General features: G+C 37.7%; 3 protein-coding genes across 4 annotated transcripts; all 3 read left to right on the top strand.

The window, feature by feature from the left end:
• Nucleotides 1–38,441: 38,441 nt before the first annotated feature.
• Nucleotides 38,442–39,957, top strand: foxq1a (forkhead box Q1a). The gene has a single exon (XM_058799568.1). It carries the CDS (start codon nt 38,660–38,662, stop codon nt 39,509–39,511), a length of 852 nt encoding a protein of 283 aa, XP_058655551.1. The 5' UTR covers nt 38,442–38,659; the 3' UTR covers nt 39,512–39,957.
• A 3,318-nt stretch (nt 39,958–43,275) lies between these two features.
• Nucleotides 43,276–47,009, top strand: foxf2a (forkhead box F2a). Of its 2 annotated transcripts, none has more exons than XM_058799543.1 (2): nt 43,276–44,660; nt 46,101–47,009. In XM_058799543.1, the coding sequence occupies exons 1-2, from the start codon at nt 43,679–43,681 to the stop codon at nt 46,265–46,267; spliced, it is 1,149 nt and encodes a 382-aa protein (XP_058655526.1). In that variant the 5' UTR covers nt 43,276–43,678; the 3' UTR covers nt 46,268–47,009. The 2 variants fall into 2 exon arrangements, with proteins under 2 accessions (XP_058655526.1, XP_058655516.1); XM_058799533.1 differs by having other exon boundaries at nt 46,098–47,009.
• Nucleotides 47,010–54,344: 7,335 nt separating this feature from the next.
• Nucleotides 54,345–68,182, top strand: LOC131554255 (tripartite motif-containing protein 16-like). The gene is made up of 6 exons (XM_058799463.1): nt 54,345–54,959; nt 58,319–58,414; nt 58,495–58,728; nt 58,995–59,154; nt 59,295–59,342; nt 66,036–68,182. The coding sequence occupies exons 1-6, from the start codon at nt 54,399–54,401 to the stop codon at nt 66,575–66,577; spliced, it is 1,641 nt and encodes a 546-aa protein (XP_058655446.1). The 5' UTR covers nt 54,345–54,398; the 3' UTR covers nt 66,578–68,182.
• Nucleotides 68,183–72,089: the final 3,907 nt, after the last annotated feature.

Genomic DNA, 72,089 nt, shown 5'->3' with positions numbered 1-72,089 from the left:
ATCATCTGCGTTCAGATGCATCATCATATTTGAGTTCAGCTACAGAGGAGATGAAGATTATCAATGACAAGATAATCAATAACGCCCATGTTGTGTTTGAGTCATTTTGACCGGGAGAGGATTTATTTATTTATTTTATTTTTTGCATTGAATTAAAGAAATTCCCCCCATTTGTTTTTATTTTTTATTTGTTTATTTGTTTGTAATTTGTGGAGGTTGTTTTTGGTACACTTGTGGTGTTCCTGGTCAAAAATGACCAGCCTACAAAAAAATTGCTCATAAATTTCTCGTTATGATATATTACTACTCAATATTAGGTTCAATCTTTCCATCAACTTGTTTTCTTTCAGTTAGCACAGGTCTTGTGTTTCTTTTTTAAACTGCTTGATCGCAGGCCTCGTTGATCTGACCTTTTGCAGTTTTTGAGTGAACATTGCCAATTCAAATTATCCACAAATAATGCTTTTTCACTCAAAAACTGTGCATAAGCTCAGGTTAATGAGGCCTATGATCAGTCCGTTTCTAAAAGAAATACAAAACCTGTGCTAATTGAAAGACAACAAGAGAGATTTACAAGCAGTTTTTGAAAGGCTGGTCATTTTTGGCTGGAAACATGGATTTGTATTAATATTTTGGTCTATTCATCACACAAATCTAGTGTCTTGATTTTTTTTGATACTTGATTTTCTCTTTATCAGTGTTGGGGAAAGTTTCTTTTAAAGTAATGCATTACAATATTGTGTTACTCCCCAAAAAAGTAACTAATTACATTACTAAGTTACTTTTTACAGAAACGTTTTCTCATCTGGGCTAGTCTTGCTTGTTTTTGGCAAATGTTAAAGCACTTTCACACCAAAAGTGAAATGAATAAGCCTCAGGCTGACAGAAATGTAAATTCAAAAAGCTCAAACAAACCTTTAAACTGTGCTGCCGTTCTGGATTAGATGAAGTAAAAGATGCAGGAGAAGAAAGTTCAACACTCTTCAGCAAGAAAAAATGAAAACAAAAATGTTATGTTTATCTAAAGTCATTTTTGCTTATCCGTATGGTTGAATTGAGTCATCGAAGGTCAGCAGCAAAGACATTGGCTATTAAATTGGGATTAAATACATAAAGGATAATTTTGCTATTTAATGTATTTAATTATTGCAATTTTGTGTCATATTCTGAGTTTAAATTTCACTGTTTTTCTTCATTTTGAGGAATAGCCAGTAACTGGCATTACTCATTTGAAAAAGTGACTCAGATATTTTCTTGTAAATTTAAAAGAAATGCATTACTTTATTTGAAAAAAGTAATCTGATTGCGTAACTCCCATTACTTGTCATGCGTTTCCCCGACACTGCTCTTCATACGGAAGAGAGTCGAGTAAATAAATCCTCTGTTGTGTTCCTGAGGATATTGTTGTGGTTTGAGAACGATGAGTGTGAGCAAATGATGACACGACAGAATTTGAATGTCATTTTTAATTACTGATTAGTAGACTTATGAACTCTCTGAGATCATTATATGATAAATCAGTGCAGCAGGTTTGTCCAAAACAATATTCTGTGCTACGAGAGAATTGCAAACTCAAAAAAACAATTAAAAAAGACAGATTCAAGTGAAGAAGAAGAGTTCTGAGAGGTGGCACACATGTTTTCTTGCTGCAGCGGCAGTAAACAGACGAGAGTGTCTGAGCATGTATAGCGTGCCGTGGCCGTCACGCCCTCCTGGCAGCTTCCACAAACCACAATGAGTCGCATCCTCCACGACCTTATGACCCCTCGCCTCTGCCAGCGTCGCTACGCAGACGCACCTGATGCCTAGCAACAAAAGTTACAATAACAACCCGCATGTCAAAACAGCCTCGGCCAGAGCAGGAACAGGCTGTGATTTCAGTGAACTCCTCAGGTGAGCGAGAGACGAGCAAACACGCTTCAAAATCATTGAGATGTTAGGACTGTTCCAGCTGTGAGGTCTGCAGTGACAGTGTTTAACAACTCTAAAACTAAAAACATAAGAAACATTTACTGAAAATTCAATAAAAATTCAATTGATATAAAAAATTTGTTTTCTGGCAATATTTCTAATTTTCATTTAGTTTAAGGGTAACACTTTAGAATAGGGAACACATATTCGCAATTAAGTAAGAGTTTCCCCTCAATAAACTCAAGTTTTCTAAGTGAATGAACTTCTGATTAATTTATATAGCGCTTTATACAATACAGATTGTGTGAAAGCAGCTTCATAACAAACAATTAAATAACAGTGTTAACTGCTATAAATTTATCAGTTGTGAAATAAATTCCGTTTTAGCTGTAAAGCAGCTCTACAGAATACAATAATGTCATAATTCAGCTCAATAACAATGTTAATGTTGCAATCTTAAACTAAGCAGGATAGACTGCATACTGTCGCAGCATTTGTTGCTGTTTGCTGTACTGCACAAATACTGAGCCAACATGGGACAAAAAAAATGTCAAAAACCCACATATGCCTTTATCATTTTTCCACAGTTAATAGTTTAAGGCAAGAAGGCCATTTGAACAGTAACTGTTTCTCATGAGGACATCAGATCATTTCAACATTTGCAGTCTATCTACAGTTATGGTTTATCAATTACTGTTAGTGACAACTTGGCAGTAGAACACCATCTCTGTCCTGACAGGCGTGCGAGAGAATAACTTTCCCACTATCAGCAATTTGTCATAAAAAAGCTGCCAGCCATCTGCCTACAACTGAGATCCAAGTTTTCTGCCAAGTAGTGTGGAGTGATTGCACACCTGATGCACTCACAAACCACAAATAACCTGCTGAGGTCAAAGAATTCATTCAAATTGTACAATTTAGTCAAAAATCATATTGTATTATTTTGTTATTTTAGTGCATGTGTTTGAAATTTGTCAGTCTGGAATACATTGTGGTTGCATCATGAAGAGTTATTTCTACATGATTTGTTTGACCCTAAAACATGTTGCTGGTATGCCTTAATGAAGTTATTTCAATCATAATAAATATAGAAATATCAAATTTTAATTGTAAAATCTATCATTGAATTAAACTGATATGATTTGCTCAGAAATGATACTACATGAAGAAATGCCAATCATGGTAAATAATTAAATATATATATATAAAACATTTTTTAAATGGCTTTAGAAGTCAATATAACATTTACATAGGCTTGAAAACAAACATATCATTTGTTTGTTCGTGTAAACACTCGGTTTACGGCGTCTCGCTGTTTTTCAGCATCTCACGCAATGAGCGCCGTTTTTAAGCTAAAAAAAGAGCTGCACTAATTGTTTGAATTTCTGTCATGGGCACGAATGATTGCGTAAAATGTGTTAACAATAAAAACATACATTTTTTAACCACACTAAATGAACATAAATCGACAGATTTAATTAAACAATATTTTAGAAAATGAATGTAGATGTCACCACATCAGGTTACCTGTTATTTTAGGGGTTAGGAGTTGAATAGGGCTGTACGATTTGGTGAAAAATTGTATTGCAATTACTTTGACAAATCTGGTAAGGTTTAAAAACATAAAAACATAAAAATGACACTGAAACAGCAACTCTCATGTTCCACAGCCTGTGCTCACCAAAATATTATACTCATAATTAGACACTGCTGGTAAATAAAACATTTTTCCATTGAAAGCTTTCACAAAAACGCCCATGAGCAAAGATGTCAGTATGCAGGTCACTTCCCAGTAACTCTTCACTGGTGATTATGAGATCCAGTGTTTAACCATACGAAAAGTATTTTATAGCTAAAAATGGGTGGAAGCCTTTCTTACATGATATATCCAGTAAATTGTAATAAAGTGATGAACATGATAAATCATGACAGGGCAGGTCAGTTTATTTCCACGCACACGAATCTGACAAAGATCAAAGGAGATAACAGCCTCATTTTTAAGAGCAGCCTTTGAAGTAATTATAATAATAATAACAATAATAGCGCAGCCATGAATATGAGCTGGAATGATCTCTTACTGTTACAGCACACTCCACCCTAAAATCCACCCGCAGCGACACCGTCTCACATGTCTTTGGCCTGGATTCAGCACGGCTGTATCTATAGGTGCGCAGTTGAAATTTCAGCTGCAAATATCTGTACAGGAGTCTCTGGAGGTGCAGACGATGTCTCCCGTTGCTCCAAACACAATTCAGTCATGGGCCATTATGCAAGGCCAACAGATCTGATGTTACAAATTTCTGCCATTGGGTGGCTATTCACAAAAGATAAACTGACGTCTGTCCATACCTGATCTCAACATATCTATTTTTGTCCTTGTTTTAGCACGCTGTATTTGATTCACGCAGTATGATGTCAGGCATGTTTCTCCTCATTGTCCTGTCCCAATTGTGTGTGCATATGTGTGTTTTCTTCATAAGCACAAAATAATTAAAAATCCTGTGTGGTATTGATATATTTTTCATTATTGTCCTCACGAGCCTCTGAACATAACAAACTGGATGTCCCTAAATCTGTCTAATTTTAGCCAACTAACCAACAACCCTGATACACAGCTCACTATTGTATTTGTGTTTTTAATGTATTTTATATGATAAATCAGTGCAGCAGGTTTGTCCACAAACAATATTCTGTGCTACGCGTGTGCCATTTTAATGTATTTGTGCATGATGTTGTGATTGGCAGTGATGGGTATGGATTACGTCATCAGATATCCAAAGTAAGACCACATAAATAGAACACATTAAAATGCACAAATTCACATTGTTTCTAATTTGCATGTAGTGCAGGGTTTCCAAAACATTTTTGTCAGGTGAACCTCTTTCACCAAATATATTTACTTTATATTGACTTTAAGAAAATATATTAATAATAAAGTAACACATTCACATGACATGCAGGCAAACAAATTAAATATTTAATCTTTTTTAGTAAGTGTTTTGTTATAATTGTTGTTATTTTAAAATTATTAATCTGAAAGTAGTCCGATTATATTACCTGAAATGTGTAATGTAATGGATTTTGTCACTAACTACAATTTTTGTCATATAATTTGGAATCAGTAATAGATTATAATATGTAAGTAATCTACCCAGCACTGGTTGTTGGACTGTAAAAACTATAATGAAAGTTTATTTCTATCTGACCCTTAAAAATTGTTGGCATACTTTAATGTAGTGAAGTTAATTATATCATATTAAATATAGGACTGTCAATCATTGAATAAAATTATATATATATATATATATATATATATATATATATATGTATATATATATATATATATATATACTGTATATATATATATATATCTATATATATCTATATATATAAATGTAGTTTAATTGTACTTAAAATTATAGTTCACCCAAAAGAAAAAAAAAAGACATTATCATTTACTCAAACCTGAATGACTTACTTTCTTTTGTGGAACATAAAATAAGTTATTTTGAAGACTCTTGGCAACAAAGCTGTTTTGGTTACCAATGACTTCCATCGCATGAAGGAGGAAAAACATTATGTTAGGCCATTGTAGCCTAAACGTTTATGTGTAATAAATTTTGTTGAATCAAATAAAATATTTCTTTCTAAAGCTACCATTTGTAATGTCTACTAAATACTTTCTTATTTAACACAAAAATAGCTTTAAATAATATTTTGGGGGTATTTTCACAGCGCATTTTTAGAAGTAAATATAGTGTTTGTTTTATTTCTGTATACTTGAACACAAACATATCACTCATTTTTCCATGTAAACACAGATAAACATCTTTGGCCGCTGCATCTCACTGTTTTCAAGCATCTCATGCCATGAGCGCCGTGTTTTTTAAGTTAAATTAAGGGCTGCTCTGATTGTTTGAATTCCTGTCACAGGGCACGATTAATTGCATAAAAGGTTAACAATAAAAATAAAAAATAAAAATGTATTCATTAACCACACTAAATGAACAAATTGAGAATGCTACTTAATATTTCTACAAATAATTTAGCCGTCACCACTTTAAGTTACCTGACAAAACATTTCTGCAGTGTGATTTCAGGGGTTAATGGTGCAATAATAATACATCATATAATGATGCTGAAATAGTTTTAAATGTTTACACATCTCACAATACAACCTAACACTGTCGTATCGATCCTTTCAATTTCTTCTGCTCTATGAAGTAAGAACAGGGTGCGAATAAAGTTTGAAGTAACCTTTCAGAAGTGAGCTCAAGGCTGGAAGGGAAATCCATCCTACTTTGGTTTATTATTAGTGAGGTGGATCATGAAATTTGAACAGTAATCACATTTGCTATGCTGCTTTGTACAGACACAGGTAGCGTTTGAAAAGAAAGTCAGAGCAGGTTACGCCCTGTTGCACTGACTTGTGTACAGCAGGTTGTTGTGTGCTGGCAATTACACAATGACTGCAAAGATTTCTATCTGGTTTGCGACTGAAATTTAAATACTTGTACAATATGGGCAGATCTTGCTATCTGATTATCTTGAGTTGAGATAGCAGTTAATACACTCACACGCAAGCGGCCTACACATATGAAATATGTAGACAGATCACTGTCTCGGTATGTACTAAAACGCTGACAGCTCTTCAGAGACGTAAGCTTTAGTCACCAGCGTTCCAGTGTGGACATACCTGCTGTTTGTTTAGTTAGTACAGCTTCAGAGTGATGATCACTGCTGTCTGCTTATATCTCTTATAAGAGAGATGGAGGAAGCTACAGTTTACATTACTGCTTACTCCAGTGTAATACAACACAGGGTTATTATCATTAACTAAACCAAAATCCTAAAATAAACATTTGCATCACTTGAAATAAAATAAATGTTAATTGATGTTAAAATAAATGTTAACCCGAAAAAAAGAAAAGAAAATTATATATATATATATATATATATATATATATGCTTAAATGTATTTTATTTCAAGTAATTTCCAAGGCAACATTTAGTTTATCGTGATTTACTAAAAACTAAATTTGAATAAAAATTAATAAAAGCTATACGGATTTGGATTTCATGGATTTAAAAACAACACAAAAAATGACTAAACCTTAACTAAATTTAGCATGAAGAAGAAGAAGAAGAAGAAAAAATATGTATATTTAAAAAAAAATATTAAAAATGTATAAAAATAAAATCTAATTCAAAGTGTTAATAAAAACTCTATTAGTACAACCCGAATTCCAGAAAAATTGGGACGTGTTTAAAATTTGAATAAAATGAAAACTAAAAGACTTTCAAATCACATGAGCCAATATTTTATTCACAATAGAACATAGATAACATAACAAATGTTTAAATGGAGAAATTTTACACTTTTATCCACTAAATGAGTTAATTTCAAATTTGATGCCTGCTACGGGTCTCAAAAAAGTTGACACGGGGGCAACAAAGGGCTGAAAAAGCAAGACATTTTGAAAAGATTCAGCTGGGAGAACATCTAGCAACTAATTAAGCTAATTGACATCAGGTCTGTAACATGATTAGCTATAAAAGGGATGTCTTAGAGAGGCAGAGTCTCTCAGAAGTAAAGATGGGCAGAGGCTCTCCAATCTTTGAAAGAGTGCATAAAAAGATTGTGGAATACTTTAAAAACAACGTTCCTCAATGTCAAATTGCAAAGGCTTTGCAAATCTCATCATCTACAGTGCATAACATCATCAAAAGATTAAGAGAAACTGGAGAAATCTCTGTGCGTAAGGGACAAGGCCGAAGACCTTTGTTGGATGCCCGTGGTCTTCGGGCCCTCAGACGACACTGCATCACTCATCGGCATTATTCTGTCATTGACATTACTAAATGGGCCCAGGAATACTTCCAGAAACCACTGTTGGTAAACACAATCCGCCGTGCCATCTGCAGATGCCAACTAAAGCTCTATCATGCAAAAAGGAAGCCATATGTGAACATGGTCCAGAAGCGCCGTCATGCTCAGTTTCAAAGTGGAAAAGTGTTCTATGGTCAGACGAGTCCAAATTTGACATTCTTGTTGGAAATCACGGACGCCGTGTTCTCAGCGTTCAGTTCAAAATCCAGCATCTCTGATGGTATGGGGGTGCATAAGTGCATACGGTATGGGCAGCTTGCATGTTTTGGAAGGTACTATGAATGCTGAAAGGTATATAAAGGTTTTAGAGCAACATATGCTCCCCTCCAGAAGATGTGTATTTCAGCAGGACAATGCAAAACCATATACTGCAGCTATTACAACAGCATGGCTTCGTAGCAGAAGAGTCCGGGTGCTGAATTGGCCTGCCTGCAGTCCAGATCTTTCACCTATAGACAACATTTGGTGCATCAGGCATCAAATTTGAAATGAGCTCATTTTGTGCATAAAATTGTACAATTTCTCAGTTTAAACATTTGTTATGATATCTATGTTCTATTGTGAATAAAATATTGGCTCATGTGATTTGAAAGTCTTTTAGTTTTCATTTTATTCAAATTTAAAAAACGTTCCAACATTTCCAGAATTTGGGTTGTATCTCAATGGTACTAAAATAACACTGACACAACAGACAATATTCAAACCCAATTTATACTTTATTAGCAACTCCTTCAAAGGCTTTTAAGCTACATCCATCTATTCATCAATCACTTACTGTAGCTATTCATATAGAAACTGCCAATGAAAAGATAGTGCCCTAGTGACATTCAATCTGATTCACATTATTTCCAAAACTGAGAATAATTTGCAGTTTTGAGCAGTGCATTTGATGTTCAGGACATATGTTGTAACTAAATTGTAATAAATCAGAGTGCGTCTAATCACAACCTGTCTTCTTGAAAAACGACTATGTACGTTTGCTAAAACAATGGCAAACCATAAAGACAGTTTGCTAGAAAACAGGTCGCTAACAAAGAAGAGATGAACCGACCAGACAGGTTTCAGCATCAGACGGGATTCCCCAACATGGGTTTGGTTCTGAGGTCAAAAGGCCATGTTTGTCACGAGAGCAGCTTTCAGAGCCACACAGTATATGTGCAGTATACACACACACACAGCAGGTGCTGATACAGGCTTAATTAAAGATTCAAGGCAATGAAAATAAAATATGGAAAGATAGATTACAGTACTCTATCTGCGCTCTCTAAACTCTTCAGCCCTGTCTGAAACTTCCCCGCTATTACTCAGTCCTATGTTTTTTGTGACATGTGTTATGGAAACACAACAGTACCAATCAAAGCAATGCTCAGATGTTTACAAGATCGTCTACAGAATTCCCCTCGGTGGAACAGAGAAGAAATGCACTGAAGCATCTGTTATGTAAAAAGCGTTTTACACCCAAGAGATGGTTCGCTGCAATGTCACAAAAACACCCTTTAACAAATGACTGTGTTTTCCTCACACCTGACGGTGACTCTTTAGCTTGATTCTTGAGTCTCATGGAAGAAAACAAACAACAGTTGTGGAAAAAAGCCATTTACATGTTGGTGCTTTTTTCCTTTTTTCTCTCAAAATGTGTTGTGTTTGTTAGATACAACACTGTGTACTGCTAGATTCTCACAAATATTGGCAAATTTTAGTATTCAACTTCAATCAGGAACTCATCCGATTTACAGCTCCATCTATTGAGCTGTCAGCACAGGCTAAAAGTCTGAAACTGGTTAAATCTGGCTGGTAGCTGATGGTGTCCACAAAATCATATTTTGCATATCTTACATGTGTTGAATGCAGTAGCCATTGTATTTTTTTCTGGGGACCTGTACTAAAAAATGAATGACGTCATCAAAAAAATCCCAAACATTTTTTTATAATGTTGTGCAATGGAGATTGCATTCTGTGAAAATATAAGCACAGTTCCCTACACTGACAAAAAACTACATTCACTCAGAAATTGCAGGTAAGTTTTACAAATAATTACAAAGAAACAGCAAGGAACACAATGTTGTTCAATTAAAGAAAATAAAATACTATTTCAGTCTTTATACTTTAAAATCTCAGGTTTAATTTTATGTGTTACTTTCAGACTATTTGTAAAATTTACTAGCAATTTCTGAGTGAAAATTGTTTCTACACCATTTTTTTTTCTTCAGTGTATAGCCATTTTAAATACTGTGAGAGGTTTTGTCCCACATCTCAAAATCAGCATTAGTTTGTGACTCAATGAACACAGGAACTTTGAGGAGCACACCTGTCTGGTTGATGTTATGAACCTTGCTGGTCTTCTACAAAATGTACTGAGCCCGTGAACATTCTCATAACTTTTAGGTTGTGTAAATGTTAATTTGTTAATATTTAATATTATACATTAATATTTCATAAACGTCCTTTGAAGTTGAGACGAAACATTCTTAGAACAATGTTTTTTAAAGTTAGAATGTTATTTGTACGTTCTCAGAACTTGTTCAGAACTGTGCTCAACAATGTTTTTCAGTAATAACAATAGAATGTTATGAAAATCAATCTTATCATTTTTCAAATGAAAAAATGAAATGTTTTTCTAATGTTCAACCATTGAAAAACTGGCTATTTTGAATGTCCACATACACGGAAGTTTCAAAATGATGGAATGTTCCTTTAAATGTTCTTTAAACATCAAAAATGGGTATTTTAAACATTGAGAGAAGATTCAAATGTAACATTCTCATAACTTTTTCAAAATGATCGAATGGAATGTTCCTCTAATGTTTACATAACCAAGAAGAAAAGTTCTCAATATATGAAGAAACTGGGTGTTTTGAATGTTTAAAAACATTCAGAAATAACATATTCATATCTTAATGAGAATGTTAGCAAAATGTACTTGGACCATATTTTTGTTAGCTGGAGAGGCATTGACCTGATACATCTTGGCAAATGTTTTAAGGGAAGAGCACCTGTGCTCATATGATTACCTGCTCGACGTGAAGGAATTCAAACTATGCAGTGATTCCCTTAAACACTGACAACAATTTAAGAGCAATAACTTACAGTATGACAAGCCTTGAGAAGTTTACGTGTAATGGTGTGAGTTCAGTGAAATCATATGAAGGGATTGCTTTGGCTTGAGTGCCTTCTTCAATGTCAATCTTCAGGATTTTTGAGAATATGGAGCTTAAAGACATTAAATTTTGATGCATGTAATGTAAATCACTGAGATTTTTATAACAGCAGAGCAGATACTGACATGATCTAAATATCAGCGCTCGCTCTATATCTCCAATAATATGTCTCAGTAAGATGAGATGTAAATGATCCAAACATATAATGCAATGCAATCCAATACTGATGGAGAGATGAAGAAATAAACGCTCCTCAGAAAATGTGAGATGAAGATCATTCTTCCGCTAAGGAACAGTGAAAGCTTCTGGAAACAAACGCTCCTCTAAAGATCTTTGCTCTTTGCGCCAAAGCAATGGACGGCACTAAAACCTTTTATGTGACCCTGGAGCACAAAAGCAGTCATAAGTAGCACAGGTATATTTGTAGCAATAGCCAAAAATGTATGCCAAAAATCATTAGGATATTAAGTAAAGATCATGTTCCATGAAGATATTTTGTAAATTTCCTACCATAAATATATCAAAACGTAATTTTTGATTAGTAATATGCATTGCTAAGAACTTCATTTGGACAACTTTAAAGGTGATTTTCTCAATATTTAGATTTTTTTTTGCACCCTCAGATTCCAGATTTTCAAATAGTTGTATCTCAGCCAAATATTTTCCGATCCTAACAAACCATACATCAATGGAAAACTTATTCATGATGTATAGATCCCAATAAAAAAAAAAAAAAAATCACATATATATTAAGGTTCGAACACCCTCACTGATTTAAAAAGCACCCTCAGTGATTTGATTCTGGAGCCGGGCCTGGTGAAGAATCTCTTTAACACCTCACTATGTGAGTGTGTTGTATGTGCACTATATTTATACTTCATACTTCCGCTCTTGTGTTTTTTCAAGAAGGTCTTGACTGGCTCGCTTGCTATTTGTCTGGCAGTTATTTTCAGATTGGATCTACGTAGATCCCATTAGGAATGGTGTGTTTTGATGCTACATAGAAAGTGACGTCACAGGAATGACATCGGGTCAGAGAACAGGAAGTGCTTTCATCTGAACCGCCCTCCAGTGCGTACCGTTTCCTCCATTGTTCAGTTTGGAGCACTGGTCGGCGCTCACATCATCCGAGTCCTATTCTTTGCCTTTTGGTGTGCATTACAAAACATTCACTCAGGTTTATTGGCTTTTTGTTGCAATGTATAGAATGTATGCTATTTGTGTCATCATTTCTGGACGTATGCAGCGACAATAAGGTCACAGGGAAGAGGTTTTTGAAGTAAGTGTGCATCATGAGATGAAGCTTCCTTCCTCTTCTTACAAGCCTGCTTATATGACCTTCCTCTGGCCGCGTCACCCCTGGGTTGTGGGTCAAACTCACACCAAAGGCCCCCCAGAGAGAAAGATTCCTTGTCTGAGGGACCAGAATAGAAAGTCCCTCGTCCCACAAACTCCCCCCTCCTTCAGGACTACAAAAACTTGATGAGGAAAGGAAAACATCCTCTACTGGCCCGCAGCACTGCCAGCTCCAGACAGGTTAAAGTCAGGCCACAGGAGAAGCTCTTTGACTGAACTTCCCTGTTGAATAACACAGAGGTGACTCTAGGGAGTTGTGTTTGTCGCTGGCTCCGCAGATGGTGTCGAGGACCTTTACTTTCATGTTTTTGCAGGTCTCAGATGAATGCATTTTACACAGAAATAGAGCTACAACTAGATTACTTACAAATTGTAATCCGTTACTGATTTCAAATTACATGAAGGAAAATTGTAGAGAGCAACGTAATCCATTACATTACACAATTAAGGTAATATAATCAGACTACTTTTAGATTACTTTTGAGACTTTTAATAGGATAGTTGTGTACCATATTGATATAAATATAAAAAGAGAAAGAATTATGTTTTTAACATAATGAAGTGCATTAAACGTTACATTACTGAAAATTGAGTGTTTACTGTTGTCCTTTTGCATTATTGACACACTATTTTCCTATTTAATACTGTAAAGCTGCTTTGATACAATCTGTATTGTTAAAAGCGCTATATAAATAAAGGTGACTTGACTTAACATTACATCAAGATTTCCCAAATTGGGGTTTGTGAAGGAACTGCAGGGTTTTTTTTTGTGAGTTTAATGAAAAGCTAATAAGTATTTCAATCATAAAAAAAAAAAAAAAAAAAATCTTAATTAATCATTTTAAAATAACAACAATCAAAATAAAACATTTACTAAAAAATATTTAATGTTTTGTTTCAGAGGTAAATATATTAGTTGAGAGAGGTTCAGCTGACACAAAAAAGGGGAAATCCTACGTTACATATAAATAAGAAATAATGTGAATTTATGCAGTTGAATGTGTTGAATGTGACAAAAGCCTTTCAAAGTAGGCTAATACATGGTAAAATAGCCCACCGAGCAATAATTCAAATAAAAATGATTGTGTTTGTCAGATTTTTTATTTTTTATTTTGTTTTTTGTTTTTTGGACAAGAACGCTTGAGTCACATGCAGAACCTGATGTGAGCAGCTCCGGTGGAGAAAACCTTCAGATGACGCAAAGCTCAAATCTGCGTCTACCGAAACCACACACGAAAACACTCGCTATAGACACGGTAATCGCTCTTGTGAGTCGTGACAGCCAACAAGCTCAGCAAACTCTACTGCGATCTGCTGCTGTGTGAATCCCTTAAGAAAATTAACCATGGCCTGATAGCACACATAGATAAAGAGATCTTTAACAATCATCTTGCAGACGTATGTGTGCTATCTAAAGTATAGTAATCATGTTTTTTTTCTTTCTTTTTTTTTTCTGGCGGATTGATTACCATTTGTATAATCACAGTTTTACAACAAATATCATGGTTAAACTAACCATGTTTTTTGTAGTTTTATGTAATTAAAGTAGTGCTGTCAAATGATTAATCATGATTAACCGCATCCAAAATAAAGGTTTTGTTTACATGATATATGTATGTGTACTGTGTATATTTATTATGTATATATAAATACACACACATACAGTATATATTTAGAAAATATTTACATGTTCTTATATTTTATATTATATATATATATATATAATATATAAACATACAATTTTTTTTAAATATATAAATGCACGTGTTTGTATTTATATATACATACTGTAACAAATATACACAGTACACACACATATATTATGTAAACAAAAACCTTTATTTTGGATGCGATTAACTGTGATTAATCGTTTGACAGCACTAAATTAAAGTAAAACTATGGATGTGGGCCTGAAGACTCGAGTATGGATCTAAACTACTCAGGAAACATTAGCAAACCACATTACAACACTCTGGCAACCGCCTACAACATATAATCGTGGTGGTGAGTTTTACAACAAGCGCCACTGAAAAAGTCTAATTTTACAGGGCTATGCTTTATTTGTTCAGATTTCTCAGTACATTTCACAGTGAAAAAAAACTGAACAGATTCACATAAGCCTTCAAAATATCTTGGCATGCAATGCAAACAAGTTTTTTAATGGTATTGTCTTCATCCCCTTAACTAACTGGTCTTTTGTGCTGTCGGCTTTTCAGGCCGGTTGTTCTGTGCGTGAGACGACTGTTTGCCGTGGCTTTGTTTTTGTTTCTTTAGTCTTGTCACTGAAAGTATGTGTTGTCAGACGGCGCTCATTTCTGCCCTTCATATCAGCCCGCTCAATCCTTTGGCAGGTGTTTCAAAGCCGGTTCCATCTGACTTACAATCTCGCTGTAAAGATGATGGCTGGCCAAACATTTCATGAGTCTTTTTAAGTACGGGCTTGGAATGTGAAAGCCCTTTCTACGTCATCATGACTCTGTCTTATTTTCCTCGTCTGATCCGCATAGTTGTATTTCTTTGCAAAAGCAAACAGGAAGTGCTTTGAGGTGAAAGGACATCATACATCTGCCCATCAAACACATATTTTCTGACCGATCTAATGAGATGCGTCCAAGAACCGCACTCTTTCATTCAAAGTCCTGTCATCAGGGTGTTGCTGTGCAGCCTCATTTTTTAAATTACTGCAGATGTTTATATAAAAGTGATTTGTGCCGTTCATCTGATAGCTGTAATCTGACGGCAGGTGGAATGATTGGTGAAATGAAGTGTAACGAGCTCTCACGCACTTCCTAAGCAACGACTAAATGAGTCATTACTCACACCTGAGATGTGTGATTGCATCAACAAACATTCAATGGAGCACAAATCACCATTTACCTTTTATATTTCCTTTGTAAATAAACATAACACATGCAAAACTGCCTGTTTTTAACATAATTCCATATCACTGATTATCATCTACATTTATAAAACTGATTAATATCAGCCAAAATAATATTTAAAAATGAAAAATTAAAGGAATAGTTCATCCAAAAATGAAAATCCAAGATTAGGGTGAGTTTGTTTGTTCATCAGGTTTGTAGAAATGTGTCACTGCATCAGTGTCTCAGCAATGGATGCTCTGCAGTGAATGGGTGCCGTCAGAATGAGAGTCCAAACAGCTGATAAAAACATCACAATAATCCACAAGATATCCAGACCACTCCTGTCCATCAATTAACAACTTGAGAAGACAAAAGATGCATGTTTTTTTTTTTTTTTTTGAGAAACAAATCCATCAAGGCATTTTTAATGCTATACCATCACTTCTGGATAAATCCAAGTTCATAATCCATAATAACATTTCATCCAGTTAAAAAGTGTATCTCCTGTTGTCTCTTACATCAAAATTAGTTTAGAGCTGTTTTGGCTTGTGCAGATTTCTGACCACTTTTTTACTGGAGGAAGCGTTATTATAGATTATGGATTTTAGCCAAAAGCAACGGTTTGAAGTTAAAAACATCTTCATAATGGATTTGTTTTTTTCTTATAAACACCCAGCTTTTGTCTTCACAAGATGTTAACTGATGGACTGGAGTGGTGTGGATTACTTGTGGATTATTAAAATTTTTTTATCAGCTATTCGGACTCTTATTCTGACAGCACCCATTCATTGTAATGCTTGTGTTGCTTAATGAAACAGACAAGAAACTGTAAGTATTTTGATAAAAATATCATGTTTAAACTAACTGTATTGATCGAAATCCTGTATACAATGGAAGAAAAAGTCTGTATTTTACTATGTTTAGAATATATATATATATATATATATATATATAGATAGATAGATAGATAGATAGATAGATAGATAGATAGATAGATAGATAGATAGATAGATAGATACAGTGGTGTGAAAAAGTGTTTGCCCCCTTCCTGATTTTTATTTTTTTTGCATATTTGTCACAGTTAAAAGATTCAGATCATCAAACAAATTTTTATATTACACAAAGATAATGCAAGTAAATACAAAATGCAGTTTTTAAATGATGATTTCATTTATTAAGGGAAAAAAGCTGTCCAAACCTACCTGGTCCTACGTGAAAAATTAATTGCCCCCTCCTATTAAATCATGAAAGAACTGTGATTAACCACATTATTTTAGAAAGCTGAGTTAAATTTCACTAGCCAAACCCAGGCCCGATTACTGCCAGACCTGTTGAATCAAGAAATCACTTAAATAGATCCTGTCTGATGAAGTGAAGCATGTTTAAAGAGCAACACATCATTCCACGATCTTAAGAAATTCATAAACAGATGAGAAACAAAATAGTTGACATGTATCGGTCTGGAAAGGGTTATAAAGTCATTTCTAAGGCTTTGGGACTCCAGCAAACCATGGTCAGAGCCATTAACCACAAATGGAGAAAACTTGGAACAGTGGTGAACCTTCCCAGGAGCGGCCGGCCTACCAAAATTACTCCAAGAGCACAAAGATGACTCATCCAGGAGGTCATAAAAGAACCCAGAACAACATCTAAAGAACTGCAGGCCTCACTTGCCTCAATTAAGGTCAGTGTTCATGATTCAACAATAAGAAAGAGACTGGGCAAAAACAGCACCCATGGGAGAGTTCCAAGGCAAAAGCCATTGCTGACCAAAAAGAACACAAAGGCTCGTCTCACATTTGCCAAAAAATATCTTGATTATCTCCAAGATTTTTGGGCAAATATTCTGTGGACTGATGCGACAAAAGTTGAACTTTTTGGCAGGTGTGTGTCCCGTTACATCTGGCATAAAACCAACACAGCATTTCATAAAAAGAACATCATACCAACAGTCAAACATGGTGGTGGTAGTGTGATGGTCTGAGGCTGCTTTGCAGCTTCAGAACCTGGATGACTTGCCATAATTGATGGAACCATGAATTCTGCTCTCTATCAGAAAATCCTGAAGGAGAATATCCAGCCACCAGTTTGTGACCTCAAGCTCAAGCGCACTTGGGTTATGCAGCAGGACAATGATCCCAAACACAGCAGTAAGTCCACCTCTGAATGTCTCAAGAAAAACAAAATTAAGGTTTTGGAGCGGCCAAGTCAAAGTCTGGACTTAAATCCGACTGAGATGCTGTGGCATGACCTTAAACAGTCCATTCATGCTCGAAAACCCTCCAATGTGGCTGAATTAAAACAATTCTGCAAAGAAGAGTGGGACAAAATTCCTCCACAGCGATGTGAAAGACTCATTGCCAGTTATCGCAAACGCTTGATTGCAGTTGTTGCTGCAAAGGGTGGCACAACCAGTTATTAGGTTTAGGGGGCAAACACTTTTTCACACAGGGCCATGTGGGTTTGGATTTTGTTTTCCCTTCATTATAAAAAACTTCATTTAAAAACTGCATGTTGTGTTTACTTGTGTTATCTTTGATTAATATTTAAATTAGTTTGATGATCTTAAACATTAAAGTGTGACAAACATGAAAAAAAAATAAAAAATCAGGAAGGGGGCCAACACTTTTTCACACCACTGTATAACACTTTAAGGACCAATTTGTATTATGAACTAGTTGCTTATTAGCATGCATATTACTAGCATATTGGTTGTTTATTAGTACTTATAAAGCAAATATTAATGCCGTATTCTGCATGAGCATATTTTAGGTCCCTTAATCCACCCAATACTTAAACTTAAAAACTAGTTTACTTACTATTAATAAGAAGCAAATTAGGAGTTCATTGAGGCAAATGTCATAGTTAATAGTTAGTTAATAGTCAGAATTGGTACCCAAACAAGTGTGACCTCTTTTTTTCTACAATGGGTATTTTGCTAGATTAAATAGTCAAATTACTGTAGTTGTTGGCTGCAGCACTTACTGCCTTATGAACACTTGGAAAATAATGTGTAATGAGTTATTAGATGGCTTTGATCTTAGTTTGATCAGCTATTTATGCAATTAACACACCCTAAAATTGAAATTATAAAGAAACACTAGATTACACCACTTATTTCCATTTACACCGTTTCCAGTCACGAGAAGTGTTCCTTTGAAAATTACAGAAAATATTTTAAGTAGGATTCTTACTTGTGCCTTTCTAAAAGATATTTATTATTTGGCTTGGTTGTGATAATCTTCTGTTTACATAGTGGCCCATCCTAATACACAAGCTGAAATAAAGAGACTGTTGATTCGCTGTCGTCTCTGTAGCTTGCTGTCTTTGTAATGCTGAAATCAGAGCTGTTTGTTAGGGACGGTTCAGAAACGCCCTTGGCATTGAATTCCCACCTGTGCTCCAGTATGTACCTCCATCTATTACCTCCACATTCGTGTATTAACTCCTGTCCTGTTCGGGAATCCGGGACATTCCTCATGAAACGCTATGACGAGTTAATCGCAAAATCAGACAGGACTTACTACAGTAACTTTCAGCATTGCATAACTTCACATATCTTGGTTGCATAGAACCACATAGCTCATAGACTAAGCATTTTCATGTAGCTAAACAACAAGTATGATAAATAAATTAGTGCTGTCAAACAATTAATCACGATTAATTGCATCCAAAATAAAAGGTTTTGTTTATATAGTATGTGTGTGTACTGTGTACATTTATATAAATACACACCCATGCATGTATATATTTAAGAAAAATGGGTAACACTTTATTTTAGGGTCTCTTAACTAGTTGTTAATTAGCATGCATATTACTAGAATATTAGCCGTTTATTAGTAGTAATTAAGCACATATTAATGCCTTATTCTACATGACCTTATTCTACATCCCTAATCTTACCCAATACCTAAACTTAACAACTACCTTACTGACTATTAATAAGCAGCGAATTAGGAATTTATTGAGGGAAAAGTCGTAGTTAATAGGTGTTCCCTATTCTAAAGTGTTACCGAAAAATGTTATGTTTATATATTAAATATATTTATATATAATATGAATTATATGAATATAAATATATACATGCAAATATTTTCAAAATATATACTGTATGTGTGTGTATTTATATACATAATAAATATACACAGTACACACAGATATATCATGTAAATAAAAACTTTTATTTTGGATGCGATTAATCGTGATTAATCGTTTGACAGCACTAAAATAAATAAATACATAAATAAATACATCTTTTTACGAAGGCTTTTTCAGCATTTTAAGGGGTGGCTTATGAATATTATTACACTGAAAAAAACTGTTGTGGATTTAAAGCAATTTTCACCCAGAAAATTTCAGAAATAATTACAAACATATAGCAGGTATTTTGAATAGTCCAATAATCTTTGTTTGATGAATCATTTTTTACAGTGCAGGTTTTGTAACAGTTCTTACAGATGCAGGTAAACACTTTAAAGTTTTGTACATTAAACAAAACATAACTTGCATCAATAGCATCATGTGTGTACATTATAAAAAAACGCCCCGAGACTTAAAAACTGAATAGGACAAGCGGATAAGTCAATAAAGCTTTTGCAAAGCCTTATAAAACCTCGTCCAACTGTAATGTTATAAATAGCCTGTCCGTAAACCTGATCTAATGTCAACACCCAGGTGAGAGTTTACAGGACTAAACCTGAACGTGAAATCCATTACCTGTGTGGTTGCATTCCTCATACTGACGTCCATTTTGACGTCAAACCCCTGCCTGACATAAAAGCCAGCCATAAATCATTTGAACTTATTAGATGGTTGATGGCGATTGGGTGGGGGCCAGCGGTGGCCACATATACAATCACTGCCTATTTTTAGACGCATGTAATAGGCGACTGACAAAAGACCGTAATATGACACAGTTCAGGTGGGAAACCCAAATACACACGAGATGAATCACGGCATTAGACACAAGCAGACGTATATGGAAAGCCCGCTGTGTACACATAACACACGGGCGAACACACACACACACACACACACGCCCTAAACAAACAGAACTCGAAGCAGCGCAGACATAAGCGCGTGGAGACAGACACAAACAGCACTGCTGCTAAAAACAGTGAGTTTCTTTAGAAGGGCCAACAAAAATCACTACTTTGAGTTCAACAAAAACGCTGTTCTGAGACTCTTTATATGAAACCTACAAAAAGCGAGATTTTAAATCTCATTAGTTTGAGTGGAAGTACTTTGGCAATGCCAGATACAAACTTGTGACCTTGACTGCATGTTCTGAAGTACTAAAAATGCATGTAAACTATTTAAATCCCTTCACGTAAACTACTAAAAGGCTACTGTAAATATTGTCAGGAAGAGCTGGAAAGAGAGTGAGATCAAGCCATCATGTTTCACTGCTTGTCCATAAAATCTCAGCACAAGAACGAGAGATAAACAACCGAAGGTGTCATTACGAGGAAATCACCCACAGTCTCTGCAAGCAAACGGGCCAAACGGTAATTCATGCCATGTCATGAAGATGAGTCACAGACATCAGGAACGCCAGATGAAGGAGAGTCCCATTGATGCATTGAAATTAAGTAAACAACTACAAAATGAAAGTTCATCAAGGAAATAAGGAAACTTTTTGACCTAAATTGTTTACATATAGGGTTTGACTTGAGATGCATTGCGAAACCATATTTGGCATTAAGGATTTGAAGTATTTTGAGGAATTTAAGGGAATAAAGAACAAGTAAAATAGTACAAGAGCTAAAATTGATCGTAAAATAAGGCAACTGAATCACTTGCAAATATATATATATTCTTTTTTAAATACTGTACGCACACGCTCTTTACAGAATCATTTTTGTGCTTTAAAAAATGTGTATTTCACTCATTCAGAAAATTGTTCAGTTCCTGTAGTATTTCTTACCTAAATACTGTTAGATAGATTTACCTGAAAAATTGCTGTTGACTTCATTTGTATCTTTGTTCTATTGCTTGTCACTGTTTCTTTGTTCAGACTGTTTACTTATCTTTAATATGCTTGAACTATTTACTTATATTAGCTGTACCTACTAGTTTCCACTGCTCAGTAACTTGAAAAATAGTCTTAAAAATCAACCTGAAAAAGAAATCATGGATTATGATCCATAGTGAAAAAAAAAAAAAAAAGATTTTATTTTGCCATTTCACCTACATATTCACTCTCAATCGATGGCCTAACATGATGGAAATGGCTTGTCTTGTTCTGTCACATTCAACTACTAAATACATGACATGAACCACATAAACAATAAAGGCTTTACAACTCAAAATGGCAAAATTTGACCAAAACAAAACTATATACTTTGTATCACTTGGTTTTTACTGTGGTTTATTTCTCTCATTAAACATTTGTCTAATTCTAAATGTTTAGCTACTTCTTATCTCACACTCTTTCACTGCTCAGTCATTGCGCTGGAATTAATATTTGATATCTGTGAACATTAAAGCCCGCTTTCTTTGATTTGATTGGTCTCTCAATCATTTTGACGAGCGTTTTAGACCGCTGAGCCAGACCAGACTTTAAGCTTCTTGTCATCCTAACATCAAACAGAGCAGCATCAAGAATATCAAATATTCTGTGTGACATTTTGGCCATTTCTAATTACTGTGTTGGACTCACTGTCTTGTGTGATTATATAAATATGTTGAGAGACAGAGAAAGACAGACGTCCAATAACTGAAGGGAAACACCCTCCATTTGTAATCATCAGCGTCGGCGCGCACAGCATGTCTTCACTGATGTTTGAACTCTTATGTAAACATCTAAGCATGCAGCATGTTCGACAGCGCAGATGACGACTAACATAATAGAGGGACATGCTGATATATGACATAATGTTCTTACTCGTTAGAAGCAAACAGCTTAACATGCTCTGAAGAGTACAAATGCTTAACTGTTCCAATGTCTAAACACTTAGTTTTTGTTTTTTTTCAGTTGATTTTGTCGCAAAATGTAACTACACAATCGTCCAGCTCTTTATATAAATTTGGATATATCAATGTCTTTATATGTGTACATACAGTATATTCGCATATAGCAGATACCGAAAATATCAGCTGCTTGATTGTTTGTATTGTCGCAAAATGTAAACTAGATTATCGCACAGCTCTAATGTGACTATAAGGCATGAAGATATTAGGATATTATAAACATTAACATCATGATTTTCTGTAATGCTGCTTTAAAAAATGGGTATTGAGAAAAGTGCCATACAAATAAATTGTTTTGTACAATTGTTAGATTACACTATTTAAAACAATATGACTAATTACTGAAAAAACAAATGCTGATCATTTGGAATCATGGCCTAGTGGTTAGTGTGATCCAAACATTTTATGATCCCATTTCCTTGTCCTCTCCATACCATGCAGTACTGTAAATACAGCGGCAAAAGGCCTCAGTATGTAGTATTAAATAAGAATGTAACCTGGATTACGTAATAAGATTCCAAAAATTAAGTAATCAGACTACAGTTACTTTTTTATTGATTACATGATTACATATTATTCACACAATAGCAATAGATTATTCCTAATTTATTGATTCTCCCTAATTCTTCTTTTTAAATGTTCCTTTCTAAAATAGCCTACCGCTTATACACATTCAGAAAATCTTCCAGTTTTGTGGATATTCACACAAAGACCAGTCACTAGTCTGATGGCTATTACACAGAACATTTGAGCAATGCATTTACAACAATAACTACAATTTTAAGAAGTATTTGCTCAACATTTCAATGTTGCATCAACTAGTGACAAACACATTAATGTTTATTTTAATTATCACTCAGTGGGTTATTTAATCATCTTTTACTACTGTATGTCTTTGGAAGGGTTTTGTCTTTTAAACACATTAAAATGCACAAATTCATTTAATTTCTAATTTACATGTAATGCTTTTTTCGTCAGCCAAACCTCTTTCACTCTAAAATATTTACTTGAAGTACTGTACCCCTTGAAATTTGAAGGTAATATTTTAATAATTAAGTATAACACATTTGCATGCTGACGGTTTTCTGACATTGGTTAATGATCACATGCAGGTAAATATTTAATTTTTTAGTACGTTTTTGATTGTTGAGATTTTAAAATAATGAGTTTTAATTTGACATTTTTATGATTTAATTAATTTATTAAATTGCAAACCCCCTGTAGTTCCTTCATGAACCCCAGTTTGGGAAGCCTTGACTTAATGTAATGTTTAATGCACTTCATGTTGTTATTAGCAACGAATGGAATATATTATCATTCTCTTTGATTTTTTATACCGGTATGGTACAAGATTATCCTATTTAAATCAATGTGATAAACGAGTTGGGTCAAAAGTAATCTAAGGCCTGGTTTCACAGACAGGGCTTAGCCTAAACCACGATTAGGCCATAGTTCAATTAGGACATTTAATTAACTTTTATAAACGTACTTAGAAAAAAACATTACTGGTGTGCATCTTGAGACAAAACAAAGGCACTGATATATTTTAAGATCAGTCAGTGCAAGTTCAGACTTACATTTTGGTCTAGGACTAGGTTTAAGCTATCATTAAACACTAAATGTTTAGATATTTCTTACCTCACACCCATTCATCATTACAACTAAATCATTGCAATCAAAGAAACCTGCTTTCTTTGATCTAATTGGCATCTCAATCATTTTGACACTGACAAGCACTTTTTTTCTGGCCTAGTGGTTAGTTTGTCAGTGGGATCTAACCATTTTCTGATTCATTGCCCTGTCCTCTCTCTATTTTACAGTAAATACAAAGGCAAGACTTTTTGTTACTGTCATATGTAGTATTAAATAAGAACTGGTACAACTCTTAATGCAATCCATTCTCACTGGATTGCATGTTCAGGAATCCTCTTTGAAGACAAGAGTTTTTATTTTTTGTAATTCTGCTTGGGTGATGCCAGTGGCGCAGAAATGACACACTTCAGCTTTAAACACGGACCCGGCTGCAGTCAGCATGAGGAGAGGAAATAAATATTGTTAAACGGGCCTGTCAGCTTTGATTGCATCACGGCAAACGCGCTGCCATTGATCAAACCCCAGCCTACCTCTCCTCAGACATCTGCTCGGACCACCAGCGAGCTCTGTTTACGAAAGCCCGCGGCAGACACGCAGCCGTCCTCCCCTGGCGCTTGACTTTCTTCAGTCGAGAGGCAAAACAACGACTCGATTTTCCCCACGCCGGCCATTGAGCGATGACTCAAATGTCATAATTCACTCCTGTTTTTCACTTATCTAAATTTGTTGTGACAGGGAGGCTGTCTGTTAAAGAAACTGAGAAAGGGGGGGCTCTGCGTGACTCTTCCTTTAATGCGATCGTAAAAAAAAGACGACGGAATAAGGCGGTGAGTGACTGGGTCAAGCAGGTACAGACCCGCCAAAGACGACAACAAACGGTGCTCTAATATGCATACAATAAAAGCAACAGCTTGGCAATCTTGGTCGGAGTTACGAAACATGCCCCGCGAGTGACTCGTGTTTTCATAAGCCATCTCGCTCACGAAGTGTGAACCTATGAACCGTTTCTACGCATGTGGCCGTTTCGTGCAAAGCCCATGTTTCCACGCGCTCACCTGAAGGGAGTTCCTGACGCCGTTTGCACGCAGGCCTCTTTGTTGCTGCGGCTGCATTTTTTCCCTCGCTCTTCTCCCTCCCCTCGCGTTTTGAAAATAACCCAAACAGGTTCTGCGTGTAGTAACTGTGATATTATCTAAGCTGCCTTCACCTGCAGGGGATCCCAGTTGAGTCTGCACGAAAGAGGCCCGGGGCCAAACAAGAGGAGCAGCACCCAGACAAGACTGGCCCTGCTGACACCTCCGACTCCAGCCCGATACTTCGAGCGCCAGTTTCACCCGGCGACGCTTTGCGGTCGGATTCGGGGCCTCTGGTTTTGATTGTGATTGACAACCGCGCAAACATAGCAACAAAAATAGTCATCTTTCAAGCTCGGAGCGCTGCGTTGGCATGTGAAGGGTGTAACTGTTTACTCTGATGACTTTGGTTTTTGCGCTTCAGATCTAAAATAGATGAACTAGGCCAGGAACGCAAAGCTGTTAGACTGAAAAAAAAAAAGAAGTGTCGGATTTACTTTGAAATGGTTTTCAATACATTTCACAAATAATTACAAAGAAACAACAAGCAACTTTGAACTAAATGTGAAATTTAATGATTTTCTTAGCTAATCTTCGAAACGTCATTATTTACAGTGCGTAGTCAAATACTACTCACTTTATTTCGGTATCTCTCTAATTAGAAATGAATCTCTTAAGGCCAGGTTTAAAAACTACTGTCAGGATTTAGCCTACTAAAGACACGCAGTGAATGATTAGCGTTGAAATATTGCATGTGCATTTGTGCATTGAGTTTCACTTTCTGGGTACAGTTACACAACAATGACAGACTAAAAACTGAAAAGTTTCTCCTTTGCATTTTTTTTTAAAGATTCGCATCAAGACAAAAACATTGTCAAAACGATCCCCGTTCACACAGATCTGTGAAAACAACTAAAAACGCTGTATTATTCATGCCAGTCCAGTAGTTGGCGATTTCCTCACTTTGTAAAGAAACTATGCGCCTGTGCACATGCAACATGCATGACATCACTGCATTCACAAATTTGCGTTTTCGTAGTTTACACAGAAGCGATATCAGTTTCGTTTTTAAAAACTTGCATTTGGAAACACTTTTCCCAGTTTTAATCTCCCAAAAAGCAGTTGTGTAAACGGACGGCCAAAATGCATAAAAACGTTTTCTGTTTTTAGTTGAAAACAATGTTGTGTAAATGCCCCTTAGAGTCAGATTTACTAACAACGCTGTTCTTGGTAGATTGCATTGGTCAAAATGGAAATGATCTGCATTTATGTTTTCTTTATTTTGCGCACTGTCAGTAGATCAACTGATCTTATGCTGATTTGCCCTGTTTAATAAAATTGTCCTTTAATATGAATAAAGAAATTAAATTCGATGATTAATCATACATTAATCATGGCCCTGTGTCTACTGTAGATATCAGTATTGGCTGGCATGACCACTGTTGGTGAAAGTAATGCATTACAATATTGTGTTACTCCATAAAAAGTAACTAATTGTGTTACTTAGAAAGTTTTTATGGAAAGTAATGCACTGCGTTACTTTCTCTCATCTGGGTTGGGCTTGCTTATTTGTTTTTAATATAAAAAGTTTTATTTTGGTAAATGTAAAAGCCCTTTCACATCAAAAGTGAAATGAATGAGCCTCAGGCTGAAGGAAATGTAAATTCACGCTCAAACAAACCTTCAGCTGTGCTGCTGTTCTGGACTGCATGAAGAATAGGAAAGAAGAAAGTTCACCACTCAACAATTAAAAAAAAAAAAAAAATTATCTAAAGTTGTTTTAACTGGTGTTACCTATTTGAAAGAGTAACTCAGATATTTCCTTGAAAATGAAAAGGTAATGCAATACTTTACTACCAGTTTTTCTGAAAAAAAAGTAATCTGATTACGTAACTCGCATTACTTGTAATGCGTTACAACACTGGGCCCAACATAAACTAAATTATGGAATATACTATATCCACATAACTCACAATAAGTGTCATGCAGTCTTCTCAAAACTACTACATCTTGTGAAAATATGGCTACACAAACTGAGATGAAGAAGTTCATGTACTCTAGATAGGATCTGCTGTGAAAATCGCCTTTTTTTGGTCATTTGAGTAAGGAGGAGATTATTTATGGTTTTGAGTTGTGTTAATGCTAAAATGAATGTCCCAGACAAAGAAAAAAATAGATATTTTAAATATTAGGCAGTCGTGGAGAATCCCGTTTTCTCAGTTAAATGAATTATGATTCAGTGGTGAAAACTGAGTTGCTCACAGCGAAAGCGCTGCCTTACATTATTACCAGAATTCATGTCATTTGCTGTGATGGTTCTTCACTGCAGGTTATCAGTGATTCATGAAAATATGTTTGGAAGTCCCAGAGATTTTCAATGAGATCATTCACTGAGCGGACAGAAAACAAGCGTTCTGCTTTGCATTTGCTTCCCTTAACTGTGCATTTGAATGTAATTGACATTGCGTAAGGTGCCGTGGTTTTGGGAGCGAGATAAGACTGTTGGTATATCATCGCAAACCGTGCACTTCGATTTTGCCATAATAGTCGACATTGTGACACTTCGGCATCCAGACAACTGTATGCAAACCAGCGTGAACCTATCAACGTTCACCAGGTCACCGGGTTTGGCTTTGCCCACAGAACACAATGAATCTCCAGACTAACAGAAGATTTGGAGAGAAGTGGCCCAGTCAAAGAAACATCACATCAGATAAAACACTTTACTCTGGCAATTGCAGTTTGGTGTTATTCAAATCACACGTTCGCTTTTTCTCGTTTGTGGCTTCGCTGCAAATGAACCTTTCAACTCTGTGAAAAATAAATGGCGATGCTGTAAATAACCTGGACGGCTTTGTGAGGAGCAGGCTGCTGCCTGCTGAAGTTTCTATTTTGGTTGTGTTGTCTTCTCACCTCAGGGCTGCGGTAAACAATCTGTCAGAGCAGGTGGAAGCAAAAATGCACCGGTACCATCAATTAAGATTGCGAGAAACCAAGTTCATGTGCAGGTGAGGAGAAGCACTGTGTTCCCTCCTTCATTTCTGTGCCAGCTGTAATTGCTGTCTTTAATGGGTTTCGTTATGAAAGTTGCACACAAAAATAAAAGTGCAAAATGTCAACGTGAATCTGGATTCATCTCGACTTTTACAGAAAAAAAAACACCTTAAAACTGACTGAGATTATTGTGGCACTTGTTGCGTTGCACTGCAATTGCATGTTAACATTAAGCAAGTGCTTAGCAACCACACAGCAACACACTAAACATCTTAACAACCACATTGCAACAGCCTGGTAAACCCACAACACACGAGTATCATGATGAGTGATGATGGTTGTAGGTTTAGGTTGCAGTGGAGCAATAATAAGTGCAATATCATAACTTTTAATGTGGTTTATTGTCATTATTATCAGGGTGATATTAATTAAAAATATATATATTTTTTTCATTTTTGAAAGATTTTACCATGTTATTACATTCCAGTAAATTCACACATAAAAAAGCATTAAAAATAAAATCTTATTTTATTTATTATTATTATTTATTTTTTTACTGTAAAATAAGGCAACAATTACAGATTAAGGATGTATTATTTAGCAGTATTGCAAATTGAACCTGCTTCACACTACCTGTGATGAACACAGAGTCAAAGGACTTATAAATCAGTGATATTAAGTTAAAAAAACAACAACATATTTTTGTAATCTCCCCACCAAACAAGCTGTATCATTTTATATGATATTATATTTTTTTATGTGCAATATTTTATTCAAAAGAAAATGTTAGATTATTAACGGTGTTTGCAAAAGCAAGCATCACTTTTACAGCAAATTTAGGATAACGTTTTTAAAGGCTTACTATTTTCAGGTGATAGATTTGACACTGAATATCTAAAGTAAGTGATCACCTAACAACTACCTACACAGGCTAACAGTGTGTCTGTGACTTTCTAGTTCTACTAGCTAATGCATTAAAGAAAAAAAAAAAAAAATATATATATATATATATATATATATATATATATATATATTTTTTTTTTTTTTACATTTTACAAGTCACTAGTGAGCTGCTATGCAACATTCAATGAACTGCATTTATATTTTTACACTGTAACGGCTAGACGGCCGCTCAACAGCTCTGCATACCAGCTTGCAAATGTCAGTCAAGAAGTAAACTATTAGCACCCTTGTTAAGAGCTGTCATTATACAATCAGCTGCTTTAAAGCTCTCCTGTTTCACACTCGTCTCTGCAGCTCCTGACCTGTCACGGCTTGTTCCACATATCTCACATGAGGCAAGCTGCGTTTGAAATCTAACCTTGACAAGTAGAGCGAACAAATAAAACGCTACAATCCTCTGACTTCAAGATCTGTGTGTGTGTTTAAATGGTGGCTGGCTGTGAATATAAATCTTCCACTGAAAAGTAAGAGCCGAATGCAACGGGACACAGTAAACGTCAGGGCAAAAGCAGGATTTCAGCTCTCTGTGTGTTCTGATGTGAAGAACGGATCATAACCAGACATTAGACAAGCAGATTACACCTACTAATATTTATTGACTTTATCCACTATTGATATTATATTCTAGTAAATTCACCCATTGATCATACAAATCTGAAAATGCACTTATTCGGTTTTTGTTATTATTTTCAAGCAAAAACTGGTTTTTGTGCATATATCTTGAATTTAAAGGAGTTCACCCAAAAATGAAAATTCTGTCATTTACTCACCCTCAAGTTGTTCCAAACCAGTATGAATTAATTTTTTCCCCATTGAACACAAAATAAGATATTTTGAAGAATGTTGGTAACCAAACAGTTGATGGTAGCCATTGACTTCAATAGTATAAAAACTACTATGGAAGCCAATGGCTGCCAGCAACTGTTTGGTTACAACAGAAGATAGAAAATCATACAGGTTTGAAACAACATGAGTAAATGATGACATAATTTTCATTTTTCGGTGAAATATACCTTTAAGTTTGTATTTATTGTCACATTAGTTAGTTATAAATAAATTAATAGTTTTTTTATTTTTTATTTTTTTATTCTCACAAGTATGAAAACAATTAGTGGAAGGGGTATGAAATTTAAGATACTTGTATTTAAGATACCTTTCTAAAAAATGTACATAGTTTTAATCTCTTCTAAAATAACTGTGTGTGTGTGTATATATATATATATATATATATATATATATTTTTTTTTTTTTTTTTTTTTTTTTTTTGTATCTCAAAATGTGGTCTGTTTTGCCAAGATTTGCCATCAAAAGTCAGTACCATAATTGTCCCAGTTATCCATTATTATTTCTCAGGAGTAGCCTAATTTTAGGGGAAATGCATACAGAAGAGTGGATACTGGAATGAAACTCAGTTATGTCTCCTGAACCATGAAAGAGCAACTTTGACAAAATCTTCTGGACAAGAAGAGAAGTCTGCAAAGCAATTGTTTCCGTCATCTTTAATCTGAGGACGATCACTGTTTCAGAGCTTCAGCAGCGAGAGAGATCATGGGGGAGGGACGGCGGGATCTCGTGCAAACCTCCTGCGTGAGTAAGTTGTTTGGCTCTTTTTTCAAGTTTAGACAGAAAAAAAGAGTAGCGCGAGGAGGGAGGGGGGAAAGGTTAGCATGGATCCTGCCAGGGGAGTGGCGTGATTCTGACAGTGTGCCCATCTCTTCTCACGCTGGATGACGGGGTTGTTGCGTCTGATAACGGATCAGTCAGCTGGGTCATTGCTGCTGTTCGGTGCCTTTTGTGTCCCTATTAAAGATAACGAGCTTACTGCCTTAACATGCTGAACTAATACAAACATCAAAGCTGTCTTAGTCATAAATAACACCATTTGAACTTTAAGCATATCGAAGTTGGTTAAAAAATAATATTTTGAAACATTTTGCATTTTTCAAATGCATATCCCAATTTCATCGTAAATACAATTATTTTGTTGGTTGAAAGTAATTGTAAAGTTATGAAGTTGTATTAAGTTATATACATATTTAAGAATATGTAGTGTATTTAAACGTCTTAAGTAATATTTTACAGATCACTTTCTTTCAAAACCTCACACCGAAGTAATTTTGTTCACCCTGTTGTGTATTTAAAAAGTACTTAAAAATATATATACTGTATATACAGTATACATTTGTGTCTGAAAACAAAAAAGTAAAATAATGCGTTGACAAGAAAAAGAAAGTACAATTCATACATGATATATATATATATATATATATAATTATAGAATTTATATATACAGGTGCATCTAAAAAAAAAACTTGAATATCGTGGGTTTTTAATATAAGGTTTTTTTAAAGTTTTTTTTTGTAACTTATTTAAAAAAGTGAAACATTCATATATTTTCATATTGACCATCCCTACAGTATAAATTCTGGGTATCTCTTGTTCTTTGAAACCACAATAATGGGGAAGACTGCTGACTTGGCAATGATCCTCCACAAAGAGGGTAAGTCACAGACGGTCATTACTGAAAGGTGTGGCTGTTTACAGAGTGCTGTATCAAAGCATATTAAATGCGAAGTTGACTGGAAGGAAGAATTTGGGTAGGAAAAGGTGCACAAGCAACAGGGATGACCGCAAGCTTGAGAATACAGTCAAGCAAAGCTGATTCAAACACTTGGGAGAGCTTCACAAGGAGAGAACTGAAGCTGGAGTCAGTGCATCAAGAGTCACCACGCTCAGACGTCTTCAGGAAAAGGGATAACAAGCCACTTCTGAACCAGAGACAACGTCAGAAGCATCTTAACTGGGCTGTGGAGAACAAGAACTGGACTGTTGCTCAGTGGTCCAACGGTCCAAAGTCCTCTTTTCAGATAAAAGTACATTTTGCATTTCATTTGGAAATCAAGGTCTGGAGTCTAGAGGAAGACTGGAGAGGCACAGAATCCAAGCTGCTTGAAGTCCAGTGTGAAGTTTCTGAAGTCAGTGATGATTTGGGGTGCCGTGACGTCTGCTGGTGTTGATCCATTGTGTTTCATCAAGTCCAATGTCAATGCAGCCGTGTACCAGGAGATTTTGGAGCACTTCATGCTTCCATCTGCTGACAAGCTTTATGGAGATGCTGATTTCCTTTTCCAGCAGGACTTCAGCACCTGCCCACAGTGATAAAACCACTTCCAAGTGGTTTGCTGACCATGATATTACTGTGCTTGACTGGCCAGCCAACATGCCTGACCTGAACCCCATATGGAATCTATGGGATATTTTCAAGAGAAAGATGATAAACAGTCGATCCAACAATCCAGACAAGCTGAAGGCTCAATAGTGCCTCAGCAGAGCCACAGACTGATCGCTTCCATCACGCCTCACTGATGATGGAGTTTGTGCTAAACGAGCCCCGACCAAGTATTGAGTGCAGAAATCAACATACTTTAAAGAACTTTTGCAAATCCTTTTTTTGATTGATCATAGAAAATACTCTAATATTTTGAGATACTGGATTTTTGACTTTCACGAGCTGTAAGCTCTAATCATCAAAATTAAAACAAAACAACAACAACAACAAAAAAACTTTTGAAATGTTTTACTTTACATGTAATGTATCTAGAATATATGAAAGCATTTTTTTAGATGCACCTATATATGTAGTGGTGGGCAAAATTATTTGAACATGATGTTCTAATTAAGAGAACATGAAGAAACATGAACGAACTGAGACAGACTAAATACAGAAGAACTGTGGCAACGTCTCCAAGATGCTTCAAGAAACCACTTGTGTAAAAATGCTGTAAAATGAGAATCCTGTCAAAAATAATGTCATAAATAGATTTTCTTTATCAATTAACTTCTATTACCTAAATTAAATCAACATTTGGTGTGAGCATCCTTTGTGTTTAAGCAGCTTTTGCCCTTGGTGCACTTTCTCAGGAAGCTTTGTAGGTAACTTTGCAGGTAGGAGCACTGACAGTTGTCATACAAAAATCTCAATGGTAATTCACTGCAAACCTGACATTTTCATGTGTTTTAATGTGTCATAAGTTGATTTTACAAAATCGCCAACCTTCAAAGCATCACATTGTGCAACTACAGAATTCAGCTCTTCACTTCTGAGCAACTTTGTTCTCTGTAATTGTAATTGCCAGTCTCTTTGTTTTCTTGTTTCCATATAGTTTTTTTATTTATTTTTTTTATACAGTATCAAGGTGAGAGACCTCGGTACCAAAATAGATGATTCACAATGGGCTCCGCAGGTTCAGACCTGTCTCTGCACCAGCCTCTGTTTTCTCGCCCTCATATCAAAGAACGTGAAAGAACTTGAACCCTGTTCACCTTCATCTGCTGATCCTGTACTGTAATTACAAAAAAAAAAAATACAATCAGCAAGTGTGCTTTGACAGACGCCACATGTCTGCATTTTAGCAGTAAGTCTAATATCCAATGGATCTTTTTTCATCATCATATTTATATCATATTTGTATCCACATAGTGAAATTCTTCATCACATTTATAGATTTAGTTTGAATTGGGAACATGTATTCTCACCCGGAACGTTTATAGATGATCATCTACAAAACAAGCCTTGGAGCTTTAAATATAGAGTTCTGGACTTTTAATGCCACCCTACAATGCGTGCACGTTTCCAAACAACCATCATGCTTTTATAGGTAATTATGGAACAGAAAGTGCTAACGACTGTGATTATTTGCTTGATGAAAAATAATATGAAGAATGCATTGTATTATGAATTATGTATAGGTGTTAAAGTAGCAGAAAACTATGCTTGGCATTACAGGCATGTTCCCATTAAAGTGTTTGTGTCCGGCCCTGATCTGGAATCTGTTAGGACATTTATTCATTGTAATGTGCATCCAAAAATACAAATAAGCATCATTTATCAGCCATGTTGTGAGCAAATGCATTTTTAATGTTATGTTTTCTTTCTTGAAGTCAGTGAACTAAAAGAGACTGTTTCTAGAGGACGCACGCAAAGGGAAATTCTGCTAAATTGGCAACATTTCTGATTGTTTGTCATTGGCATGCTTTTAAAATATGAAGCCAAATGGCCATTACTGAGGAAAACTTAACTGGAAAACTTTTAAGCAATTGAGCAATTCTCAGTATTAGCTATGACTTTTGCCTCAATAAACTCCTAATCTGCTGCTTATTAATAGTAAGGTATCTGTTCATCTGATTACATATTGCATAATGAAGACTGTAGTTAGTAATGTAATCTTGGTTACTCATTTTAGCTAATGTATCTTACTACCTTTTAGATTACTTTTATATATTTTTAAGCTTATACCATCAAACAAAACATATTGAAATAAAAAGCAAAGAGAAAGAAAATATATGAATCCAGGGTTTCACAAACTGGGCTTAATGAGAACTGCAGTGGGTTTGTGAGCTGATAAAAAGCTAAAAATTATTTAAATCATAAAAAATGTCAATGTCAATGTTACCATTAATCAACATCAGATAACTGAAAACATTCAAAAGTGTGTTGAATTATTGAAATATTAATTATGATATTTCAAGTAAATATTGTTTTATTGTTCATTGACTTCATCAGCATCATTGCAGGTTAGGACGTTTTGTCATTAAAAACAACTGAATTGTTTTGCTGTTGTAATACAATGGCAATACCGTTAACCTCAATTCAAGAATACAAAGAATTAAAAATTACATTTTGAAGATATACAGAGTTCTACTTTCACGTCAAACATTCCATATATCAATTTAAACGTCAAACATTCCAATCATTTAAAAGTAGGGAATAGGTGATCTTCTGTCATGTCAAAGGAGTTTGGCTGACAAAAATATTTGAGAATCCCTAAATTACATGAACAAACATTAATAATCATGAAAACAACGACATTACTGTATATGCTCTCTTTCAGAATCAATAATGATTTATTGCCATTGTGTGAATAATATGTAATCGTGTAGTCCATAAAAAGTAACTGTAATCTGACTACGAGCATTATAAAATCGTATATACTTTAGTTCTGAGAACTTGATTTTTTCAATTTTGGAATCCAATTATGTAATCCAGATTACATGCAATCAATAACTACCCAGCTCTGGGTATGTTGTAAGATTAAGTGATCTAAAATATGATCATGCAGAATAAGGCATTGATATGTGCTTTATAAGTAGTAATAAACAGGTAATATGGTAGTGATATGCATGCTAATAAACAACTAGTTGATAGTGAGAACTGATCCTGAACTAAAATGTTACCACTTAGCCCTAGTTCATCCTAATAAAACATGAAAATCACTTATCTAATAATCAGATATTTCCTGGTTTATTAATTGGTTTATGTTTCAGTATTATTAGGTGCATTATCAGTCGTTTTGGTTTAGCAAACAGTGGTTCATCTCCTGATGAATTCATTGTGAAGACACCAGTGACATTAATGCTCAAGCTACTCACTTTGTTTAATTTCTCTTCATGCATTAACTCTGCTTGATCACAGCTTGACAATATTTGACCACATTTTCATAGTTAATTGAAAAGAGTGAATTTAAGCACGCAATACTTCTCAAAGAGGCCGCCAGACTTTGTGCCAGTTGTTCCTGGATGATTTTTGTTATTATGTGACTGTGGAAAGAATCACTCCAGGCTTGAATGATGAATGCGCCGTTTCTGTTTGTGATTATAAACAAGCGTTATGAAAGTAGGCTGTGGAAAACAGATCACAACAGTGGTTCATCTACCAGTTTTTGAGTTCACTGCTCTTTTTTGGCAGCTTTGGTGGATCAAAATGGTGTGGAGATGCTCATTTGATAATACAGACCTGGATCTGAAGGAGATTACAATGTAAACGGTATTAAAAAGATCACAGAGTCTGAAGGTTATTACTGTCATCAGAGCAAAGGAGATCATCTGAAGAAAACAATGGACTAAAGACTGATAGGAAGAGTATAGTTGTGATAAATTTCTCAATTCCACCCACATTGTTCAAGAAAAAGCCCATCAGGTCTGGCCTACACTCACGGCTGTTTATGCTCAGGCCTGTTAGTTGTGCGCTCCAGATTACTGGAAACAATTTCAATCTGGAAAGCCACATATAAACACAGGAGGGGAAAATTAGAGGGTGCACATGCCTGCAACTCCACTGGTCCATCATATTTTTTTGTTGAACCTGCCCTGCAGAACGCAGCGCTACAGACCGCAGTATGTGCCGTATTTATTTGGCTAGGCCAGTGTGGAGTAAGCAGGTCCAGGCCAGGCTTTCATAGAGGAATACCCATTCATTCCCGACTGCTGGAAGAAAAATAACTCTGCCTCTGACATTTCATATCGTGAATTCGGCCAAGTTTTAATGAACCGCATTCAAATATCAGTGCAAGATCCAAAATCTTATGCTCATTACAGCGCATAAAAAACCTTTCGGTTAAGTGTAGAAAACCAGGTGGTGTGCATTTATTGCACATTTTGACCAATTTAAAAAAAAAATGTCCCGATTTCACGCAAATCTCATCATCGGAGTTACTCACATTCATCAAAAACAAGCTTTACATTTTCTATTTTGCGTGTAGCGATCCACGTATGACAATAATTACATTTGTCTGATTTAATTAACTCTGACTGTTTCAAAAAAATGAGCGAACCTTGAAATTATATTTACAAATCTAATTGAAATCATACATTAGTCACTAAATAGACCAGTCTTGCCTTTTGAATTTGAATTGCAGAGGTGAGATCTAAATCATATGTTGTGGACATTTAATAGACAACTTATTTTAATTGATTAATTAGCAAGGGACTGTATGCATCATGCTTTTTTTTGCCCCGTCACACCCTTAACTTGTTTTTACGGTCAGCGAAAGACGATTAACTGGTAATGAGGTAATTACCAGCGTTCATGTGGTTGGCCGCAGTATGGAAGTGGAACCTACTGCTTCATCCAATGTGCCGACTGTGAGGAGTGTGTGGTAAACCTCTCCTCACACATTAATGAATATCTGCAAAGCACTTCAAATCTAAATATTTGAGTTATGGTTCAGACCGCTGGACTCTCTCGCCTTCAAACCTGCAGGGAACACTGACCCAACACATGAAACCTGTGAGCGAAGGAAATATTGCGTCCTCTGTTTGTGCGACAGGTTCATGGAAAGCAAAAGCAGTCAATGGATGGATCTTCAAAATGACGAGATTGGAGGATGATAATGCGTGTCTCAAGCTCAATAAATGTTCGTTACAAACGTGTAGCATACTAAACTTGGCAGTTGGTTTTTCTCTTGTTTCTTGGCAAAGAAGCAGTGAAACCATTGATGCTAATGAAGATTACTCTACTGGTTGTATTGGCATGAGCCATGTAAACTATACATTTCAATTCTTGAGTACTAGGAGAAAACAGTAAAAGGTGCATGTATAAAACTGTTAATTTAGTTTTTTTTTTTCTTTCATAAAATGCATTTCCTACATCATTCATCGCACAAAAAGTAATCAAATGTCAAATGCTTATTATATATACAGACCAATCTAGTATTTACTCCTATGAATAATCATTTTATTATTATTATTTGTTTATTTGTGCAATTGTATTGACAAAGGCAGAAACCTTAAAGTTGTGGGATTTTCATTTTTTAAAGGGATTTTACTTCATTGTGGTATTACTATGTTTACATAACTTTGACATTTTTACTTTAACACAATTTTTTTTTTTTTTTTTAGAAATGTACAAAAATTATAAGTGGTATATTCAAGACAGCATATGTGTGAAATGCATATGTTTTCTTTACTGGAGTCTGCAGACCCAAATGAGTGTCATGACATTGAAGCATATATCCAATATCTGTACTGATCCTGATGTACAGTCTTAAAGGTATTCTGACACCACCTGAGTGTTCAAAACACATAAAAGAAACTATTTTTGCATAATGCATGTTTAAAGCATAATTATAAAACACATTCTGCTTGTTTATGTAATATAAGTTGTTTTTCTGCATTAGACATGTGACACAGGTGAAGATGTGTCAATTCAGTGTTTAATGACTAAAATCTTTGATGCAACCTAACTCGAGTTTGAAAATGAGAAGAAATATATACTCTAAATTCATAGCTGGAATTGTGAATCTTATTTACCTGCACAAGTTTATAAATGGGATGCTAAACAACTGCATAGACATGGTATCACTGATTTGTTTTTAAAAACGTCGTCTTTTGCAGTGATTAAACAGTTTAATGTTCTACCCATAGGGATGTTTTACACCAGAGGTTAAGCATAATATCATCAACAACTGTCATAACTGTCATGTAACAGAATGACTAATGAGGGATGTGATTGACACAACTAAAATGTTGGGAAGTGATTGCAATATGTTGCGACTTATTAAACCAGTTGTAACTCTAAATCTACTTTTTAGGACTATTCTTCCTATAGGTAACGCTTTGTTGACTGCGCGGCATGCCATGTCTGATAAACGCACGCCACCTGCTTTCCTGAGGTGAAATTCTTCTGCGGAGCAAAGGTGAGCAAGGACACAGGTGAATCCGCCTCGCTGTGACGAAACTCGGCTCAAACCAACAAAGCAATTCATCACGAGTCTGTCTGATACTGTCCACATACGCTCGACCGCTTTATTTCAAAACAGGGTGTGCATGATCCGTGTGTTTTTGTAAGAGTGATTTTAAGACTTAAAGACAGGCCCCGCCCCTGTAGGCATACCCAGAGGTGAGCGCCTATATTAGACAGCTGAGCGCGCGCTAGGGATGTTAAGAGCACTTATCTGCAGCAGGTACAGATCCTGTCACTCTCACGCTGTGGATTGTGTTTGACAGCTCCGCGTGGCTATTCTAGCGCTCCTTCTCCGGTGTTGTCTTAAGGAGCCTTACTCGGCAGATTTAAGCGCTTGGACAGTTAAAGTGCCACAAGCTCAGCCAATGAAGCTGGAGGTTTTCTGCGGGGGTCACTACGACTCCAAGCCCGCGGAGCTCTGCAGCGACGCCGAGGGCAGCATCCCGTCGCCGATGTCCGCGGAGGAAGAGCTGGGCTCGGATGGAGACTGCGTGGCGCACAGTCCCGCACCTGCTCTTCCAGGCGCAGAGAGCAAAGGCAAGCCCTACACCAGGAGACCCAAGCCTCCGTACTCATACATCGCTCTGATCGCCATGGCCATCCGTGACTCAAACTCAGGCCGTCTCACTTTGGCCGAAATCAACGACTACCTCATGAAAAAGTTCCCGTTTTTTAGAGGCAGCTACACCGGCTGGAGGAACTCGGTGCGCCACAATCTGTCTCTCAACGACTGCTTTCTCAAGGTGCTGCGGGATCCCTCCAGACCGTGGGGGAAGGACAACTACTGGATGCTGAACCCACACAGCGAGTACACCTTTGCGGACGGAGTGTTTCGTCGGAGGAGAAAGCGCATCAGCAAAAAACCGGGCAAGGAGCCAGAGGGGCCGAGCCAAGCTCCTGCGGTGGACACTATCGTTACGCCTCCTTCCAGCGCCAAGTTTACAAGCTCCTTCGCCATTGACAGCATCCTCAGCCGACCTTTCAGGAAAGAGGAACGCAAACCCGACACCTGGCACGGGGGATATGTCCTGCGGGGCTCCCCTCTGGCTTTTCCCCAAACGCAGGCGCTTCGATCCTTTGGACCCCTGGAGGAGCCCGCCATCAGCTGCCGTCACCAACGGGACTTTCTCCCGTTCCAGCTGACATCCGAGTGCCTGTCGATCCCACACGCGTCCGCGGGCTTTCACCCGTTCAAGATCGACTATTTGTTGTCGTAATATCGTGTGGGTCCAGGGTGGGGAACTTTGGCACTTTCTGAGCACTTGTGACTTGACAAAGACATACATTTCATCCGCCTGCGTAAAGATCGTCCGGGAAAGTTTTATGCAAAATGACAAAGAGTGAACTATTTAATAGCTATTCTATTTGTATCGTCCTACTGAGCGGTTGCGTTGTTTTAAACTGTCGTCTGTGTATTTATTTGTCCTTTGTGTTTGTTTTAAGTGTGTTGAACCAGGTGCCTCAAACGATCTTATAAAAGTAAACTTGTTTTCATTTCAGATTTACTGTTCGAGATAAACTACTCAAGAGACAAGCTCAATTTTAGTTTTTACAAAGAAAGTGAGGCTCCTGCATCTAAACTGGAATTATTGTAAACTATTTTGTTTCTGACAGAATGCATGCGCATTTTATATTGAATAATAAAACATGTTTTAAAATGAAACACGAATTGATTGTTATCAATCAATAAGTTCATGGCCAGATGTTTTAAAATATATTATCCTGTGATATTATTCTGGCATATTTCACGAATACATGTTTGCCCAATTACTGACGGTGCTGCTTATTGTGATTTAAAATGCCAAATGTTGATTAAAATTACCATAGGATTCCTAAAACAAACAAAATGCATGTTCACGTTTTCCAATCCGTTTTCTCATAATGGTGAATTCGGGTAAATTGGTACACTTTTTGCCATTGAGATGACTGGGGGGGGAAATTAACCCTAAATATTACTATGTTTGCAATGGCCAGAGAGTTGCATAGCAGTACCTGCAGGTGGTGTTATCACAGTGCCCTTCTGTCTGGGCGCCTCTGTTTGTTTTCACACTTCCCCTGCATCCGCATCCTTAACATGTGTATATTAATAGTTCAGCATGCTGAAAGCGTGGCAGTTTTGAGACTTTGGTGAAGGAGAATAAAACGAGATAAAGCAGTTTCAGTATGAGGCAGCTGTGGATATCGAAATGAAATCCCATTTCCATACGTTTCCACGAGCTGTCCACGGTCCTGAAGATAAGATTACATAACTCAGCTGTCAAGGCCAAGTACAGCATTTACCTACTAAGCTAGTTAAAACCATAAGATGCTTCATTTGTAAATGTGTCCTTGTTTCTGCTTTAAACAAAGCATATCCTTTAAACATACCTTTAAACAAACATTTCGTCGTGTTTAGTAGTAGCAGTTTTTGTTATTATTGTTGCATTTTCGTTCGTTCGTTTTAATTTTACTTTTTTTTTTATGTATTCACCTATTTACTCGTGTTTTTTATATTTGTTTTCTTTTTTTATTATTTTATTATTATTATTATATTTTGGGACTGTGTAATTATATTAATCCTTGTTAATATCGTACAGAACCTGAGTTTTCTTTTGGCCAGACACATCTCAATAGATAATTTTCCTAAAAAGCATAAAGTTTCAGAAGCACGAATTATGATATCAAATCCACAATAAACTGACGAATTAATAAATGAATGGAGTGAATATAAACATTCGCCTGCGCAAGAGAATAGCCCACATATATATATTTGTATCCTTTATAGTACCTAAATGACAGTCACAAATATTATTCAGATAATTGAAATCGACATCATTTATTAGACACCACTTGCTTCTGCCAAACTAAAAAGAAAAAGAAAAAAGGAAGAAAAAAAAGAAGAAAAATCGACCTCAACATCTACGTATGAAGTGTAACGTGACGTCAAGGAGAAAGTCATTAGCACCAATCAAACTGACAAGGCCTGTTGCCATTTATGGCGTTTAAATGGTCCATCATCTGGAGAGACTATACTGCAACCTACAGGATGTAATGTACAATATCTACTGCACAACAGCAGGCAAATGTGTGAAATTTCAACAACTAGATTATTGTAATCAGATTTCTTTCGCACGGTCAAATGGTACTCTTTTATAAAATATGAATAACTGGTGGTGGGCTACATTTTTATAGGTATCCAAATTAGTTTATTTTCCTTTTTTGTATTTTTCATATCAAAATGAAGATGAAAATTAAAACCCACGTCAGTAATTCCCCAAAGAGCGTAATCTGTGTTATCATCGTGCAGTTTATTTGTTTGATTGCAATTTAAACAATTGCTGAAGTTGTTGGACTCGTGAGGGAGAGAAACATTCGTCATTCGTAGGCGCCTCCAGAACCCAGGGCTTTGTTTTTTCTTCGCAGAGTTTCCCCGAGAGCGGACACAGATATATTTAGCAATTCAATATTTATATTTTCTGTCCAGAACTGCAAATATCCGTCCCCCGAAGTGCCTCTTGTCACGCGGAGAGTAAAAACCTCTAATATTGGCATTATTCAGCTCTTAGCAGTGACAAACAGCATTCAAATGCGGAGTCGACATCGATTTGTCACCTTTAGTCAAAAGGTCACCTACAACAGTAGAGGAATCCAGCAGTCTAGTACAACAATATTATCCCCGCAACGAGAAACCTTCAAAGTCTCTCGGGTATTTTTCTTCTGCACCGAGCGCGGCTTTTTCTAAGCCAAGCGTGCATCCTGAACGCAGCGGGGATAGCGGGTTTGATGTTGCCGGGAATTTTTGGGGCGATTATTTTCTTTACCTTTATTGTTATGACGAGGGCTGATTTTATCTCCACATCCTTTTGTTGTCTTTGATAAAGATGTGAGGCTGCTTGTTTCTGCCTATGAGGCACGGCTGTGAATATTGCCCTCGCATTGCATTCGTATATTTTAGTGCGCGTATTCATGACCAAGCCAAATTAAAAACGAGCAACTGCTGTGTAGGCCTAATGTTTAAACTGTAAGAGGCCAGTAAACAGTAGTAGAATCGATTAGTTTACAGAGCAAATAAATATAGCTATGCACACACAAAGAATTGTTTTAAATAGGCCTAATCATTGACGCGTGTAATGATAATAAAACAAAATTCGTTAATAATAGAACCGACTACTTGGATTATGCAATCATACAAACTATTATTATTATTATTATCATCATTATTATTATTATTTTGCATGCACGGTTGCGTTTTTAATTAAACATTTAAAATAAAATCAAGTGACTTTGTGCATTTATTGTTGTTTTTCTTTCACGATAATCACGAATGTTGCGTTGCACTGGAGATTTTTTTCTTGATTTTTTTTATTTTTTTCGTATGGCCAATTAAGCTCACTTTCCACAATTAATTAGTCCCTCTCTCAGGGGGGATGATAGGGGTCTGGGACGGTAAACTGACACTGCGATGTGTGTGGTATCCGAGCACTGGCGCAGCGGCTGATGGAAAAAGCCTGCTTCCACTCATGTCAAAATCATTTATCCAGAACAGCCCTTTACAAGAACTTGTATACACTTGGAGACGGACTTTTTTCGCCCACCCCCATCATGCGTACTTGACAAGATGCTCAACCAGGTCACTGCCTTACGTGCTCGCATTCTTCTCTCTAAGGCGAAGCGATGAACTCTTGCTTCGCACGTTGTTCCCTCGACGGTCAAACGCGCCATTACATCGTGCCACTCACTAGAAGTGCTTTTCTATTTCAACCTCCCGTCCTCCAGTGCCAGAACTCTCACCAAAACACGCCATTAATTACTGGAGCTCTGACAGCCTTCGCCCCGGTGTTTGGCGTGTGGCGCTGTTGATTGAAACGTCGGACTAGGCTTGATAAATGGCGTTATTGCGTGTATTTAGGCTGTCAGAGGGGAGGTGGGGAGTCTCTCTGCTCGGACTCTGCACAGCCTCCTGCCAGACCGATAGCTGGAGGCATGCCAGACATGGAAAAGGGGTGGGTCTCCGCAGTTTGAGGAGATTTCTTGGAGGAATTTAGCGGGGATCTAGGGGGCAGAGAGAGATTTACGAATTGATAGGTGGTCGCGTTTTGTTTGGCCGCACGTCTTTGCGCCAGAGGACTCTGGAGCGTTGAGTTTCCTTCTCTTAAAGGATTAGTCTTCACGATGGCCACCAAGAGACTAAGGAGGGGTCGCTATCCTGGCGACACACAGCTGGTGGCTTCAACCAGGAGCACAATTGTGGCGCACTGACCTCGGAGAGACACTGGCTTTTAAGAGAGATTTGCTTGGAGTACGCATAGTTTTCTCCCGTATTTTTAGCCCCGACTCTCGTTCTTTGAAGACCGAACCCGTCTTTTCACATCCGTCCAGCTTCGTTTGGGCTACAAGGCTTAGCAATGACGACTGAAAGCTCTCAGCAGCAGCTGGACACGCCGGCTCCCATCAGATCCAGCCCTGCATCCAGTGCCATGCACTCGGGGCTTCAGAGCACACAGACAGTGCTGGAGAGCACAACTGCGACCGGCAGCAAGGGCAAAAAGTCTAACTCGGGCATGAGGCGCCCCGAAAAGCCGCCTTACTCCTATATCGCTCTCATAGTCATGGCGATACAGAGCTCTCCCACCAAAAGGTTAACGCTGAGTGAAATCTATCAGTTCCTCCAAGCGCGTTTCCCGTTTTTTAGGGGTTCCTACCAGGGCTGGAAAAATTCCGTCAGACATAATTTGTCTCTAAACGAGTGTTTCATCAAACTTCCCAAAGGCCTTGGGCGGCCGGGAAAAGGCCACTATTGGACCATCGACCCCGGGAGCGAGTTCATGTTTGAGGAGGGCTCTTTCCGACGCAGGCCCCGTGGTTTCCGAAGGAAATGCCAGGCTCTCAAACCCATGTACCGCATGATGAACGGCATCGGCTTCGGCGCTTCGATGTTGCCCCAAAACTTCGACTTTCAGTCGCCCTCCGCGTCCCTGGCCTGCCACGCCAACGGCTATAATCTGGACATGATGAGCAACCCTGTGCCTGGCGTTCACACGGGTTACGATGGCCTCAGTACAGGCCACCATGTCTCACACATGTCGCCCAGCTCGGGTTCTACATACATGACGGCATGCCAAGTCGCTTCCAATGGCGAGTACGGCCCAGAAAACAGCAACAGTCCGCTTCACTCGCCGCCGGCCATGAGCGGCTCTCTGGAGTGCCATTCGCCGTACGGAGCCGCCTCGGCACATTGGGCTTCATCAGGTGTGTCTCCTTACATTAAACAGCAGCCGCTAGCCTCCAGCAGCCCAAACTCCTCTGGATTACACTCGAGTATGCCGCCTTATTCTCTGGAGCAGGGCTATCTGCATCACAACGGCAGAGAGTCGGCAGACATCTCAGGTAAAAGCCGCTAATGCACACACAGTGTCTCGATTTGATATTTCTGTATAAAGTTTAGCAGGTTTAAGAAGGCATTTATACAATACTTAAATACTCTCTCTAAAAAAATAAAAAAAATAAATAAAAAATGCTGGGTTTGGCTCAAATATGGACTAACTCAACTTTCGGGTTAAAATTTAATGTAAAAATTTAACAAAACAGCTGGCTTAGTTCATATTTGACCCAAAGTTGGGTTAAAACAACCCAGCATTTTTTAGAGTGTAGTTTCCCATAAATAAAAATAAACGTAGCTTAAATGTAGCTGCTGTTGTTTTAAAAAAACATTTTAATGTAATGTCGTTTAAAACGAAAAGCCTGCCTAAATATTACAATTCAAGTTTGGAGGAGGCAATGTGTTTTTAGCCGACATCATGTGTAACAATTTAGTCTTTTTCGATGTATTAAAGTAGCACGGATTGTCGAAGCAATTTCATTTATGCTTTTAAAAATGCATATTATTGCAAGCATTATGCCTGTTAATCGATAATTATTTACAATAAGGGACCACAGTATTTACAGAAAGGGCAGATTCCAAAGTCATGCGAGTGTACAATCGTATAATTATTATTATTTTTTTTTATTACCTCAAATTGGATCATGCAAGTCTTTTTTTTTTTTCTTCTCTTTTTTTTTTTTCAGAGGCCTACATAGTTGTATGTGCTACGTTTGTTAAGGGCGCATTTCGACTAATGAATTAAAGTTTGTGCGTGGCAATTAAGAATCACTCACACTTTTTGAGTTGATTTTCCCGCAGTGCTGTTTTGGAGACACAATATAATTAGGAAAATAGCAGATGTCTGACGCAAAAGGCCTTTGTGAGCTGTTTGCGATTTATTTTCTTTCCACCATTTCATAAGGTTAAGAAAACAGAGCCGTCTTTGCCAGTAGTTTGGCAATGAAAGCCCGACATTAATGCAAACTAAAGAGGATTTTACACGTGTGTTCAGTTTAGCCAGTGCGGGCTGTTTTAACTGTGAGGCTTCCTATGAGGCCCAGGTGAACAAAAAAATAAACATTTAGCCACCCAAATGACGTTTTAATATAAGAAAACGCAAGAAATACGCTGTGAATAATTGTTATAATTCTAATAAGGCGTTGAAACAAAAAAGGGAGGAAGTTTGGCATTGGTTGAACTGAGTTCACTTACAGAAAACAATACCATTGTTCTTCAAATACTGGCATGGCGCTGAAAGCACTAGAATACATTGTCTGAGCTGGTAATTGCATGTCTTCTATTAAACGTAAAAACAATATTACTTTCCTTTAAAAAGCGCTAAAGTGAAATACATGTTCTGATGCTTCTAAGAAGACTGTAGAGACAATTAAGCATACTTTCGATGATGACATTATTCTAGCAATATATTAATACTGGTGATTTATTTGATTGTTTTTCACCAGCAGGAATGTCTCGATACCAAACCCACTCATCGCCAGTCTGTGACAGAAAAGACTTTGTGCTGAACTTCAACGGTATTACGTCGTTTCATCCATCCAGCAGTGGATCCTACTACCATCATCAGCTACATCACCAAGGAGTCTGTCAAGATGTAAAGCCATGCGTTATGTAATTTAAACTATGACAAGCCAAAAAAATAATAAATGCGAACGTACGGACTGAACTCGCAAATTACGAGACTGTGTGCGCTTGATGCACGGTTATCTATGAAGAATAAATCAAATCAATGGAAGGCGAAACGAAGTCATTCACCTCTCCGTATTTACTGAGAGAAACTATGAAGGAAGGAAGGAATTGATCGGAACTGAGGACTCCACAGGGACGTTTGGGCTTTTTTGGGAAAGATTATGACATATATTTACTATCTTGGAAAAACCTCGAAACGTCTGCAAATGAGGAGACATGTTGTTTAACAAAGCTGTTTATCCAGTCCATAATCAATAGCCAAGACTTTTGTTTGATTTGACCACATTTCCAATGAGGATAAAGGGGAGAGTGCTCAATAACTGAGCATATAAAGTCGTAGTAAAATTAAACCTAGTTATTTTCGATGCACTCAGCAACACCGCGAAATACTGAATTCTGAGTTCAGTGGCGTGGGAATCGATGCATGTCACAAACCCACTCGAATACAAAGTATCTTATTTGTCTAAACCTTATGTGTGTTTCTTTTTGACGGCTCTTCAGTAATTCCACCTCTTATATTTTCAGGGGTGAATGTATAGGTCTGTGGGTAGTTCATGTGTAAAAGGAAAGAGGCCTACGAAAACCGTATTAGAATAATAATGATTGCACTTTTGTTAGTTTAACAAGTTGACAAATTACAGTTATGTACAGTACAATAAAACGATGTATTCTCCAAAAACAATAAGTGTATTTATTTATTGCTTAACCATGTTTAAATGAGTTATTTTGTTTTCCGTAAAACACGACAAAGACTCCATTATTGTAACTGGTTTGAAGCAAATATACAGTAGGCTTATTTAATTTTATACCCTTCTAATAATTAAAATCGGTTTACCACTTCCCGTAAGAATAAACTCCTCCAAACCTGTTACGCTTCTTTGGATAAATAAAAAAAATAAATAAATAACCGGTCAAATATTTGACCCAGCAATATTTACTGTATGCATTTAGGCAACTGTCTGTGAAAATGTATATTTTTGAAATAAGAATAACTCGCTTCTTCACCTTCAAATACGCTCTTCAATAGAAAAGAACGAGTCTTTATTAGATTGCTGTAAAATAAACAGGTAGCCTAGGTAAAAATAAACACAATAGAGATAATAAACGATTTAAACTGGGGTGCTACGGTAAAGAAAACATAACCCTAACATAGCAAAGAAAGCCACAAGTTTGACCAATCTCTGATCAATAATCACAGTGATTTTCTAACTCGTAAAACTCGATCGAAAATAGGCGCACTTATAATACGCCCTTTAGATGCACTCGGATGTCCTCTAAATCAAGCATGCAATTAATAAATGAAATACACATTTCATTCATATTTCACCAACTTTCTCAAAGAAATCTAAATTTAATGAAAATCTCAATTGTCAAAAACGCGTTATATTCCGACTCCCATTAAATCAGTGACAGACAAATAAAAGCAGGGGCCATCTCTTAGCTGAATTTGAGGATTATTGGTATTGTCAATGAGCAGAATGAATAGAGAAAGCCAACAAGCGTGCCGAGGTTAACTCAGCTTAACCCCTACTGCTCAGCTCAAGGCCTATGCTTAACCAGCCTACCGAAGTTTACAAGTTAAACCCGGTGCAATGTCGCCATCTACCGTTACACCAAACACTGTGCCAAGTACAAGAAAGATGTATAATCGTTAGTTTTTGGCTTTAGCCTTTGTATAGCAAGTAGGCTATATTTATGTATATATGTGTATATTCTGAAACTTATTTAAAGTGCCTTTGTGTACATTATTTTCCCTCAAAGTAATACAAAACTAATAGCCTACAAAATGTCTTACTAAAAACAAAACAGATTTTATCCATTGTCAAATAATAGCACTTCAGTGTGTTGAACGTGGACTTCCAACCCTGAAATTACATCTTTAAAAACAGTAAATATAATTAACATAAATTAAAAATGATTTTAAATGGTACATATGTATATTGCAATAAACTTTCGTGCCTAACACGTAAAACGGGTGCTCGTAATGTTACTTGTCAACTAAAAAAAATCGGAGACTATTAATTTTATAATATTATAATATTAGCCTATGTAAAGGTAAAAAAGAAAAAAAAAGAAAAGTGAATTTAAAGACAAACATAATAATATTCAAACAGAAGTACACTTGTCTACTATGTAAAAAATCATTTTGCTGTTCATTCACAAGCATACTCAAGCTTTATTGTTCTACCATGGATACAGTTCCATGGATACAGAGAGGAAAATTTGTTTGTTTTAATTTTGTATTTTAAGGAAAAGAAATGTAGGCTACACCAAGGCATTTAAAATAAGCTTCAAAATATACTGTAGATACACAACGAATTGCGTTATTCCTCAGTATGCTTTAGTAAAATGAAATAAAATATTTGCTTGTCGTGTTATTCAAAATATAAATAAAAAAGTTAACACTTTAGATTAGGGAACAAATATTCACTATTAACTAACTGTTTTCCCTCAATAAACTATAGTAAGTATAAGGCAGTTGTTGTAGCCTACTTATGTTTAGGTATGAGGTAGGGTTAAGAAATCTAAAATATGGTCTTTATAAGCACTAATGATACTGTCCATAATAATATGGCAGGCATATTACTAGTCAATGCCAATAAGCAACCAGTTAATATTAAATATTGTTCCCTAATCGAAAGTGTTACCAATATCAAATAACAGTTTGAATTGCCGGTCCGTATTGTATGCTTTAGTAACCGTATAAAAGTAGCTACTGCTGTTCAACTGTAATGTACTAAAATGCATTTCCTAAAATCAGTTAATTACAAATTATAATAATTCATTTGGTGGAAATGCGCTTCAGTGACATGCAGTGGGCATAACTAAATAACAGAACTAATAAAGCGGTTTGATTATGGACGAAAACATGTGCACGTAAAGTGTGCACTTAAAATGCGTTCTTTTTTCATTTGCTCACATTTAATGAGACTGACACGCAATGAGTCTCAGAACAACCCGATTTTGATAAAAAAATATATATATATATATATATATATATATATTTCACCTGCTAATTGTTTTTGCCGAAATATCGCTCTTCGGACAGCGTTTCAGCCACACCAACGCTACCGATTTAATACTGACAAAATAAATTCCCGGTAACGGGAAGCTCACCGATATAGAGGGTGAAGCCTAATACATGGAGTGATTTTAAACCGATTGCATGTGATGCGCATTTACCGTAGGAAGCATATCTCAAATGCGCAAATTAGAAATTCAAATAAAAGACGCTGTTCTGCAGTCGCTTCGTTGTTTGAATCATTAGTGAAGCTTTACACAGCCGCGTTTCAGACAGTGACTGGCTCCCAAATAACACACGTACGTCTGCAAGATGGCTGTTAAGAATTGCTTTAAGCATAGCTTTGTATAAACATCTGATAGACGTCTTTAAGATGTCAGTTTTACATACATTCTAAATCATAAACATCTTAATGATATTTTGTAGACGTCTATTTGACATTTGATAGGAAACGTCCTAGACGTATTGCAGATGAGCAAAGCTTAAAAATAATAAATAAATAAATAAGTCTTGCAGATGTCAAATAGAGTCTCCAGTGATGTAGGCTACATGTGCCATCACAGGGAGCTTCCCTTACGAAAATTTACCATGGTTTTACGACAGTATTTCATTATAGTCACTATTGTAACTTTCATTACAAAAGTGCTTGTGTTAATTCCTTTTTCCATGTCACGGAGATCTCCGAGTCTGATGGTGGATGTCTCAAGTCTGTGAATCATTGACGGTTTGTTGAATCTGTCGACTCACAGTGCCGCCTGCCGGCTGGAGCAGATACTGTTCAGCAGTAGACGACAGTACTGTATAACTGCTGCGTTCTGTGCCCCATCTACTGTGTGCCATGACCTGAGAATATTCTATAAGTTATTATAATACGGTGATCAGAGTTCGTGGTATGTTAGTTAATAGTTGAGTGTATGTTTTTATTTTATTTGTTTTTAATTGTTGCACAAACTGTTATTATAATGAATAATTATTTTAATGTTTGCGGGCTAAACTGACCTAACTATTTTAGTACAATTCACCAGTGAAAAATAGTAAAAAGTATTCATTGCAAATAGCAAACAGATCAAAACAGTATTATATTGTAACAAAAATGACTTTACAAAAACACAGTACAAATAGTAATAATAATAATAATAATAAATATGAGAACACAATAAAACTGAATTTAACAATTATTTTGAACATTCTCTAATAGTTTTTAATATTTTCATTTTCGCAAACTGTGAATAGCTTAAACTGTATAGTAACTTTTCAAACGTTATTTTATGTCTGTTCTTGTGCTGTCTTTACTATCCCTAATTTAGGCTTATTATTTTTGCATTAGGCTTATTTTGCTTTCTGCAAATGTTATCGTTGCAAATGTAATTGTTAAGTGGATTGTTATTTAAAAAATATATATATTTAACTCACGTGGTGTAGTGTGGGAACTTTTGGGAACATTTACATTTGTGTGGAAAATAATCCTACACCCTGTTCAGGTCCTGTTATTTAGTTCATGAAACAGTGCTACTTTAATGTAACATGAATAGTTAGTCACTGCCTTGTTGTGCTGGTTTGCAGTGACAATGACGATGGGAACATTATGACACTTATTTTAGGTAAACTATACTTTAGTCATAACGTTTTAAAGTCAATTATATAAAAAAGTAGATTGGTTTCATTTGAATCTGAAAAGAAAGACTGATTATCTCTTCACTAACTGGAACATGCTGTAAAACACATTTCTGCAGCACCTACAAACAACTGAAACAAAAGGCTGCTTTTTGAGAGGTAACTGTAAATTCAGTCACTGTTCTGTCATGTAAATCAGCATCTATTCACCATAGCTAGTTTCTCCAATGATGCATCAGACTATGTTGGATAATCAGTGAGTGTCTGGGAATGAAAGGTTCTAGTTGTGTTATAGGGGTCTCCAATCCTTCTCATAGAGGGACAATATTCTGCATGAGGACCTTGAATGTCTGGTTCAGGTGTGTTTAATTAGGTTTTTAGCTGAACACAGAACCTAGTGGTGCCATGTAGACAGAGAAGAGAAGTGGTCCAAGAACTGAGCCCTGAGGCACCCCAGTAGTTAGATGTTGCGACTTGGACACCTCACCTCTCCAAGATACCTTGAAGAACCTATCTGAGAGGTAAGACTCAAACCACTGGAGTGCAGTTCCTGAGATGCCCTTTGCCAATAGGGTTGACAGGAGCATCTGGTGGTTAACTGTGTCAAAAGCAGCGGACAGATCCAGCAAGATAAGTAATGAAGATTTGGAATACGCTTTCTTAGGGCTTCAACAACTGAGAGCAAGGCAGTCTCAGTTGAATATCCACTTTTGGTTGCTGTCGAGGAGGTTGTTCTGTTTGAGAAAGGCAGAGACTTGGTTGAACACAGCTCATTCAAGTGTTTTAGCAATGAAAAGAAGAAGGGAAACCGCTCTGTACTTCTCTAAAAGAGATGGGTTAAGGGTGGGTTTCTTAAGTAGTGGGGTTGTTCGAGCCTGTCTAAATGCTGAGGGAAAAACACCAGTGTGAAGGGATGTGTTAATGATGTGAGTGAGTGCAGGTACAACTGCAGGAGAAATGGCTTAAAGGAGATGAGATAAAATAGGATCAAGCGGACAAGCAGTCGGATGATTAGAAAGGATGAGTTTGGAGACTTCTGCCTCAGAGAGTGAAGAGAAGGATGTGAACGAGTGTATGTTTGCTGGTACGATGTGCTTCACAGATTGTGGTGTAGAAAATTGTGCACTGGTGGTTTTAATTTTATTAATGAAGAACGTGGCAAAGTCATCAGCTGTTAGAGTTGATCAAGGAGGGTTAGGGTTAGGGCTCTGCAGAGTTCAGCTCCAACCCAAATTACAACTCACCTGCCTGTAGCTGTAACTGTTCAGACCTTAATTAGCTTGTTCAGGTGTGTTTGATTAGGGTTGAAGCAAAACTCTGCAGGGCTGTGCCTCTCCAGGACCGACGTTTGCCACCCCTGCCATAGCAGATAGCTGGGAGGGTGATTTAGCCACTTTAGCCCTAAAGCTAATTTATAATTGGTTAACATAACAATATTACTTATCCAAGGTTACACCAGTCTGATTTCCCCTATTAGCAGTCCCTCCATGATTTTGTGATCTTGCAATTGCAAGAATGAATGCAAATTCAACCATGCCTTGTTTCTAAAAACAACAACAACTGAAAGGCAAAACCAAACAAACTGATCAATATATTACCAACTGTCCTACCACTGTTTTGTAGTGAATTTCATTGAAAAATGTGCAGACATTAACAAGTGTTCTGTCTATTACTCTTATGTCAGAATATCCATGCTGCTCTTTGCCATATAAAGGAACTAGACTAATGTACGGGTACAACTGGGTTGAAGGCTTTTTTCTTAAAACATTAAATGACAACAAAACCCACAAGAACAATTAAACACAGGTTTGTTGCTGCACATACAACATGAAACTGTCCTGATCCATGAGGTCATTGAATGCAATAACAAAAGCATGACATACAATAACATTTATTTTTTAAAGGGTTCAAGCAAGTTACTAATGAACTGTTAAATTTTTCCAACAGTGGCCTTCTGACTGTCCAACAGCACAGGCTTCTTTTACTTACAGGTAGGTTTCCACTGTACATAAGTATAATAACTAGAACCGACAGAGTTATACTCATCTACTACAGTAGAGGTCGAGTTCTGATTTGCTGTGTGCGGCTTAAGAGAAGATACTTAGGCCTATTTATGTGTGCTGGGAAGCAGAGAAAGAAATGACTTGTGGACTTTCTGTGGACTATTTTATAGATATTGTGGAATAGAAAATATAAATATGTTCAAATTAAAGTTACTTGACATTTTTTGATATAAGCACTGTTGGGCTAGTTGCTCAAAAATTTTATTTATTACTCATTACTAATTACTTTTTAATTATAGTAATACAATTTATGCTTGGTTTAGAGGGATGTGGGTGGGCAAGCCATGTAATGCCAGAGTAATCCCACAATTTGCACATTGGTGTTCAGATCATCGTTTCTCCTGAAAAATCAATAATGGCAATATTTGAGTTGGATTTGAAATCAGTGGGGTTGAGGCATCAAAAGTAACTAACGAGCTGTTTAATAGAACTGTAATATTATTACTGAAATCTTATTAATTAGTTACACTACTAGTTACCGCAAAAATAATAGTATTACTAGGCCTATAACTACTGCACAACATTGGTTTTAAGGTACAGATTATGATATTTTTGTTATTAGTCTATTTAACAACAAATTTAATTCATTCTGATACAATAATTATCAAGTTGTCTTCATCATTTCATTTAATTCATTTCTTTCTTTGTCTCCATAAAGATAAATTTGTTTTGAGCATAGAGATCAGATTAACTTACAAAGTTAAACACACACACACGCACATCATCTCATATTTTTTTTTAAATGTATGGATTTTACTGTTTTTTCCAACCAGACATTCAGTCTTAAACAGAATAATAATAATAATAATCTTAAACATAAAATGAGTAAAATAAACAGAAACCCTTTCAATATGGAAAACATATCTATCTATCTATCTATCTATCTATCTATCTATCTATCTATCTATCTATCTATCTATCTATCTATCTATCTATCTATCTATCTATCTATCACAGCAGCTGTTGTCACGTACAGTTGTCAGTTATTACAGTTGTCGCCTAAAAAGAGCTTGAGATTAAACACATGATGTGTGAATAACTGATAACTGTATTTTCACGAATATTTTATAATACCATATAACTAAGCCATAGGTTGCTTGCAAAAAAGTATTTCGTTAGAATTCCATGCTAACCAGCCAAACCTGGACTCTTTGGTTGTGCTAGCAGTCCATCAGCACCGGTTCAGTGTCTGTATGAGGCTGACATCTAGTGGACATTTCTATTATCTGGGAATTTACAGACACGCATGTTTTTTCCGTCTCTCAGACACAGAACCAGGAAGAATCAGTGTAGAGAAACTGAAACCGAAAGTGCTGTTGTCCTGTTGCATCTTTATATCAGCGCTCACATGGAGGAAAATGGCCCGTATTTCAGTGGAGCAGTTCTTGTGTCCGGTGTGTCTGGATCTCCTGAAGGATCCAGTGACCATCCAGTGTGGACACAGTTACTGTAAGAGCTGTATTACAGTCTGCTGGAATGAAGAGGATAAGAAGAGAGTCTACAGCTGTCCTCAGTGCAGACAGACCTTCAGTCCAAGACCTGCTTTATTTAAGAACGTGGTGTTTGCTGAAATGCTGGAGAAACTGAAGAAGGCTAAACTAAGTGCGGTTCCTGCTGGAGCTGGAGATGTTCAGTGTGACGTCTGCACTGGAAGAAAATACAAAGCTGTCAAGTCCTGTCTGGTGTGTCTGAACTCTTACTGTCAGAATCACCTCGAACAACATGAGAGTTTGTTTAAAGGAAAGAGACACAATCTGACTGAAGCCACTGGACGACTGCAGGAGATGATCTGCCAGAAACATGAGAAGCTCCTTGAGGTTTTCTGTCGCACTGATCAGAAATGTATATGTGTGCTGTGTATGGATGAACATAAAAACCACGACACTGTATCAGCTGCAGCACAGAGGACAAAGAAACAGGTATTTAACACTAGACACTGATGAAATATTGCTGACACTCGTTTCATTCTAGATAGCATGTGGATGTGGGCCACTTAAGGCAATGATACGGCACTGCTGGCCTTCTTATGGCCCGTACAAAATGGATGTAAGCCTGAAGTGGCCCACGTGTAAAATAGAAAAAATGGCGCAAACGTATCAAATCACATGTGGGCCTCTGTTGGCAAAAAAGCCTAAAGAAGCCCATGTGGTAAATAGTGGATATGGCCCAAATAGTGCCAACCAAATGTGGGCCACCTTTGACAAAAATGTGGCATTATCGACAAAGACTCATGAGGGTGTAAACCAAATGTGGTCCACATACAGGTGCTGGTCATATAATTAGAATATCATCAAAAAGTTGATTTATTTCACTAATTCCATTCAAAAAGTGAAACTTGTATATTATATTCATTCATTACACACAGACTGATATATTTCAAATGTTTATTTCTTTTAATTTTGATGATTATAACTGACAACTAAGGAAAATCCCAAATTCAGTATCTCAGAAAATTAGAATATTACTTAAGACCAATACAAAGAAAGGATTTTTAGAAATCTTGGCCAACTGAAAAGTATGAACATGAAAAGTATGAGCATGTACAGCACTCAATACTTAGTTGGGGCTCCTTTTGCCTGAATTACTGCAGCAATGCGGCGTGGCATGGAGTCGATCAGTCTGTGGCACTGTTCAGGTGTTATGAGAGCCCAGGTTGCTCTGATAGTGGCCTTCAGCTCTTCTGCATTGTTGGGTCTGGCATATCGCCTCTTCCTCTTCACAATACCCCATAGATTTTCTATGGGGTTAAGGTCAAGCGAGTTTGCTGGCCAATTAAGAACAGGGATACCATGGTCCTTAAACCAGATACTGGTTGATTTGGCACTGTGTGCAGGTGCCAAGTCCTGTTGGAAAATGAAATCTGCATCTCCATAAAGTTGGTCAGCAGCAGGAAGCATGAAGTGCTCTAAAACTTCCTGGTATACGGCTGCGTTGACCTTGGACCTCAGAAAACACAGTGGACCAACACCAGCAGATGACATGGCACTCCAAACCATCACTGACTGTGGAAACTTTACACTGGACCTCAAGCAACGTGGATTGTGTGCCTCTCCTCTCTTCCTCCAGACTCTGGGACCCTGATTTCCAAAGGAAATGCTAAATTTACTTTCATCAGAGAACATAACTTTGGACCACTCAGCAGCAGTCCAGTCTTTTTTGTCTTTAGCCCAGGCGAGACACTTCTGACGCTGTCTGTTGTTCAAGAGTGGCTTGACACAAGGAATGCGACAGCTGAAACCCATGTCTTGCATACGTCTGTGCGTAGTGGTTCTTGAAGCACTGACTCCAGCTGCAGTCCACTCTTTGTGAATCTCCCCCATATATTTGAATGGGTTTTGTTTCACAATCCTCTCCAGGGTGTGGTTATCCCTATTGCTTGTACACTTTTTTCTACCACATCTTTTCCTTCCCTTCGCCTCTCTATTAATGTGCTTGGACACAGAGCTCTGTGAACAGCCAGCCTCTTTGCAATGACCTTTGTGTCTTGCCCTCCTTGTGCAACGTGTCAATGGTCGTCTTTCGGACAACTGTCAAGTCAGCAGTCTTCCCCATGATTGTGTAGCCTACAGAACTAGACTGAGAGACCATTTAAAGGCATTTGCAGGTGTTTTGAGTTAATTAGCTGATTAGAGTGTGGCACCAGGTGTCTTCAATATTGAACCTTTTCACAATATTCTAATTTTCTGAGATACTGAATTTGGGATTTTCCTTAGTTGTCAGTTATAATCATCAAAATTAAAAGAAATAAACATTTGAAATATATCAGTCTGTGTGTAATGAATGAATATAATATACAAGTTTCACTTTTTGAATGGAATTAGTGAAATAAATCAACTTTTTGATGATATTCTAATTATATGACCAGCACCTGTATGTTTTAGCAAATGTGGTCCAGGTATATTAAAATCTATCCGGGCCAGTTTTGGTAAAGATATGGCCAAGTAAGCACTGGCTAATGTGGTTGTGAGCCTAAAGTGGCCCGCATATAAAATGACAAATATTGCCCAAATTAATGGGCACTTTTGGCAAATGTACTGCACAGTCAGCTTTGGCTAATCAGTGTGTAAGCATAACTTGTCCTACATTTGTCATGGCAAATATAGATGAAAGGTTTTGAAAGATCTTAAACTTATCTTTACAACATGTTGAGTACTGTTGATGCATAACTCACTTAAGGCTTAGATAATGCATATTTATGGTTTATTTGGTTCATTGTTAGCTAAAATGTGGCTGTGCAGTGGCCTGCTTGTGGACCACAGCCAAAATGCCACTATTCCATGCAGCATGTGGGCCACATGAGGAATGTGGGGAAGACCAGGATTAGAATAAAATTCAACTGTAGCCTACATTAGGGCCAGTTTTGGTTGACTTACATGCAGCAATGCTAAGGCTTATATGAGGCCCAAATTTAGCAAACAGGAGCGGACTGCCCAAGTGCCATTATTCTTCACAGTATATGGGCCAGAGCAAGGTGTTGGATCTGGGCCAGAATTAAAACCAGTGTGGCCCAGATTTGGGCCAGGTCTGCTTTATTTGGTTTATTCAGGCTGACATTGGGCCTTCCTTTGGCTTGCTTGTGGCCCAAGTCTGGCAAACAGGAGTGGACCGCCCAATTGCCATCATTCCACGCGGTATGTGGGCCAGATGTGGGCCTCAGGAATTTTGCTATCTGGGATAAGTTTAGATCGCCACCACATTAAAATCTTACAGCATTCACACTGCACACGACAGCAAAAAATAAACCGCAGCTGCAAGAAGAGTTTCACTGTTTGCTGAAAATGCACCGGAAACCTTTATCAACATAATCTTTCATAAAATAGGCCTCAATTAATTAACATGAAATAATGGAGTTCTCTGACAAAATACAGTACATACTTCTATCAGTCAAAATACAAGTTAAATGCAGTGACAGACGATTTCTGTTCAGTAAATCTGACTAAATCCACATGATTTTAGGCCTTTTGTTAATTTATTTTCTGTGTAGAGCTGCAGCTTAATTATGAATATAATTTTGAATATATTATACTATTATTGCCTAGACATCATGCAAAGACAGCTCCCTAGACAGCTCCCTTTATAATCACTAAAAAGCTGTCACTCATTAATCGTGATCCAACAAAGCTCTATTATAATCAATAAGACCAGCAGTTTTGGGCACCTCTTCCATCTAAAAAGACTTAAACTGACTCACCCTACTTTTACTGGAATCATCTGTTCACACGGTGATTTATTGACAGTAGTTTTCTGTGACATTCACTATCATCTGTTTGTCCTGCAGAAGCAGCTGAAGGAGATGCAGAAGACGTTCCAGCAGAGAATCCAGCAGAGAGAGAAAGATCTCCAGCAGCTGAGAGAGGCTGTGGAGTCTCAGAAGGTGAGTCTGGAGAAGAAGAGAAGTTTGTCTCAGTCTCAGTTCAGACTCACTGAAGCCTGAATCACTGTGTGTCCTAACAGCGCTCTGCACAGACAGCAGTGGAGGACAGTGAGAGGATCTTTACTGAGCTCATCCGCTCCATTGAGAGAAGCCGCTCTGAGCTGATACGGCTGATCAGAGATCAGGAAAAGCAAGCAGTGAGTCGAGCTGAAGGACGACTGGATCGACTGGAGCAGGAGATCAATGATCTGAGGAGGAGAGACGCTGAGCTGGAGCAGCTTTCACACACACAGGATCACATCCAGTTCCTGCAGGTAACACAGATCTAGAAGAACAGGGTCATAGTGGACTTGAGCAGATCCTGCTGTGACACAAGACTCACAAAGAAACATTTCATGAGTGTGTTATTATATAATCATCAGTCAGACTCTCATCTGATCATCTTTTTTTGAAAGAGATGCCGCTTACCAATGGGTTTCAGAAATCTTGCTCAAATGGGTTTCATGTCAGAACTTTTCTTTCACTTGTATAAGCAGTGTCTCTGTGGGGAGCTGATGAGTTTGATTTCTGTTTTCTGTAGAGTTTCCAGTCTCTCTCAGCACCTCCTGAATCTACAGATGTAAATGATGATCCCTTCATTTCTCTCGTCTCTTTTGATGATCTGAGAGAATCTGTCCGTCAGCTGAGAGACACACTGGAGGATTTCTGCAAAGAGGGGCTAAAGGAGATCTCAGACAGAGGTAAAGTCCTGGAGATTCATCTGCTCTCAGAAACAAGTCCATCATCACCTCATATCATGGAAAACATAACATTAGAAATGTCTTAGTAATGGATGCAGGAATATGAGAATCACACTGTTCATGTCTGTTGATTTCCACAGTCACATTCACCAACGTTGTTCCCAGGACTAGAAACGACTTCCTACAATGTAAGTCAGTAAGAAAAGCAGCAGGAAAAATGTCCCAGGTCACGTATGTAACCATGGTTCCTCGAGGGAACGAGATGTTGCATCGGAAAACGCTATGGGAACACATTCAGCGTGACCACGCTCTGAATCACATATGTAATCAGTCCAATGGATGGGTGAGAGGTCACGGGCAGGGTGACGTAGCAACCAGCTTAAAAGCACATGTGCTGAAACCCTGCCTAGTGTGGAAGAGCACAGCTAGGACAAGAGAACAAAAGAGCCCAGAGCGGCTCGCAAATCTAGGTCATAGAACCTGACGAAAATGAGGGGCGTGGACCTTCGCACAGCATTGCAGATGTCCTGCATAGGCAGACCTGCAGAAAGGCCTTGAAGGCCGCCATACTACGAGTCAAGTGAGCATTGACCCCCAAAGGCAAGGGGAGATCAGAGGACATGAGGCTATGGAAAGCATCCTGATCCACCACTTAGCATAAGCTTCTCTGACCAGAGGCCTCAGTGCACTGCAGAGGAAACGCTTAACTAGGGGGTGTCTGCCCACTGACTGGCCACCAAAAGGGGCGTGGTAGGCCACAATGGCTGCCACGTAGACCTTAGGGTGGAGTGGGTCAACCCTGCGGAGAATCGGGCCTGCAGGAACTCCAGCACTGTACCAACCGGGCAGTTAACTGGGTTGAGCTGGCGGTCTCCGCACCATGAAGTGAAAATCTTCCACTTCAGGGCGTACAGTTTCCTCGTAGAGGGAGCTCTGGACTGGAGGATGGTCTCAACAACCTCGGTTGAGAGACCAGAAGCTACGAGCTGTGCCCCCTCATAGGCCACAACCACAGCTTCCACAGCTCCAGGATCATACCCTCCGCCTGTGAGAGGAGATCCCTCCTGACGGTAATCTCCCATGGAGAGCCGTCGAGGAGGGAAATGAGGTCCGAGAAACATACTCGGCCTGGATGGGGCTACTAGCAATAGATGAACCCCATCCCGGCACACTCTCTCCAGAACTCCCGGGAGCAGAGCAATCAGGGGGAAGGCATACAGACGAAGCTTCGGCCAAGTCTGTACCATGGCATCCAGCCCTAGTGGAGCTGGATGAGTCAGAGAGAACCGGGGACAGTGCCATGTCTCTCGAGTCTCAAACAGGTCCACCTGAGCCTGGCCAAAAGCTCTCCATATCTGCTTCACCACTTCGGGGTGAAGCCTCCATTCCCCGGGCCTTGGCCCCTGCCTCGACAGGAAGTCTGCTCCTATATTGAGATACCCAGGAATGTGCACTGGGTCTGCCAGCTCTGGAAATGTTGGGACGTCTTTTTAAAATTTTGAATAAAATGAAAACTAAAAGAATTTTAAATCACATGAGCCAATATTTTATTCACAATAGATCATAGATATCATAACAAATGTTTAAACTGAGAAATTTTACAATTTTATGCACAAAATGAGCTCATTTCAAATTTGATGCCTGCTGCAGGTCTCAAAATAGTTGGGACGGGGGCATGTTTACCATGGTGTAGCATCTCCTCTTATAGGTTATAGGATATACAGTGGGGCAAAAAAGTATTTAGTCAGCCACCAATTGTGCAAGTTCTCCCACTTAAAAAGATGAGAGAGGCCTGTAATTTTCATCATAGGTATACCTCAACTATGAGAGACAAAATGAGAAAAAAAAATCTTTATTTATTCTTTTATTAAAGAATTTATTTGCAAATTATGGTGGAAAATAAGTATTTGGTCAATAACAAAATTTAATCTCAATACTTTGTTATATACCCTTTGTTGGCAATGACAGAGGTCAAATGTTTTCTGTAAGTCTTCACAAGGTTTTCACACACTGTTGCTGGTATTTTGGCCCATTCCTCCATGCAGATCTCCTCTAGAGCAGTAATGTTTTGGGGCTGTTGCTGGGCAACACGGACTTTCAACTCCCTCCAAAGATTATCGATGGGGTTGAGATCTGGTGACTGGCTAGGCCACTCCAGGACCTTGAAATGCTTCTTACGAAGCCACTCCTTCGTTGCCCGGGCGGTGTGTTTGGGATCATTGTCATGCTGAAAGACCCAGCCACGTTTCATCTTCAATGCCCTTGCTGATGGAAGGAGGTTTTCACTCAAAATCTCACGATACATGGCCCCATTCATCCTTTCGTTTACACGGATCAGTCGTCCTGGTCCCTTTGCAGAAAAACAGCCCCAAAGCATGATGTTTCCACCCCCATGCTTCACAGTAGGTATGGTGTTCTTTGGATGCAACTTCTTTCTCCTCCAAACACGACAAGTTGAGTTTTTACCAAAAAGTTCTATTTTGGTTTCATCTGACCATATGACATTCTCCAAATCCTCTTCTGGATCATAAAAATGCTCTCTAGCAGATGGGCCGGACATGTACTGGCTTAAGCAGGGGGACACGTCTGGCACTGCAGGATTTGAGTCCCTGGCGGCGCAGTGTGTTACTGATGGTAGCCTTTGTTACTTTGGTCCCAGCTCTCTGCAGGTCATTCACTAGGTCCCCCCGTGTGGTTCTGGGATTTTTTCTCACAGTTCTTGTGATCATTTTGACCCCACGGGGTGAGATCTTGCGTGGAGCCCCAGATCGAGGGAGATTATCAGTGGTCTTGTATGTCTTCCATTTTCTAATAATTGCTCCCACAGTTGATTTCTTCACACCAAGCTGCTTACCTATTGCAGATTCAGTCTTCCCAGCCTGGTGCAGGTCTACAATTTTGTTTCTGGTGTCCTTTGACAGCTTTGGTCTTGGCCATGGTGGAGTTTGGAGTTGGACTGTTTGAGGTTGTGGACAGGTGTCTATTATACTGATAACGAGTTCAAACAGATAGCCATTAATACAGGTAACGAGTGGAGGACAGAGGAGCCTCTTAAAGAAGTTACAGGTCTGTGAGAGCCAGAAATCTTGCTTGTTTGTAGGTGATCAAATACTTATTTTACCGAGGAATTTACCAATTAATTCTTTAAAAATCCTACAATGTGATTTTCTGGATTTTTTTTTCCTCATTTTGTCTCTCATAGTTGAGGTATACCTGTGATGAAAATTACAGGCCTCTCTCATCTTTTTAAGTGGGAGAACTTGCACAATTGGTGGCTGACTAAATACTTTTTTGCCCCACTGTATGTCTCCGATTTGCTACAATGTACAACGCTGCAAAAACAGCGCGCAAACACAAATACACATTTGATTCTGACCTGAGGCGGCTGCCGGTTACTTTCGTTTTGTTGTTTATGCTTTTTAGTTGAAAGTTGAACAGCCCCAAAACAATACTGCTCTAGAGGAGATCTGCATGGAGGAATGGGCCACAATACCAGCAACAGTGTGTGAAAACCTTGTGAAGACTTGCAGAAAATGTTTGACCTCTGTCATTGCTAACAAAGGGTATATAACAAAGTATTGAGATGAAATTTTGTTATTGACCAAATACTTATTTTCCACCATAATTTGCAAATAAATTCTTTAAAAATCCTACAATGTGATTTTCTGGATTTTTTTTCTCATTTTGTCTCTCATAGTTGAGGTATACCTATGATGAAAATTACAGGCCTCTCTCATCTTTTTAAGTGGGAGAACTTGCACAATTGGTGGCTGACTAAATACTTTTTTGCCCCACTGTATCTGTTGATTTCTATAACACAATGGCTAATCAGAGGAGCTTTAATGAGTCAGAATCCACTCACCACTCAGAACACAAGTGTGCTTGTTCATTCCAGAGTTCTGGAAGCTCGCGATGCGAATCCTCTGATTATAATGACCAAAGTGCAGGTGATGTAAATAAGAGATTAATTGTGCTGTGTTGAGAGATTCATTGATTATAGCGGAATTAGAGATCGCGATAAACTGAAATGAGTGACAGCTTTTTAAGGAAGCACACTTTGCACGCTTTCTTTGCTGTATATAGCCTATTTCCATTCAGAATTTGAATAAAAGTTTAGTTTTTCATGCTGCTAAGACAAATAGTTCAATCGCAATAGTTTTTTCTTCCTTATTTCATTCTTTCTTTCTATATCTATATATCTACCTATCTATCTATGTGTGTATATATATATATATATATATATATATGTATATGTATATGTATATGTATATATATACATATATGTATATATATATATATATATATATATATATATATAGGTTATGAATTTAAAAAGAAAAAATAGGGTCGCTCTGAAAAGTTTGAAAACCTCTTCTTTAGAGACCCCCGAAGGGGCGGCGAGCCTCTCAGTTCCGCTACGTTTCTGGGCGGAAAAGGCTGAGAGAAGCTCTCACTGGAGACCGCTGCGCCCTGGAACACTGGCAGGGTTGGCAGACCAATCTCCTGAGGGCACTGTGGAGAGACAGGTACCATGTAATGCGGTGTACCCCACCCTTCCCCAGAGGGGCCTGCCCTCATAAGTCCTGGGCCATGGGCATCAGGACTGCCTCAGCTGAAGCGACGGTCCTCAGACCCGCGTCGTCTCCTAGGAAGACTAGACTGATAGAGCCATAGCCTGCTCAGGCAGGACCCAATGAGACACGCTTGGCAGGGACTCCCACACCGCCAGGTGACCTACTAAGGGAACCCTCGAGACTGGCCTCTGGTGTACTCAGAGCGGCTAGCTCGGTGCCCTGAAGCGGAGGACTGGCAGGAGATGGCCGATCTAGCTGCTCTATAGACCCCCGAAGGGGTGGCGAGCCTCTCAGTCGCGCTGCACTCGCTGGAGACCGCTGCACCCTGAAGCACTGTCGGTGGCAGGGTTGGCAGACCAGTCTCCCAAGGGCACTGAGGAGAGACAGGCACCGTGTTGATGCAGTGTACACTGCTCTTCTCCAGAAGGGGCCGGCCCTCAGAAGTTCTGGGCCATAGGCATCAGGACGTTTTAGCCGAAGACTATCCAGCGAGAATGAAGGTCCGCAGATCTGCCTTCTGCTAGAAGCCTTCGGCCCAGGAGCGCCACTCTGACTCCAAAATTCTGGGGAGTACGAGAAGTGATGCTCCCTGAACGAGGAGCTGGAACACGGTTGGGGCTGCTCCCGCCCAGCAGCCCCTGCTGACCACCTCAACTTCCTCGGAGGAAGAGAGGTACAACATTGTTCGTTCACTCGAGAAATTTATCCCAACAGGCTCCTGTACACCATATATATATCTCTAACTTCTCATAGTCAGATGAAATACATAATTTAATTCCTCAAAATTAAATGTAAATAATTTTGAGGAATTAAAAATCCAAATAACCAGACAAATAATGTGAAAAGATCTGATTCATATAACGAACCGAAAATGACTGTAATGCAACTCGGTTATAAAAACAATAACAATCTCCTCGGAGAAAGATAGCTGCAGCAGCGCACTCTCCAACCTGTCAGCCAGATCCATGTGCGACCCCTATGATCTCAATCAACGCCGTGCCTCAGCAGCAGCGGTGCCGGAACTGTGAGATCACAGGCATGGACACGCTCCTCGGTGTGACTCCCACCACTCTGCTTCAGCGAACGTGGGGCCGGCGCCACGAGGAATGCTGGTGAAGACTCCCTCCTCAAAGAGAGCCCTCGGAGAGTAAAGCATACGCAGTGACAAACGCTCGCAAAGCGGGCAGTCAGCTCCCTCGAGAGCTGACTCTGCATGCTCTGCTCTCAAGCAGACAACACACAAACTGTGTGTATCCCCACCCGTAATGTAGCGCGGGCAGAGAAGAACACACAGCCTGAGATGCTGCTCGCCCTCGCCTATGTCTTTCTTCACTCGTATAAGGTTAAATAAGGAGTGATAATGGACAGACAACACCAAAATGACTGACACACACAGAGCGCTTACTGAATGACAGAAAGCTGATGCCGGTTTCACCGCACGTGCTTTTAAGCTTCCTGGTTGCTACGTCACCCCGCCCGTGACTTCTCGCCCATGATTATACATGTGATTCAGAGCGTGGTCACGCTGAATGTGTTCCCATAGAGTTTTCCGACGCAGCTCGAGTTCCTGAAGGGGAACTCTGAAGCTGATGATACTCAAGGCATCTTTTTGAGCAATTTAGCTTTTTTTTGAGAAATGTTGCTTGGCCATTTTCCCACTGAGAATGGGTAACAAATTTCTATCTGGATACTTTAGATCAATTGTGGGCCCTGTGTCTCAACTGGTTGCCCATTGACGGCAACATTGCTCAAAAAGTTGCCCCATGTATCATCAGCCTGAGTGTGTTCATGTTCTTCCCGCTTCCGTCTTTCGGATGAGACGTTAAACCGAGGTCCTGACTCTCTGTGTCCTGGCCATATTCCCTCCACTGGCCCTTGTCAGTCATGGCATCCTAATAATCCCCATCCACTTGATTGGCTCTGTCTCTCTCTCTCCTCTCCACCTGTAGCTGGTGTGCGGTGAGCGCACTGGCGCCGTTGTCCTGTGGCTGCCGTCGCATCATCCAAGTGGATGCTGCACACTGGTGGTGGTTGAGGAGAGACCCCCCATATGATTGTAAAGCGCTTTGGGTGTACAGCAATACACAATAAAGCGCTATATAAATACCTCATTCATTCATTCATTCATTCTTCCTGTAGAAGGTGAAAGAAGAGTTTTATAATTGATGATGTAAATGATGATTAGCACAGGATATCTTGTCAACTGTACTGAGACACTGATGATACACTGAACATGAAGAGTTCAGCTACATGAAAAGATCAAACAGATTCATAATTCCTGATTCTGATGTGTTTTATCTCCATCAGATTCCCATCAGCTCACTCTGGATCTGAACACAGTGAATAAAAAGCTCCATCTGTCTAAGAGAAACAGAGTGATTACTTACACTGACACAGATCAGCCGTATCCTGATCATCCAGACAGATTTGATTATTGGTCTCAGGTGTTGTGTAGAGAGAGTGTGTGTGGACGCTGTTACTGGGAGCTGGAGTGGCGTGGAGGTGAAAATGGTTTTGTGCGTATATCTGTGTCATATAAGAGCATCAGAAGGAAGGGATCAGGTGATGAGTGTGTGTTTGGATCTAATGATCAGTCCTGGAGTTTGATCTGCCGTTCCTCCAGTTACTCATTCAGACACAATAACATACAGACTGATCTCTCTGTGAAGTCCATCAGCAGTAGAATAGGAGTGTTTGTGGATCACGGAGCAGGAACTCTGTCCTTCTACAGCGTCTCTGACACAATGAGCCTCATCCACACAGTCCAGACCACATTCACTCAGACGCTCTATCCTGGGTTTAGTGTTTGGTCTGGGTATTTTACTGAATCATCAGTGAAACTGTGTTGAAGAATAAGAATAGACTGATGAGAGATTCTACCCATAATGCTTTAAGCTGCATGATAAATCAGTAACAGTGAGATGTTATAGTCTATTCTTTTTTCTTCATGACATTAATACTGCAGCTTTACTTCTGTCAGTGAAATAACATCAGAATAAATACAGTATGTGTAATACATCCTCATATAGACAGTAAGATCAGTGTGTGTGAGAGTCTTGCTGAGTGACCATGTGTTTCTGTGCTTTTCTCAACCTCTATTTGTGTTGATGGAAATCACTTATTTAGTTACTAATACATATGTGTTGTTTAATAGGCTAAAGAGTGAAGACAATTACTTTGCCGGAATATGCATACATTTTTTTTCTGAAGGCCCGTGCTACATCAGCTGTAGTTGTTGATGACTGGTGATCTTTTACATGATAATGACATTAATTAGGTGATATTTACAAGGCAGAGAACTGAAACCATTCTTTTGCGCGCAAGTTCAAGATCATTTGCAATTCATAGATTTCACATCCGAAAGAGACGCGTACTTGCGTTTTATGTATGTACGTTCATTTTATGAATCACACGTACGCATATTTGAGAGATTATCGTAAGATCAAATTTAAGATGCTTTCTGCACAACATTTTATAAATGAGGCCCGAAGTGATAATTAGTTTTACCGTTACTTTTCCCAATATTTAAGCATTTCCACATAACTGGATATCGGTTTAGTAACTCTTTAGTAAATAATTGTAATAGGTTGTGCGTTTCAGCATGCTATTGGACACGACCCTCAATTTATGTCTGAGTAGTGGGCAGAGATGCTGGAATGCTTGGATTGCAGCTTCACCAAACCACAGCATTTCACCTGCAGACAAATGTCCTTTGAAAATGTTTTCATCACTCTAGTCTGACACACGACAGAAAGGTGTAGCGGTTACCTTGAGTCCTGCTGGGTCTGTGAACAGCTCCTGAGGAGGAGGAATCTGCAAACTTCCTCAGTGGAGTTGGTGTATGATCAGACGCTGCGTGTCCACATTTAATTTCAGACAGAAACTGACGAAGACCAAACTTACTGCTGACTGTTACTGCACATCTCCAGCTACAGTGTGTGACGTCTGTACTGGAAGAAAATACAAAGTCGTCAAGTCCTGAACTCTTACTGTTCTTACTCTTACTCAAACTCATTTTGAGCATCATGAGGAGTTTCATTCTGGTAAACGACACAAAGTGATTGAGGTGTCAACTGCAGTAAAGAGGATAGAGAAAGAGGTGAGGACTAATGAGAAATGAAATGAAATGTGTTAAGAGGAAACAATAAGGATGTAACAATGTTCTTTAATGGCAATAAATTGTCATTATAATAAATACTGAGTTGTATCACTGAAAGTGTATTTTGTAATAATAATCAACTAACTCAATATTATCCCATTATATTAACTGTAGTATACATTATATTGGTATTAGCAGGCTAATATTAATCCAGGGGGTATTTATTCAGTTGCTGATGTAAATAGCTAGCCAAATATTTTTTTATTTTCTTTCATGCTTTGTCACAAATGTATGGAAGCCTGTTTTTGTCACAGAATTAAAATAAGTAAGTTAATAAATAAATAAATAAAGATCATTGTGACTTTTTATTTTACAGTTCTGACTTTTTTAACTCGCAAATGTGAGTTTACATCTTATTTTTGGTAACACTTTACAATACTGGTGCACTAATAAGCATGAATTAATTCTTAAACTAATGCACAGATAATCATGAGTTAATGTAAGACTCATGAAGAACTAAACAATTCATTAATGATAACTGCATCAGCAACTTATGAAAAGTCTATCTGATTAATAGATTAAGTAATATATGAATTGCTAATAGTCAGGTCAAGTCAAGTCACCTTTATTTATATAGCGATTTTAACAATACAGATTGTGTCAAAGCACTTAACAGTATCAAATTGGAGGAGTGTCAGTAATGTATAATGATAAGATTAAACACTCAATTTTCTCAATTTTCTAATAATTAAATGTGTCATCATGCATTAATTCATTAACAACAAATACTCTTAACTAGTGTAAATGTGTTAACTGCCACAACGAGAGTTGTGCACAAAGCTATGCATTTCAACTTCCAGTTGTCTGCTTTAATTAATCATTATCTAATGATTTGCAATGATATTATGTTATGACTTTACTTGTTGAGGCACATGACTATTAAGTCATTGTTAATTAATATGTTATTTTAGTTTTGACATCCACAATGAGACATGGATTTCAGTCTCCAGCCATCTGCAACTGGGATTCCTCTGCATCAGATGAACTGGCATCTAGTCCCTTATGAAAATGGTTTTACTACTACCGTATTGTCCCGAATATAAGACGACCCTGATTATAAGACGACCCCCCTTTTTCCAGATGTACCTTTTGGAAAAAGGCTTTTTGAAAACCAAATCTTGTTTTTTTGTTTGTTTGTTTTACTCTCTGTAAAACACTTTTTTTTTTCTTAAATTATTTTCAAATTGCATATTTTTCCTATTTTAATTTTTGTTTTGAAAGTATGGTAAATACTGGTAAAATTTACCAACAATGACTTTTTGATATACCATTGAAATAACAGGTAGCCCATCTGAATTATATAACATTTAGGCTATCCATCTCATAGTAGCCAACCAAAATTGTATTATCAGTAGAAGTGAAATCTTATTGTAGTCTTCAAATGTGGGTATAGTCTTATGTTTTAAAATCACTTACAGAGGAAGTTTTGTCCCATCAGGCTAACATGGCAGTCACGACTTTACAACACACATTACATATTTCATGGCACACTCGTTTTATGCGTTTTTGGCGCCACCTATTGTTGTGGGTGTATTATTGACATGTCAAAGTCTAGACCCCGAATATAAGACGATCGCGTTTTTTCAGATGTATTTCCAAGAAAAAAAACATCGTCTTATATTCGGGACAATACGGTATTAAAAAAACAAACAAACAAACAAAAAAAAACATGCTATAGTTAAACCATGGTAACCACAAATTAACCATACTGCACTATTCATGGTAAAATTGGGTCACTTCAGAAAACATTTGTTATCTGTGTGTATGTGTGTGTTTGTGTGTGTGTGTGTGTGTGTATTACAAGTAAGCTTTGAACACTGGCATCCTATGATAAATTAAACCCAGCATTTTAACAAGAGCCTTCAGAACAATAAAAAATGTTGGAAAAATTAAATGCATTCAAGTCTTTATGTATTAATTTTGCATTACAGATTAAATGACATAGGCCTTCAAATACTTAAATATATCTATTTTATAATTTTACTTAACATACAGGTGCATCTCAATAAATTAGAATGTCGTGGAAATGTTCATTTATTTCAGTAATTCAACTCAAATTGTGAAACTTGTGTATTAAATAAATTCAGTGCACACAGACTGAAGTAGTTTAAGTCTTTGGTTCTTTTAATTGTGATGATTTTGGCTCACATTTAACAAAAACCCACCAATTCACGATCTCGACAAATTAGAATATGGTGACATGCCAATCGACTAATCAACTCAAAACACCTGCAAAGGTTTCCTGAACCTTCAAAATGGTCTCTCAGTTTGGTTCACTAGGTTACACAATCATGGGGAAGACTGCTGATCTGACAGTTGTCCAGAAGACAATCATTGACACCCTTCACAAGGAGGGTAAGCCACAAACATTCATTGCCAAAGAAGCTGGCTGTTCACAGAGTGCTGTATCCAAGCATGTTAACAGAAAGTTGAAAAAGTGTGGAAGAAAAAGATGCACAACCAACCGAGAGAACCGCAGCCTTATGAGGATTGTCAAGCCAAATACATTCAAAAATTTGAGTGAACTTCACAAGGAATGGACTGAGGCTGGGGTCAAGGCATCAAGAGCCACCACACACAGACCTGTCGAGGAATTTGGCTACAGTTGTCGTATTCCTCTTGTTAAGCCACTCCTGAACCACAGACAACGTCAGAGGCGTCTTACCTGGGCTAAGGAGAAGAAGAACTGGACTGTTGCCCAGTGGTCCAAAGTCCTCTTTTCAGATGAGAGCAAGTTTTGTATTTCATTTGGAAACCAAGCTCCTAGAGTCTGGAGGAAGGGTAGAGAAGCTCATAGCCCAAGTTGCTTGATGTCCAGTGTTAAGTTTCCACAGTCTGTGATGATTTGCGGTGCAATGTCATCTGCTGGTGTTGGTCCATTGTGTTTTTTGAAAACCAAAGTCACTGCATCCGTTTACCAAGAAATTTTGGAGCACTTCATGCTTCCTTCTGCTGACCAGCTTTTTAAAGATGCTGATTTCATTTTCCAGCAGGATTTGGCACCTGCCCACACTGCCAAAAGCACCAAAAGTTGGTTAAATGACCATGGTGTTGGTGTGCTTGACTGGCCAGCAAACTCACCAGACCTGTATTGTCAAGAGGAAAATGAGAAACAAGAGACCAAAAAATGCAGATGAGCTGAAGGCCACTATCAAAGAAACCTGGGCTTCCATACCACCTCAGCAGTGCCACAAACTGATCACCTCCATGCCACGCCGAATTCAGGCAGTAATTAAAGCAAAAGAGCCCCTACCAAGTATTGAGTACATATACAGTAAATGAACATACTTTCCAGAAGGCCAACAATTCACTAAAATTTTTTTTTTTTTTAAATGGTCTTATGAAGTATTCTAATTTGTTGAGATGAATTGGTGGGTTTTTGTTAAATGTGAGCCAAAATCATCACAATTAAAAGAACCAAAGACTTAAACTACTTCAGTCTGTGTGCACTGAATTTATTTAATACACGAGTTTCACAATTTGAGTTGAATTACTGAAATAAATGAACTTTTCCACAAGATTCTAATTTATTGAGATGCACCTGTATGCTTAAATTTTATATAAATTTTATTTCAGATCAACTTAAACGAGAAACGGCATTTAATTCACAAACTTTTATGTTGAGATGTCAATCAACAACATGGCGGAAGCGAAAAGTCTTTGTGGAGACCCCGCCCCCTTTTGGAGGTAGCCTACAGCTCACATTTGGAGTTCACGCCCCATTTTGGAGATCTCCGGGCTGCAGTTATACCCTTCTTGAGGGCGCGGGCACAGCCTCCAGCTATTATAAGCGTTTTTGGACTTGTCTTCTCCATTTAATTTGACACTTTAAAAGTTAATAATTGCAGTTTAGGTTTATCTTTACCTTATCTTATTTGCTAAATATTTGAAATAATTTCGATTTAATTTTATTTACTTTTCGGTTTTTGTTTGTTTTAATAGCAATATCTGGCAACACTGCATCACCAGCACTTAAACTTACAGTAATCAAAAAAGTCCATGGACATTATTGTTATTGTTGAGAGGACACGACATTCGGTAAGGGAAACACACACACAAAAAAATAATAGTAATATATATATATATATATATATATATATATATATTATGATATTATCTGTCAGAAACGTTATCAACGCTGCCAAAAACAGTAGCATTTAACACTAGTACACAGACGAACATGGAGGTTACATAATGAAATG

This window comes from Onychostoma macrolepis, chromosome 02 (genome assembly GCF_012432095.1).
Source record: "Onychostoma macrolepis isolate SWU-2019 chromosome 02, ASM1243209v1, whole genome shotgun sequence".
Classification (NCBI taxonomy): Eukaryota; Metazoa; Chordata; class Actinopteri; order Cypriniformes; family Cyprinidae; genus Onychostoma; species Onychostoma macrolepis.
This window is presented reverse-complemented; position numbering and strand designations above follow the sequence as displayed.

Excerpts from the sequence above, each read along its gene's own strand:
- foxq1a (XM_058799568.1), top strand. The coding sequence starts at position 38,660 with ATGAAGCTGGAGGTTTTCTGCGGGGGTCACTACGACTCCAAGCCCGCG.
- foxf2a (XM_058799533.1), top strand. The coding sequence starts at position 43,679 with ATGACGACTGAAAGCTCTCAGCAGCAGCTGGACACGCCGGCTCCCATC. Across the intron at positions 44,661-46,097 it reads AGAGTCGGCAGACATCTCAG|CAGGAATGTCTCGATACCAA; the intron begins GTAAAAGCCGCT and ends GTTTTTCACCAG.
- LOC131554255 (XM_058799463.1), top strand. The coding sequence starts at position 54,399 with ATGGCCCGTATTTCAGTGGAGCAGTTCTTGTGTCCGGTGTGTCTGGAT. Across the intron at positions 58,415-58,494 it reads AGGCTGTGGAGTCTCAGAAG|CGCTCTGCACAGACAGCAGT; the intron begins GTGAGTCTGGAG and ends GTGTCCTAACAG. Across the intron at positions 59,343-66,035 it reads TAGAAACGACTTCCTACAAT|ATTCCCATCAGCTCACTCTG; the intron begins GTAAGTCAGTAA and ends TATCTCCATCAG.